The 70,942-nt window shown below is 33.0% G+C and overlaps 3 protein-coding genes across 4 annotated transcripts; 1 reads left to right on the top strand and 2 right to left on the bottom strand.

Moving 5' to 3' along the window:
- Window positions 1-3: 3 nt before the first annotated feature.
- Window positions 4-7,134, bottom strand: LOC132747749 (uncharacterized; the record flags this gene model as incomplete). Its single annotated transcript, XM_060737243.1, is given in 4 exon segments — window positions 4-516; window positions 993-1,135; window positions 1,819-1,893; window positions 6,827-7,134. Coding segments are annotated over 4 exon segments (927 nt in total), but the record flags the coding sequence as incomplete, so codon positions are not given.
- Window positions 7,135-20,711: 13,577 nt separating this feature from the next.
- LOC132747751 (uncharacterized PE-PGRS family protein PE_PGRS54-like) lies at window positions 20,712-32,789 on the top strand. 2 transcript variants are annotated; one of them, XM_060737246.1, is made up of 5 exons: window positions 20,712-20,889; window positions 25,114-25,188; window positions 26,107-26,249; window positions 27,484-27,601; window positions 28,961-32,789. In XM_060737246.1, the coding sequence occupies exons 1-5, from the start codon at window positions 20,775-20,777 to the stop codon at window positions 32,227-32,229; spliced, it is 3,720 nt and encodes a 1,239-aa protein (XP_060593229.1). In that variant the 5' UTR covers window positions 20,712-20,774; the 3' UTR covers window positions 32,230-32,789. The 2 variants fall into 2 exon arrangements, with proteins under 2 accessions (XP_060593229.1, XP_060593228.1); XM_060737245.1 differs by lacking the exon at window positions 20,712-20,889 and adding an exon at window positions 23,147-23,337.
- Window positions 32,790-35,346: 2,557 nt separating this feature from the next.
- Window positions 35,347-65,386, bottom strand: LOC132747750 (FAD-dependent oxidoreductase domain-containing protein 1-like). Its single transcript, XM_060737244.1, has 11 exons — window positions 65,299-65,386; window positions 63,596-63,788; window positions 62,158-62,353; window positions 53,872-54,001; window positions 51,900-51,999; window positions 49,242-49,336; window positions 45,014-45,189; window positions 43,226-43,371; window positions 42,473-42,608; window positions 41,602-41,706; window positions 35,347-40,738 (listed from the first exon to the last, which is right to left on the bottom strand). The coding sequence occupies exons 2-11, from the start codon at window positions 63,763-63,765 to the stop codon at window positions 40,484-40,486; spliced, it is 1,509 nt and encodes a 502-aa protein (XP_060593227.1). The 5' UTR covers window positions 63,766-63,788; window positions 65,299-65,386; the 3' UTR covers window positions 35,347-40,483.
- Between the last annotated feature and the right edge of the window lie 5,556 nt (window positions 65,387-70,942).

Below are 70,942 nucleotides of genomic sequence, written 5' to 3'. Positions count from 1 at the left end.
GAAGCTGTCGCCGCTACTCCCTGTACCACTGCCACCTCCAACGATAATACCTTTGCCACTCTTGACGCTGCCGCCGCTGTTACCCATACCGCTGCCACTTCCACTGCCTCTTACATTACCACTTAAAACGTTACCACCGTTATTGCCCATTCTGCTGCCACCTCCAAAACCACTACTTTTACCATTCATGATGCTGCCACCGCTGTTACCCATACCGCTGCCACCTCCACTGCTACTTATTATACCACTTAAAACGCTACCATCGTTATTGCCCATACCGCTGCCACCTCCAATACCACTACTTATACCATTCATGATGCTGCCGCCGCTATTGCCTATACCACTATTACCTACAATTCCCTCAATGCTTATACTTTCACTGCCCATATTGCCACTACCACCACTTCCACTGCCCATGTTGCCCATGTTTCCACTACCACTACTTCCACTGCCAACTTCGCTACAGTATGCTGTATTTCTTGCATCACCGCATTCACCACAGCCATCATGGAATATCTAAAGGATTTTAAATTAATTGACGTTTTATGATTTCTATGATTTCATAACAAATACGTATTTGGGTGTCACTGTGCATATTATATTTCCTTACATTTTGTCATGTCTTTATGTGTATTTTGTATTTTATAAAACTTATTTTTGTTTTGATTTTGTAACTTATTCGGGAATTTAAATGGATAGATTTTAGTACTTTTTCGTCAATTTTCGTCAATTAATTTAATTCAGTTAAACTGTTAATCCCCGGCCACAAGTTCATTCGCCAACATTCAATTATCTCAAAAACTGAAGTTTCAGTCGGAAAACCCGCTTCAAATCTCTAACTTTTATCAACAAATTTGTCATTACTATGAAATCAATATCCTGACCTTCTACTGTTCCTTTTTCGTTTGAAATATATCCAAAACGTGAGCAGTAACATGATCGTTGAAAATTGAATGATGAACAAAATGGGATTTTAAACGTTCAAACCTTACCTCATGCTGTGGACATTGAACAACATATAATTTGCCTAGCTGACCACACATTAGAAACTTAGTTTTATCGAATGGGTGAACAAATCTGTTGATATTCCTGTCCAGGTTATTCTGTGTGCATGGATTGGGGAAGTTCCATTGCTCTGATGGTCATATGAAAAAGAAGTTTTGTTTATTTTGTTACGACATTTTACTTAGCAGAAAACATTAAAAGCTCAGTGTACTGAACAAAAGTTTATTACACAGATATATCTGTGTATATAATTGCGGTATCATGTATGTGTGTGTTTTGCTTCTTATTTATGCCTTTTGTTTCAACTGGAAAAAACATCAAATATTATATTCCAAATCAATTTTTCACTTGAGGACTCACTGACCAAGTTTATACTTTCATATTTAATTGAATAAATAGCCATTTTAAAACAAAAGATTACTGTAAAATTTCAAGAATGTCTAAACATACTAATCTGTAACGGTCGATAAGGATTGTATTTTAAATTTCTTGTATTATTTTATATTTTATTGTATTTATTTTAAGTTCTAAAGGTTATTGGTATAATAACATTAAACCACACGCAGCTTTTTGTAAAATAAGTTGTTATTGCAACAAAATATATCCTATCACCCAATAGTCGCGTTAATGTAATGATTTGTTCCTTAAGCAACAACTTTACATTCATTGCTTAGAACGAATGAATTCGATAGTGTTTCAATAAGCGCATAGCGTTTAACACAATTGAACTAAGATAATTTGTACAAACTAAACTAATGTAATAAGTGAAATTGTTGAAAACCCTAACATCGAGAATTGCTGCTTTGTGCATACCTTTGCATTGGTCTGGGTATTCTGCGGCACATGTTAGTCCGTTGTATGGGTCGTTCTTACATCTGATACTGACCTCTGTAAAATGTAATGTTGTACGTAATTGAATAAATAATCAGAAATGTGAAATAATTTGTCATAAAAGTAGCAAAATGTAAACAAAGTAGTATTTTAACTTCCATACAAAATACTTATTCACTGTAATAACTGTACTTATTGCCCAAAAGCAACAGATAAAAAGATGGTCAAGGAAATTGGCCAATGTGTAACTTTTTGGATGTTATGAAAATACACCAAACTTAAGAAGCTTTCGAGAAATATAAGATAAAAGCATTTCTGAGGCATAATAGGTATTCAATGTGTTAATTTTCTGTTATAAGTATACAATTTAAACATTTTTTTTACTTGGGTGTATTTTTATTTGTAAAGGATCATTTTCTCTTGTGTGTCCTTAAACGTTTTAATTAATGATCTACCCACTATAAAATAAAAATGTAAATGTAGAACTGTTCATAAATAATTTTATAACTTTTGTATATCATGTGTCCGCAAGCTGTAATATTGTCATCTAAAGCCGTCTTCAGCATAAAACCACACGACAAGAGATGTCAAGACCCGTGTTTTTATAATACAGTTTTTGTCAGTTTTTATGATCTTGCAGCTATTATTAAAATGGGGACGTTTTTATTTCTGCTGCTGAAAAAACTACAACATTAACTGCCTTGAATGTCAATTGCGGATGGTGCGAACAATAGAAGTATTACGTAGCCAATTTATTATTCCATTCTATCAACATTTTAAGAGTTAAGCATCTTTTAACGATGACACGTTGGATAATCATAATTTGTATATTGCTATTAAACGGGCACCGTAAAGTCAAGTTTAAAAATGCTGTTATAGGCGCACATACACTAGATACAGATATTTTAACGTAACGAAATTTTTCAAAGTAAAGTTAATACTAGAACTCCGCGAGTCGGATGTGTCGCCTTGTGAACAATATAGTTTAGGACAAATGGTCAGGACAAAAATGAAACATGAAAATTAACAAAGGGTTATAACTCAAAAAATAAGAAGTGCAGAGCAGCAGTTTCTGTGCACTGCACTTTTAAACAATAAGATCTATCATCCTATAAAGTTTCAGGACCATAGCTTTTATAATTTATGAGAAATGGCCTGGACAAAAATAAAGTATGAAATTAATAAAGGGTAATAACTCAAAAATAAGAAGTGCAGAGTGCCGGTTCTTGTACACTGCACTTATTCTTAACAGGATCTATCATCCTATGAAGTTCAAAGACCATAGTTTTTATGTTTTGGGGGAAATGGCCTGGACAAGAATAAAGTATGAACATTATAAAAGGGCATTAACTCAAAAAATAAGAAATGCAGAATACTGGTTCTTGTGCACTGTACTTCTTCTACATGAGATCTATAATCCTATGACGTTTCATGTCCATAGCTTATATACTTTACGGGAAATGGCCTGGACAAAAATAAAGTATGAAAATTAACAAAGGGCAATAACTCAAAAATTAAGAAGTGCATAGTACCGTTTCTTGTGCACTGCACTTTGGGTCATTATAAAACGCATGCATACAAAGCTCGAAGTCAATCCAACTTATAATGAATGACTTTTGCTCCGGACAAGCTTAAGGGGACGCCGACAACGACACCGCCGACGCAGACACCGCCACCACCGCCGTCACCGCCGACAAAAGTAACCCCTATATGTCGCCTTTTTCAAGGCGACACAAAAAGTGGATTCTCTTTTGTTTTGAACATTACATAAAAAGATCCTGTATGTTGTAATTAAGGATGTTACAACACTCAAGTGAAATTTTATATATGTCTATAATTATTCTTTTAAAACCATTTCCAAACATCAAAGCATATGTTTTTATATGTACTGCAAACTTTAAAACGCATTATAAGTTATTATTTAAATATATGCATTTATGTCTTTTTGAAAAATTGGCTTAGACTTTATCGAAAAAAAATCTTTTTACCAACCTTTATTTTCATGAAATGTAAATTCGGTAATATCTTTACAAATACTGGTTTTTGACACATGCAATATTGACACATCTTCATTTTAGCATCATATTTATGATATAAAACCATAAACAATAAGCTACAGGATCTTCAAAAGAAAACATATTGCGGTAAGAGGGAAATAGATCATAACTAGAAATGTGTCCATAGGACACAGGTGGCGTATTCCACTGTTCGTCACCTACGTCCATAGTCATAGGCATGTTGTGTTTTATTCAATTACCGAAGGCAGCTATTCAGGAACGGTGAAAATGTTCTGCTGAGGGATATATTGTTCTGTCAGAAGTATATGGCTTCTCCGTACATTATTAAAATGTCCATGGGACTTTAAAGGACTCCACTTAGGATTTTTGACATGACGGGTTAGGAATTTTTTCTGAGATTTATGTTACATTTGATGTAGGTAGACCAATAACTTGTGTGCACAATATTGAACCATTCGTTCTCTTCGTTTGTCTAGAATAATAATTCTATTTGTAATTTTATAATAAAAATTACCTAAAATTAAAAGCTTTGCAACGCATTTCACTTAAAACGGACTAAGAATAGCTCAAAAGTACAAATTTCAATATATTTCTGGGCATATTTCTTAATACGGTTTTGCAAATCTTTCTGTTATAAGTGACCAAGCCGATCAATGTAGAAAATCTAATTTTTGTACCTCAGTGGAGTTCCGTTAAAATCTTGCGCAGAATAAATTTTAAGTTTAGACGACTAAGTGTTCTCAACAAGTAAATAAGATATTAATTCATCTGCAGAAAAAAATATGTGCATTAATTAGTTACATAATTGAAATGGATTGGATCGAAAAATGGATCATGATTAATAATAATGGCTAATTACTGTTTTTTAAATGGGAATATAAATACGATAACTTAAGTAAGAAGGATGACAAAGTTTTTCTGTAAGATGTTAGATGAGATAGCTTGTATATATCTTCTTTCCTTATTGTTATTAATTACTCAAAAATTATCTCTATATTCAATCTTTAAAACTGCTTAATTGTGCATTTCTTCAAAATCTTTAATTTTTAATCAATAATTCATTTTAATTATACACATGACTAATTTTTTATCGACAAAAATTTCATATCTAGATAAAATTTTAAGGAATAATACATATAACCAAATTGCGATACGATTATATCTGATTTTCCAAGTTTTGATTGGTTGAATATAGGAAAACCATAGCACGCATTGATTTCATACATGCCACGCATTTAGAATGAAAAGATGCACATGACAAATAGGCGGTTCATAAAGATATGATCAAACGTTTATAAAGCATTTAAAGAACATTATAATACTGTTTGTTTGAAACGGCGTTTTTCATTGGATAATCGTGACGTTTATATTATTAGTTATAAAGATTTTTGACAGGTTATATGGTCCTATATTAACGGTTGTTTGTAAATATAACTCGAGCCGCTATGTTGCAAACAACCGTTTATATACGGCCATATAACATGTCAGAAATATTTTAACGAATTTATAATACAGCAATCATCATTTCTAGAGAAATAAAGAGAGATTTTTTATAAGTAGACAGCAACCGTGTTTATAAAGCTATATTAACGTCACAATTATCCAATGAAAACCGACGTTACAAACGTGCAGTATTATAAAGGTTTTTATATAATACTGCACGTTTGTGGTGTCGGTTTTTATTCGATAATCGTGACTTTTATATTGTTTTGAAAACGCACGGCTGCTATCAATATATGAAGAATTCTCACATTTTCTCTAAAAAATAAATGATGCGTGCTGTATAATGAATTCGTTACATTTAAGATTGAAGTATATTAACGGTTGTTTGCAATATAAACGTTTATATAGGGTCATATAACCTGTTAAAAAATTATAACTAATAATTTAACGAAATCAAAGCAAGTATTCAACTAATAGAGCACATAAATAGCAATAAACAATACATTACATCAAAATCTTAGTAAAACACCTATTAAAATCAAATGAGTTCAAGTTAGGAAACGATTTAAATAATAATAGATTAAAGGGTGTAAAACAATATAATGTTGTTTGTAATAGAAGAATGTTTTTTTTTCATTTGCATTTTCATCACTAGATATACTTAATAGCATTAATTTTTTTTAAGAAGTGTTTAAGGAAATGTATTTTTCTATGTTCTTGATCATTTATGTACGTCAAATATTTGTTAAAACTCTATCAGACTATTATCAAAATCAAATTATTCAGTGTCATTGTGCAGATCTTGATTTTTGTAAGTATTTTTTACAACGTGTGACATACAGTTAACTTCTCTTATAACGATATCACTTATAACGATGTACCGCTTATAACAATACTGTTTCCGCGGTCCGAATTCTTATTTTTAAATGGATTGATTCTCGGATATAACGATTACCTGATATCATGACTTAACTTCGGCGGTCCCCTGAATATCGTTTTAAGCGGAGTTTACTGTAAACTGTTGTCCTCCATTACTGTTGTCAGAATGAATGAACAATTTATATCAATTGCATGGTTAAAATGTTAAATCCACGGACAAATGTAGTAAAAAAAACTATATTTCAACCTAAAACTCATTTGCTAGTTTCCAGAAAATCATCTAAAAGAGTACTTGTTTTTTTGTTGTTTTTTTTAATTTTTCCAATTCATATAATTAGGCTTTGGTTTCACATTTCTCAAACCACTTTAAAATTTCAATTTAAGATATGTTTGCATAAAATTTGGACACAAACATTTCATTCAAGTTTGATCTTTTGAATAGACTAACTATAAATTACTTACTTACTAAAATGAACAATGTAAAATCACATCTCAATAGCATATTTTGTCATCATCAAACTTTGTTTAAAATGTGTTGTTGTTTTTTTCGGTTCAACTATAAAGGTTTTAATTTTGCGAACTATTATGGCCTGAATTTAAATTCATACTGAACGACGCCTTCCTGAAATATATAAGAAATGGTAACTTACGCACTAAAGCACTGTACACATCCACACTTGCTGGTGACTTTATAGAATTTACCGGACTAGTGGAACCTGGGGGACTTCGAATGACTTGGGCTGCCGAAAGCGCAACACTTATAAGTACGAACAATAAACTAGCCCGAGCCATGCTGTTATTAAAACTACCAGGTTTTGAATGATATGTTGCGCCTGAACTTTGCATATAAATGGTTTATATTCCAGAAGCACACAATTGCATACTAATTGTTATAATGATGCACAATTTGTTTCTTCCTTTTAGCACGTTTATTTATCCGACCATGTAAGGTTACATTTGCAGTTTATTCATTTAAAAACACATATTGTTATGTGCATTATTGTCTGGTGTAATTTTGATAAATATGTGGTTGATGATCAATTACAATTTAATTACGAAAACTACTTAGGAAATCGTTATAATGTGGATGCAATCATGATTAGAATTTATTTTATGGTGCAATGTTTTGAAGCAATTCAGATCCTTGGTCAGTTATAATCTTCATATGCATTTAATTTATTTCAAATTCGAGAAACCAGCATCTGATATGAAAATATGTCGACTTTCCTTCACTAGGTGGCACTCTAATAAAGAAAGACAAACGCATGTCATTTCAACCCCCGCCTTCGTTGCTCTTTATTTTCTCGGGGCAAAAAAAATAGGAAATATTACACAACTCCATTAAAGAATGCATAAATATCATGGTCAACTTGGAATATAGTTAGAATAATCGCATGTATTCTTGGTAAAGACTGATTTTCGAATGTCCATAAGACTTTAAGAATGTAATTATTTTACGGTTTTGAATTTTAATTTAAAATGTATAAGGTTTAGCTTTATACTTGATGAGTATTTATATAAAATCTGTATATCCAGCTTTAAAGTTAAGGCATATCATTACCTTTTTTATTTAATTATTTAGAAATGTCAAACATGTGTTAAATAATAATGTTTAATTAATTAATTGATATGTAAGATGTTTTACAACTGAAACAATAGCGCTGATCATGCACTTATGTGCCTTAAAGATTGCAAAATGTAAACAAAGAGGTATTTTGACTTCCGTACAAAATACTATTTCACTATATTTATACTAGTTACCAACAGAACTAAAGATGCAAAAGATCGTTCATGTATATAACAAATGAATATGTTTTTTGAAACTGTAAATAAACAGTTTTTGAAAAAATAAAATGATAGCATTTCTGAAGCATAATTGGCCTTTAAATAGTTAAGATATATTAGATTTAACAAAACCCATTTATAATATTATGACATTTCTATTACTCTAATTAGATGCCTGCAAAAATGTTAAACAAATACAAATGAGAAAAGCAATTCATTTATAATAATTAATGATAATAAATGACGTGGTTTTCACAAAGCCTTGATACAAAAAGCCGACTTGTTCGGGACTGAAAAATTAATAGTAATTAAATATGTCCATGACTTTGATAATTGTAATTATTAATAATGCAAGATCAAATATTTGAAGCAGATTATTTTTTACCATCATTATAGTCATATAAGATTTATCGTTTATGAACATGATAATAATAATTATTTTGTTATTGTTAAAAGAGGATTGGTGTATAAATAGTTACTTCATAGAAAATGTGCCCATTAATGTTTTATAATAAAACATTAATGGGTAAACTTTCTGTGAAGTATTTCAAACATTGAGTTAAAAAAATGGTTTAAGTGTTTGAAATTTTTTGTCCAATATGATTGCAGGATTTTAAATGAATCGTAACACATTTACTTTTGTAAATCAGCAAACTATGAATCAGTCTAGTAAATCGACTGTTTAGAAATAATTTAAAACACTAAGCTGGTTAAAATTTATTACTATACATATATATTTACAAAAATTAAACTGGTCGCGCGGTAGCGGCACGCCTGACCAATTTAACTTTGTAAATACGTACTAATAAACTTTAATCTATACATAGAAAGATAATGTATCGTTATGATTTTACCGTGCAATATTTCTTGAAGGTCTTTTTGTTTTGAAAAAGGCCCAGTTTTGTTACATTTTTTAACCTATGTAACATCGATATTTGGTCTTATGCTAATTATTTTTATAAATTGCATTCAAATATTATTCGCAAAAATAGTGCACTTTGTAAGAATGTATTTGTTTAATCTTTTATTATAGAAATTCTGTGTTTTACAAGGCAGTAAAAAAAATTAAATCGTTTAAATTTGTTTATGTTTAAGTCATACCACTTCCCTAAAAATTGCTGTTGATGTTGCATACAAAGTTTTTTTCGTAAAGTTGGCCTTTTGATACATTTATTTGTTAAAACATATGAAACTTTAAACTTTTCCTGAGTTTACCAGGTATGATAAAAAATGTCTCGTCCGATATACTTCTAGCCACTACACTGACATTTACACATGATACGTCGATACCGATATCTTATTGAAGATAACTGGCCAACTTGAACGCGGTTTTACACAGATTAAATTGCATAAAACAAACTTTGATAAGTAGAAGAGTGTGTAATTAGACCAAATGGACAAAGTTGAAATCAGAGCCGTCATTAAGTACCTCTGTAAGAAAGGGATGTCCCCAAGGAAATCCATGAAGATTTCATGGATACACTACCCTTCCTAGAGCACCGTGAAAAATTGGCTGCTGAATTTTAGAGGGTCAGGAAGAGCATTGGAGTTGATGAGCGGCTTTGGCGGCCAAAAGAGGCCACCAACGACTAAACTGCCGAATCTGTTCACGATCTGGTTATGTGCGACAGGGGCGAGACCTGCAAAGCATTGCTAGGAAAGTAGGTATATGCTTTAGTTTAGTTCAGGCAATATTTTGACTGATGTCTATGACATGTCAAAGGTAGAAGGGTCCCCAGACAGTTGACTGACGACCAGAAAAGGACCAAGCTTGATATTTCAAGATATATTTTGTCTCGCTACGAGGATGAATCTGATCTTATTTACCGGATCGTAACTCAGGATGAAACATGGGTCCATCACTTCGATCCAAAATCCAATAAAACAGAGCATGCAGTGAAAGCTACTTAACTCACCCCTTCCAAAGAAATTTAAGAGATTGCCATCAGCAGGGAAGATGACGGCTTCAATTTTTTGGGGATCGTCAGGGGATAATCATGATTGACTATCTTGAGCAAGGTCGTCCCATAAAGGGTACGTATCATGCAGACGAATTGAGACGTCCGTATCAAGAAATAGCGAGTAAAAGGAGGGGCAAACTGACTCAAGGCATTCTGCTCCTGCACGACAATGTGCCAGCTCACGCATCCAAAGTTGCGATGGCTGCTGCAGCTACCTTCGGTTCTCAAATTCTTCCCTATCCCGCATATTTTCCGGACTTGCCCCCCCCCCCCCCTGACTTCCAAAACTGAAAACAAGCTTCGTGGTACACGTTTTGGAAGCAATGAAGGTGTCAAGGAGGCGGTCGATGAGTTCTTTGAGGACCAAAATAGAGAATTCTATTTTGAAAGGTTTGACAAGTTGGAGCACAGGTGGGCAAAGTGCATTGATGGTAGAGGGCGATTATATTGAAAAGTAAGACCATAAGTTGGGTTCTCTGACTACCGGAAGTATATCGTGCCAAGAAATTTTTTATCAATCTTCGTAGTTATCCATTAAAACTAGTATGATCCACCAGCCGATTTGGTATGACCAAATATCTTTTTAAAACACTTCTTTTAAAGAAAAACACGGGTGTCTCGGGATTTGTTTTAATGACAAAATATGCGTTGAAATCTACTGATATTAAAACGTTGACACATTAAAGAAGTAGATATTTGTTGCTCGGTAACTTAATCACTAGAACCATTTGTAAACAATGTTGGATATAAAAATGTTAATATTTTTTTATAATTTATACTTACCCTGAGATATGCGTATTACTTAAACAAAACCAAGATCAAAAATCAAATTATATCAGTCATTCTATTTTCAATTCTTAGAAAAGGTAGGCGTTTACTTTAAAGTTTTCAATTTCTACATTGTAGACTAATGACACATATTGTATGAGCGTTAAAATCGTTATTAATTTGTTTATCATAAGATTTATTATTTTTTTATAACCATTGGTGATGATAAATTTCAGTTCAAATATATCTTTAATTGTGAGTACAAAATCCGCAATCCTATTAAAAACACTTTAAATGACAATTAAATACAGGAGCACGATCTGAATGATTCAAAGCGTGGGCAAAGCCGTTACTGTAGTTAAATTTGTATCTGACAAATTAAAATGTCATTGAAATGAAAATCATTATCTTCATTATCACTAAAGTACAGAAACTATAAAGTTCTACATATGCTCATTAGAGGTAAAAGTTTAATAATAAGACTTAAATTAAACTACGCAACAAAACAAGTATACAGGGCATACGCGTATAAATCATGTATAACCATGTACTTCATATTTATCCGATGTTATTATCATTATATATAATTTTCAATTTGTGTAACAAAATGCCCTCATTTGATTGTACTGGTGAACACTACGATGTTTCCATAGAAACGGAAGTAGCATTTCGCGCATGCGTATTCTGCATAATGCAAAGAAGCGATATGAAAGAATAGATTTTATCAGTATTCAATTTCGTTAACAATTAAATATAATCTAAATTATTAACCATAAATTTGGAACAGTACATTTTGATAAATAATCGATGCAATGGTTAATCTAAGTAATTTACTTGAACATTCCTGCATTTACGCATTACCCATTATGTCGGGGTCTTTCATATTTGAAAGACCCTGAATGATGCATTCGATTATGTCAAAAGAACCTTCGTATACAAGCATAAGAATTTAACAATCTTTTGCAGTTAGGTATGCTGAAATGCGTCACATGGATATATCGTCCTTTAAAATATTCGGCAGAGGTGTGTGAAGGTTTGTAAGTGTCCTTATTAAAGCACTGAAGTCGTGAGCAAATTCTATTCTTGATATTCATTTTCTATTCTCATACTTAAAGACTTAAAAAAACATTATTTCAATTTACATGTTCATAAACATGCATTATCATATGTTCTGACTTTTTTTCAAAAATGATAATTAACCTCAGTTTCATATGATATATGTTTTGTTTTGTTTTCACTATGTTCTATTAAAAAAAATAGATCTTTTTTCTTGATAAAAACGAAATCTATTTTCAACGTATTCGCAAAGGAATTTTTTTATTATATCTATTTCTAGCAACCCTAGCTACAAAGCTATACAGGCTTCTTTGCATTTCAGTTAAAAGCTATTAAATATAATATTTTTTTTTTTTACTTTTAACCGTCAACTAATACAGAATTGTCTAAGAACTTCTACTACATTATTTATATAATGATCTTTTGCCCTACGCAGATTGCGCATGCGTGAGAATATACTACATTTTTCTTAAGAATTTCAAAATGTTGATAAAACAAATAGAAATTTATCATTTTGATATAATTCTAATAATTGGAAATAATACTTCAGGAAAAAATGTTTCTAAAGTTTTCAGTGATTTAGTATGCACATTTATGTGATGAATAGTAATATTTTGTTCTAAAGCATTTTATTATATTCAATATAAATGTATAAAAGTTATAAACAACATCCGTGTAGAATTATTTCAGGGTTTGTTGTAATGTCTCATACAAATAAATATCAATGTAACTTTACTGTATAACAGCCATTCAATTATAGACCAATTCACTTTAAATTTTAAAAAATATAGCTTTATCCTATGAGTAAGAAACATTAACTGTCTATTAAATGACATTAATTTCTTTTTAAGTCATGTTTTTTTAAATGTAAACATGTCAATGTTTGAGCCATAGCTTGAAAATTAATTCGTCAGACATTGCTGATTAATAAGATAAATTGTTTATTGCTTGGCAATATTGACCCCAGATCACGTTTTTTTAATATCTTGTTCATTGAAGCTTTTTTGTTTGGTAAAATCCATTAAGACGTGATCCAGCTCAAAGTTTATGAGCTACATTCACATTTACTGAAGAAATATTTCGCGTGAATGCACATGCCATCTCGACTGATTGTAACGTATTGCCATGTTTCTTCAATTCAATTCAATTCAATATTTTATTTGGCATTATTTGTTCGTTTGTTTGTTTGTTTCATTTTACGCCTTTTCCCAACAGTATTTCAGTCATATAGCGGGTAGTTTCCTAACAATCGTTCCTGGAGAGTTACAACAGTACTAAACTACCTTCCTCCGCGCTTAACTACCAAAGCATCTCCCGGGGATCGAACCCACGCCAGAGAGGTACCTGAATTAGAAGTCATCGACTCTAACCCCTCGACCACGGAGGCGGTTATATTTGGCATTAAACTACATATAGCATATAGCCATTATTACATAATATAGGTAAAGTGTAAGACATTTTACAATAAATTGTTCATAAAACAGTACAAAATGTTTTCAGAGAAGTTATTAACAATATACCTTCATGAGATTTAGCAATTAACAATATGAGATATATACTTAACATTGAAATAAATTGTTATTGTTATCTATATGTATATATATGTATACAAATACAGTCATACAATATGTTTTCAGATATGTTATTTACGGTATGTCTTTATTTAGATCTAACAATATAAAAGTTAATCAGAATTTCTTACTTTAAGTGAAAAATATAAATATCTTGACAAATTATTAAGTTCTTTTTTTCATTTTTAGATGACATTAAAGTTTCCATTTTTTGAAGTGTAGGCCAACGGCAAAAATATGGTTTTAAAAATTTCTTACGAAGGTTATAATATTTTGGACAAACGAGTAAAAAATGGAATTCTTTTCAATGACATGCATATTGCACTGTTGACATAGTCTATTTTCTCTCGGAACTCCGTTGTGCCTACCAATTTCAATTTCTTGATTATGTGATGATAGCCGAAATTGCGTCAGTTGTACTTTGTATTTATTTATATATGTTTCTGTTTTGTTTGTATTTATATATGTTTATGCTTTGTCAAAGGCCCTTCTATGGCTTTAATAAAAAATAAAACATAATTCGTCTTCTTCATACAATGACCTTTAATCGGTAATTATCCGATTCCCGAGAAAACGAACCATACGGATTTAAATGTATGGCACAACGGTATATGTAAAATTTAAAGGGACTCCACTGAAGTTTTTTTGACATGCCATGACAGGATATATATTTTTCCATTTATTATAGGTCTTTGTGCAAAATTTCAGATCATTCGCTAATTCCGTTTTGGTTTTTTGAAAATAATTGTTCTAAGTGTGAAAAAATTCCCAAAATTGAAAAGCGTTTCAACATTTTTACCTCAAATCGAGCTAATACGATTTTTAATTTATTTCTTAGTTTTTTTCGTATTTATCTTTTGCATAATTATCCTATTGTTTAAGTGTCCAAGTTGGTCTACGTAAAGACTTCAAATTATTATGTTTGTAGGCCCTAGGACCTCCTTTTCAATTTTAAGATTATATGGTTCGGATCATGATGAAACATTATTTTCTTTAATTCTTTTTTTCAATATTATTTAGTATATTATGGTTAAAAATTGATAATCATGTTTTTACATACGAATAATTCATTATACGTGTTCACATATTGAAATAAAGAAAATGAAAACTTCAATATTTTCAAAGTTATGAGATTTTATAAAAGAAATTAAACACATGAATTATTGATTAACTGAAAATAATATCTTTGTTGAGGATTTGAACTTATATCTGAGCTTACAACCACGCGCTTACAATTCCGTTGTACTTACCAACAGTTGTGGATTGAAATGTCATGAACTTCACTTTTATTGAAACCTAATTCGTAAAATCGTAATAAATTACGGAAACTAACGAAAAGCCTCTCGAAAGTGTCAGGTCAAGATTCAGAAACAATACTTTACTGTTCTCGCGAATAGGACTTACCCCAGACTTTACCCCAGATTTAAAATACTATAAAACAATTTTAGTTGCTATGGCAATAATTAGGAAAAACTTACCGAACAAAATACCAATTACTCCTTAACATAGTTGTTATTTTTACATTTAACATTTTAGCGGAGGAGGTGGAGGTCATCGACAGCATTCATAGCGACTTTCTAAGCTTTCCTTTCTAGGTGATAGAAGACCTCAGGCATCCCTCTTTGAATTATTTTTTTTTGGGCACGAGTGGGAACCCAAGTAGCACCACACTAGTAATACTTTACTTGAATAAAGAGGCTAAGATATCTTGTGTGTGAGCTGGCGTATGGAAATTGTTGTTGTTGTTGTTGTTGTTCTTTTCTTTTTTTTTTCTTTTCTTCCGACTGCATCTCAATGAATAAGCTATATATTCAAAGGTTGTGTGGTAGGTACTAGGTATATCATGTTAGAAAAAAAATTGTTAACATTGTGACCTATATATCATATTGTTAATGCCTTTGTCTTAACATACACAAATTTTAGTGTCAAGAATGATTGATAAAAAAATATAAAATTCCTTACGTTATGAATTTTTCATTAGATTGAGCATACCTAATGTCATTCCTATCAGTGCAAATCACTTGACTGCCTATTTTAATGTCATATGTGCATCATGTAAAAGTTTGTAATATTTTACCCTGTGATTTTGATAAAGAATATTTATTGATTTGATGGGTATTCATATCAGTATTGTATAGCATATACAACATCTAATACTTTTGATGACTTTTATACTGTGTCCAGTGTGGGCCCATTGAAATGATTTGAGCCGCGTCACGACAAAACCACCATAATGGATTTGCGACCAGCATGGATCCAGACCAGCCTGCGCATCCGCGCAGCCTGATCAGGATCCATGCTTTCGCTTACAAACCGTATAACAAGTAGAGAAACTGATAGCGAACAGCTTGGATCCTGATTAGACTGCGCGGATGCACAGGCTGGTCTGGATCCATGCTGGTCGCAAACCCATTATGTTGGTTTTGTCATGACACGGCTCATTTTTTCTTTCAGTGATTCAGCCGATGTTTTCCGAAAAAAGAGCACTGTACTTCTGAAACATTATATGAAATTGAAAAAAAGTACCGTAGCTGCTCAATCAAAAACCGACTTCCGTTTATAAATAACATGGTTAATTTGCTTATGACAAATTAGCCGTTTATGCTAATCAGTAATTATATTAAAATACCTGGAAAATAGTGATCCCTCGGAAGAATTAAAAACAGCAAAATTACATGAAAATTGCAGACTCGGTTTGATTGAGGCTGTACATGAGGGATAACGAAAAAGTGCAACATCCCTCACGCCACCCTAGCACCGGCCCTGGCGGTACTCAATTCTCAACACTTAAAAGTGCTGGACTCAATGATCCCGAAATACCAGAAAAATATAAGAACACTATAGTGAAGTATGGGGGAACATTTTACGACCGCCACACAGCACTTGACACTTGCTGTTGTCATGTAACTTTTATGTAACTTTTAATTAAAGTTACTTAACTACATCGGTGACTAATTAGTTGACAGATCTTGTTCATAATACTATTCATAATACTAAGATAAAAATGAAACACATTTTTGTTTATCATGATGCTATCCTCACTTAAAGTAACAGATTAGTTTCGCCCACTAATGGATTGTCAAATAGTCTAGTAATTTGCACATAAACGTGTCCCATAAAAAATTGATATATCATGTTTGATTTTATTCTATTTAATGATACACTTCATATTCAGATTCACTACCTCAAAAATAACTGGCAAAATACTTCCTCTAACTAGTCATTTTCCTCAAAGTCACTTGTCTAGCATCTATAGCTTTATTTTGGAGCGCCTGACTGGTTGTGTACGTCAGATATTGTTATGATGAATAGACCCTATCATGTCACAATCTTTTTCCGTTTGATAGATCACAACGGTCGTTTTGATCTTTTTAATACTCTAATTAAATCATGAGACAGTGACTTTGAATTGATTCAAATATTATATTATATGTTGCAGTATATAAGCCTCGTTTTATAATTCTAATTTATTGTTGTTGTTTTTCCTGATTATAGTTTATTGTAATTTAATATGCTATTCATTTATATAAACATTTTTAAGAAGAAAAAAACTATATTTATTTTCATGCAACCCTTTTGTAGAACAGCTCATTTTAAGAAATTTTTGCAACGCATTCGCTACAAATATTCAATTAAAAAAGAAATTGCAAAGCATTTTGCAAAATAGAACTCATTTTGAAGGAAAACTTGGCAAGATTTTCTTAGGTAAAGATATTCAAATAAACAGCGTTAGGGTTGATTTTCATTTACCCCTATGTAAATAAAATGCGGCCAAGATTGCAAAATGCAAAATATCATGTTTGAAAAAAAACAGTCAAATTGTGTTAAACTATGCTCTTATTATTTAAAAAGAACAGCCAGCATAGTTTATTCTATTTTCGTGGTGGTTTATGTAAGTCAAGTCAATGTTAAAACTCTATCAGAGTATGGCATTAATAATGCTGTACAGTGTCATTGTGTAGGTTTTTATTTCGCTGAACGCGTGACATACATCAAACTCCTCTTAAAACGATTTCGCTTATAACGAAATACTCGACTATAACGATATCCGGATAATACGATATTACTTCGGCGGTCCCCTGAATATCGTTATAAGCGGGATTTACTGTAAACTGTTGTCCTCCATTACTGTTGTCATAACAAATGACCAAAATATCAGCTACACGGTGAAAATGTGAGATACACACACACACATGCAGTAAAAAAAATCTTATCTTTTAAGCTGCATTTTCTTACATAAAAATAAAATATTAATTATAATTATATGTATTTATTGTTTTGCCTCGCTTTTTTCATGTTGATAGATTTATTTCCCAATTTTCATGAACCATGAAAATTATTATGATTGATTAATTGATCTACCAGCAATTGAGGTGCTTGTCGAGTAAACGCTAAAAACTAAAATGGCATCCATTGTATGGTTAGGTAGGAAGTACGTGGGTTTTTATTTTCATTAGACAAAATAAAGCTCAACTCAACTCAAATAATTTTACTGGCATAAAGCAAATAACAAGTTAATAGCCAAACAAGATATAACCAGTTCAGTGATGATAGAAAGACATGCATGTTTATATCATTTACAGAAGAGTACTGTTAAGACAAATACATAGTATTTTTTTTCTAAACATTTTACGAAGTAAGATTTTATGTGATAACATATACATTTACAATACTATATGGCGACACTGTGTTAAGTTTAAGATATACAGTATAATGATGTGTATTGATGTATATCTCTGTTTACTTTTAAAAAAAAAAAATGCAAATTCTTTTCTTTGAAAACGAACAAAAACACATCAAGTGAGCCAAATGCGATAGATTTATTGTCTTGCATCTTTTAAAATCCTCACCATTATTGTCCTGGATCTTTCTTCTGTATCACCTTACTGTCATTGAAATAACAATCAACCGGCAACAGGGAAACAATTTCAAATCACGTTGTTAAATGAGTGATGAATGAAATGACAGATTTTGTAAAATTTTAATTTGGTAAAACTCAGAATAAGCGTATAATAATTACATTCTTGCCATGGTATGTTAAAGGAACTCAACTTAGGTTCAAAAGCCTTAAAACATAAAATTTGAATTTCTCACATAAATGAGATGGGGCACTTTAAATATAAATATATGCAAGGAAACTTATGAAATATACTTTGAAATAAATTGAAAATCGTATTTCTATGCTCCTCTTAACCCGATTTGAGTGAAAAGCGTTTAACCGCTTTTCATTTTGGGTCATTTTTTTTCAATTCGACTAATTATTCTGAAAAAACGAAGTGCGCGAATGATCTGAAATTTTGCACAAAGATTTGTGGTCTAAATCTAAATCAAATAGTGAAGTCTCTTTAAAATTCGTGGGAATGCACGTGCAAAGATGCCTTGACAATATATTCTTTGTTCTAAGCATACAACACTTAAAACGAAAACAACTTATTTACGTAAGAATTTGAGTTCTAAACTGCGGCTTTTTGCGTGATGTAATATCAAATAAATCTTTCATGTTGATTTTTATTGATGCATTTTTTCTTTATTTTTTGTATGAGTATAGGGGACTAATGTCACTGTATGTCATCTAATATACGTGTTAATACTTGACACTAATTGTTAACATGATCAATTAATTATACTCTCTAATTTGCAACATCATGGTTTTTAAAAGAAAACAACAAATCACACGTTTTGGTTTTATTTTCCTTGCATATTAGAAAACTGGTAACTTTTTCTCTCCAAATATTTGTAATTTCTTTGACCATCTCTATCAGACTGATCAAATACGATATTATCAAACCCTTATAGTTTGTTTCATACGTTGGTTGATTTTAAACGCCGAGATTAACAAACTTTTTGACAAGTCAACCCAAAAGGCTTTCCTGGATAACTCACCAGTTACTATCAATTTCTCTGCAAGTGAACAACTACTTATCCCATATGATTCTTGAATCGGAAATGAGAGACAAATGACCATTAGATTTCAATGTCCAGGTTTAATTGTTCCGGCCGAGGACCGAACATGTGACACCTTAATAGTAAATCTGATGCTTTCCTCATCGAGGTGAGTGGGCGGATGGTTCAAGTCTTAAGATTTATTTATAGTATGTATATTAAACCGTTGTCAAGCAAATCAATTTTTAGTTGTTGTTCCACGATGCATCCAAATAATCACAAAATTCAGTTACTTAAATTATATCAAAAACAAATCATCCCTTTGAGCATTTAATGCCGGACACTATGTCAAGAAAAATGTTACACTTAATTTATGTCAACTATCAATATAACGTTCACTCGAGTAACGTAAGGTAATCAACCATGTTAACATTACTAAGTTAGTATGATTTACAATATAAAACTTAAATGTAAAGAACAATGTAAAACTAACTTTAGTAACGTAAGGAACAATGTTACGCTAACTTAAGTAATGTGGGAACAATGTTTAACTTACTTTAGTGATGTTAAGAACAATGATACACTAACTTGAGTAATGTTAGGAAAAATAAAACTAACTTAAGTAATGTAAAGAAACAATGTAACACTTACTTAAGTAACGTAAGGAACAATGTAACACTAACTTAAGTAATGTAAGGAACAATGTAACACTAACTTAAGTAATGTAAGGAACAATGTAACACTAACTTAAGTAATGTAAGGAACAATGTAACACTAACTTAAGTAATGTAAGGAACAATGTAACACTAACTTAAGTAATGTAAGGAAAAATGTAACACTAACTTAAGTTATGTAAGGAAAAATGTAACACTAACATAAGCAATGTAAGTAACAATGTAACACTTAATCGATATCGAGAACACTGTAAAACTTTATTCAATATAAAAGAAAAGTCGGATTTGTTTTACCTAACTAGTTAATTTGCACTTAGAAACTATTAAAAGACGAGGCCACTTAATTCTACACACTCAGCTTAGTCATATTCTATCTAGATTATTTTTGTTATTGAATAGTTCATGTTTATAATATTAATACAAAAACAACTAGAAAGCAAATAAATACTAATTGGGATATACATCATTGAAGTCGTTTAAAACTGGACAATGAATCACCAAAATCATTTTAAAACGGTTTGCGTTTGTATATATATTGTATATTGTATATTTATTATAGTTGTCGTCTCACAAGTTCATTGGCAAATATTTTGGTAGTAAAACACACAGTGTTGTTTTTATTATAGCTAAAACCAATGGTTTCATTATGCTATAAACCAAAGAACATCATTGGCTTATTTTTTTTTTTATTTATCGCAATGATGTATGACATTTTCACGCGACCCTCGTTTTTTAAACGTGACATCTTTATTACTATTTACAAGACATTATTAGAAAATATACATTTTTATTTAAATATGATTAGCCTTTATGATAATTAAGACATCCTATATAAAACACCGTTATTTTCAATGATCTCTAGAACCCTGGATCACTTTGGATGTAACTGTTGTGATTAATATGGGTTTGAGATTGATTTTACTTTTCATTGGGGCTTTAGGGGTCGCAAAAGCCCAATTGAACAATCCGTCTTTCGGTTCTTCATCGCCTTTGGATTTATATAATGCACTTGTTCGTAAGTGGGCTTTGAACTATAAATTTTTATCAATTTAAATATATTTAAACTGTATTCATGCAGATAATCTAACATATGAGAACTCCTTTAATTAAAGAAAAAAGGAAAAGAAATTATCGTAAGCAAGGCGTATGGCGCATGCGCGACATCATCGCTTAACGTGCTTAAAATAGCAATTGAAAATTTTTAAGGATTAATTCACTCGATTATCATAAATTAATCATGTATGTTACATAAATCAATTTGTTACTAAAAACATCAACACATGTATTGTTTAGAATTTAGAAACAGCGTGATTTTACAGCATACGATTTTTTAAAAAGTTTATTTCACTAGTTATAGCGTTATGCCATATAAATTATGCCATGTTAGCTTTCAAAAGTTACAGAGATCTCACAAAAATTATATAAAACAAGTCACAGAATATCAGGGAAAAGAAAGAAAATTTAAGATAACATCTTAGCCCACATTATTTATCGATTTTTAAGAACACATAAAATTAAGCTGAATGCAATTTGATCTTACTGTACCGAGTTTAGATAAAAAATCCGAAAATACACTCCCCTAATATACTAAAGTTACTATGCATTTCGTTAAATTAACGTATTCTTTCCTACGGTAAGAAGCATTTAAGCAAAAGTAACTTAATGAGCGACAAGTGACTTTTACTTAAACGACGTTATCGGTGTTAATTGTTTGTCGCTAAATGATACCCTCTGAATATTTTTTTCTAAACTGAATCGATTTTAGATAAACTTCTTATCAAATTTTGTTTACACTAGTTTTATCATATCTAATGTACATTACGTTAAGTTTACGTACACTTTCATTTGTTAAACATCTAAGCACTAGATACTAACTTTATTAAATAGGGGCCTTTAATTTAAAGGCCAAATATGCCTCAGAAATGCTATCAATTTTATTTCTCCAAAACTTTTTTTACAGTTTTCGAAATTATACTATTTTTTTCATATACACGAACTACCTTTTGCTTTTGTACTGTCAGCAATCGGTAAAATACTACTTCGTTTACATTTTGCTACCTTTATGAAACATTACTGCATGTTGAACGCTACTTCCTTCTGTACTTTAACATGTTACATACTCTTAATTACTTTTTGAAATCTTATCTAACACATGTTTGACTTTTTTAAAGGATTAGAAAATATGAATTTTTGTGTTAAGGCATATTGACTTAGAAAAAATGCTATAATTTTCATTATTCTAAATCCTTTTTTCTGGTGTCTTTTTTACAGTTTTGAAAAGAGTACTCATTTTCTATAGAGTAGAGACATCTATTCCTCCCATAGCATTTTGACAATAAGTTTGCTTCCATAGCATTTTGGCAATAAGGTTGCTCCCATAGCATTTTGGCAATAAGTTTGCTTCCATAGCATTTTGGTAATAAGATTGCTTCCATAGCATTTTTTGCAAAAAGTTTGCTACCTTGGCATTTTTGCAATAAATTTGCTTCCATAGCATTTTGGCAATAAGTTCAGTTCCAGTGTTTTTTAGTATTTTGTATGTAAGTCAAAAGTACGACTTATTTTACATTTTGCTATTTTTATGACAAATAATTTCACACACATTCAACGTTACTTTCTTCAGGTTCTAATTATCTAACCAATATTTGTATCATAGTTTGGGGACCTTTTTGTTGAAAATGTGTCAGAGCTAAATCGTATACAAATACATGCAAAGTGCGTTAACTGGAGTGCAGGTATTAGTTACCCGCACTCAAGAGCATGTGCATTGATTGGGGGTCATTTTTGCTTGGGTTTACTTATTGTGACGACAGAGAATGGAAATGAGATAAAAATATTATATTCAGATGCTCGTTCATTGGTTAATTTTTTCTGGGGTTTCATATTGTGACAGCAGGGGACGTGTTGTTATGTCAAAAGCGACAGAACATCAAAACACTTGACAATCTGATTAATACCCAGTGGGGGCTACGCCCCCTCGTACAAATCAGATAGCCTCGTGTTTCGATGCTCTTTCTATTACTTAAACATTATAAAAAATATTTATTCATTTTTGAGGCATAATGTACCTTTAACATACTTTTTAAAGTACCTGCGTGTTGTTAGGTGTTAATACAAAAGCATGCGTTACGAATATAGTGATTACATATCGAGCCAGAAACACTACAGTGAACAATGACAAATCAATCATGTAAAACAAATGACATGAGGGCGTAAAATAATAACCCTTCTCGCTTTAATAAAAAGACATTAAGTAATAAAAAAGTACCAGTTTAATTGTTACTAATAATGTTTAAAGACGGATATTTCGTTATCCTTGTTATAACATTTAACATACGGTATGTCAATGGACAGGGAGGTACTTTTGTGGTAAATGATGGGTTAGGTACAGTAATTGAAGGAGCTAGTGGTGGTTTTGGGGGATTTGACGGGAGCTCGATTATGGGTTATGGTACCACTATAGGTATAACGTTTTTTTTTTTTTTTTTTTTTTTTTTTTTTTTTTTTTTTTTTTTTTTTTTTTTTTTGTTGTTTTTGTTTGTTGTTGTTGTTTTGCGTTTTAACGACTGAATGTGCTAGCCCATTTATATTATATTGTGTGGTTTAATGGTTTCAATTGATTAACAGTTAAAGAAACAGTCGATTAAAATATTGTAACAACTCTTTTGATAGACCTGCTATAACCTAGAGTTCATTCTGTAAAGGACTTTAAATATCACATAAGGTATATTCTTAAAGCGTTTCACTAACGAATGATACTACGAAAGAAATGATATAATTCTTTATCATTATCATCATCATAATTATCATCATTATCATTATAATTATTATAATTATCATTATCACTACCATTACCATTATTATTATTATTATCATTATTATTATTATTATTTTTATTAATATCAAAATTATCATTATTTTTTTTTCTTATTTCACATACAATCATTATACCAACATAAAAGACATGCAATACAGCATTTTATAAATTCGTATTTACAAAACGATATAACATTTTCTGAAATTCATAGGAATACACGCGCAGTATTATAAATATTTATCTATATCTTTAGTATTATTGTTTGCCATCCAAAGAATCCATCGATTATTTTTTTCCAGCTTGTTATTTTCCACATAATATTTATTTTCTATCAGATATAACTTCAAAAATCTCATAAAACTGATTGATCATGATTGGTTACTAATATTTAATGTGGTAATTTACTTATCAACAACTTTGATGAATTATGTCATACAAAATTGCCAGTGATAGATTATTAACCGAAACAGGTTTTCATTTCAGTAATTATTAATATAAACCAAACCACAAAAAAGTGTGTCAAAAACAATACTATTGTTTATGTTGTTATATCACATATATCTTTGTCATATTATTGATCAATTTGCACCCAGAAGTCATTGTCTTATATGTAACAAACATTTATATAGTCGTCGTATCGTACATTGTCCGCCTAAAAACTAAACAAGTCAATCATAATATTTATATGAATTCCTATGTCTTTTTTGTTTGTTTGTTTTTTTTTTTTTTTTTTTTTTTTTTTATTATTATTATTATTATTATTTATTATTTTGTAAATACTGCAACGTCATTTCAGTTAGGTTCAACAGTTTTTTATTACTTGTTTTTATTTAAAGCTATACGTATATTTAATGATGTCAGTTCAAAATCGTTTACCATGCTTCATTCTCATTATAATGTATAGCGCCTTGTTAAACAGTTAATTGATATGTACTTATATATGTTTAAAAGTGCTCCAAATACTTTTTTAAACTGTTAATTTATTTGTGATTGTGTTTACAAGTGTTCCAAAATACTGAATTTCATTTGATAAGTTAAACTGAAAAACTAATACATGTAATATGTACTTGTCCAAATACTGAATAGTATTTGATTAGTAAAACTGTTAATGAATATATACTTGTGGTGAAAAGTGCCCCTAATACTGAATCGTATTTGTAAATTTGTGTCTTTTATATAATTTTATTATATCTCATGAATCCGTGCAATTTGTTACAGAGGTGACAATTAACAGCAAAAGTGTAATAGATGCTATATGTCTTTATGCGTTTGTATACATTGTGAAAATTTGGTATAGACCGTGCTGTTCTTGTTAATGTTGATTTATTTCAGAGGTAGAAATAAGCTGCAATAATGTAGAGAAAGATTCGTTTCTTTGTACTATTTTACGATAATGGTATAATTTGGTTATTTTTATTTCAGAGGTGAAAATTAACTGCAGAAATGTACCAGGACGAGGGCTGGTCTGCTCTGCTGATTATCCAGATCATTGTAAAGGTACTGCAAAATTTAATTATTTCAACAATTCCTGATTAATTTTATGATGAAAGACAAATACAGTGAACATTGCATATTCCGTATGAAGGACTCTTAAAAAAAGGACCATTTTCCAAGTCCCTTTTCAAACCTTATTTTAGCCTATATGGTAAATATACTCTCAATTCCATATAACATGTTCATATTTTGTTGTTTTTTGAGTGAATAATGTCAAAAATTACATTTACACTTTTAACAATAATTGTTTTCCATAATTCTTAATTGTGAAAGACTTCAGACTGTTTTTAGCCTATATGGTAAAAATACTCTCAATTTCAAAAATTATTTTCATATTTTGGTTGGTCACAATACGTTTACACGTTTAACAATAATTGTTTTCAATGATTCTTAATTGTGAAAGGCTACGTAACTGGTATATGCTTGAACTGTTTGAGATCTTTCTTCTCATTTTTAGCAGTCATTGGAATACAAAAGAAAAAAGAAAAACAAGAGAACCGCATGCAGTTTTTACGCTCGTCTGCTAACAATTCTAAGTTAAAAAGGGGGCATAACACCAAAATATGGCTTTCTAAGTTATGCCCTTAGTCTAACAACTGCACTTTATCGTGATAAGCAAATATTCCATGTTTCGTTTTGATAACTTTTAAATGTTTAAATAATGGTCTATATTAAAGTCAAGATGACAACGACGGCGACGACGCCGCAGCGATCATAATATATAGCCTGTGTTTTTGTATCTCCGAAACAGGCGAGCTAATGAAATCTGTTTATTCCAAAGGTATTTTTGTAAAGAATGCCGTGACAAAACGTTAACAACTTGCTTTACATTACACCATTACGATCATTAGTGAAACTTTTCAAATTAGACATTATCTCTTTAATATTTTATAATATTGTATCATCTTACTCTTCTTACAGAACAATGGAATTTTCAAAACCCGTGCACACAGAACAACATTGATATGAACATAACGAAGTTCGCACACCCTTTTGATAAATCCAAATTCTTGATGTGCGGTCAGATGGGCAAGCTTTACGTTGTTCAGTGTCCACAATACGAGGTGGGTTACACAGTTTATATTCTCTTTTTTGTTACACATTTTAATTTTAATATAGAATATGATATATTTTAATTCCATAAATAAGTTTTATCCCTATGTTTTGATAATCACTACTGAACAGTTCATCCATTGTCTTAACATGAGTGACAACTGATTTTGTAAAACCATTTTTTATATTGCTTGATAGTGCTTTTATTACAATATTTAGTATTTTACAATTTAATTTCTTATGGAAGTTAATTTCTTATGGAAGTTTTTAAGACAAGGTCAGTAGAGGTTATCAAACTTTTAGAATGTAAAAAGTCTCTTATAATTTTGTAATTAAATGTCTCAAATAACTTTTTAATAATGACAATGTGCAATTATGTCATCCTATTGCAATTGATTTATATGATGTAAATGTTGAGAATGTGAATATACATAAATAAGGGAGGTAAATCTACAAGATTGTGGAGTTATCCCTCTTAGTATTAGCTATAACAAGTCTCTTGTAATTCTTTCGAGAATGGCTATATACAATTTTAATGTTTTAAATGTTTTATATGTATATATGTGTATAGATGAGACTATAATAAAGAATAAAATAATGTGTGATAATTTTATTTCCCCAATCTATATTTATGGATTATTTCAATAAACTTGAAACAAAAACAGTAAAAACTAACAGACCTAAGTCTGTCTTAAGACGATAGTGGCAGATGCGGTTGGATTTTTTAAACATTTGTCTAAACCCAGTCTAAAATCATTCATTATAATTATTATTATTATTATTTGCTGTTGTTGTTTGTTGTTGTTGTTGTTGTTGTTGATGATGATGTTTTTAAGGGACTTGAAATATTTTCAAAGATTTGTGTTCCATTTTATGCCGGTCTTAACAAAATAATCAGATCTTTCATTCACCTGTCTTTTTTTGTTGTTGTTGTTTTTTTTTTTTGTTGTTCTTTTTTTTGGCAAGAATAGTCATTTTTATTGTGCAAAATTGCCCCAAAATGAAAAGCTATGCAACACTTCTTTGCTGACATTGGGCTAAAAACTAATATTCACACGAATAAACGATTTTCCTTTTAATTCGTAGTATATTTCTTAAAAATGTTTTGTAGATTTTTCAATTTTAAGTGCTTTACTTGCTCTTTGTAAGAATTTCAAATTTCATGTTTTAAGGCTTTTTTACCTAGAGTATCATTAAATTTGTTTTTTTATGACTTGTAATAAAAAATGTATTTAATGTTTAAAGGTTTTCCATGAGGGTTGTAGCCAATGTATCGGTGCAGAGGCCGGACTAACAGCATCTTGTGAGGTTCCCCTTCCACCAACCATCCGAAATGTTTGCACAAGAGAAGCAATTCTCAACAGTAAGTCTACCTTTTTATGATTTCATGCGGTCATATTGAACTGAACACTTAACCATTCTTTCCAAAAGCAATACATTTACGAAATAATTTCATCTATTTGCAACAAAGTAGAAATTGAATGGCATAGTTGCACAAAACTATAACTTTGAAATATATACCTAATGTGTTCTCAAATCTTAAGTCAATTCCGTTAGATCAGTATCTAGAATTATAAACTTCGAACCAATATTATCCTGAACAAAATTACAATGACTAAATGTGTTACATTTGTATCTGATTAATCGTTATACATTTTGTCAAAGAAATAGACATTGCTCCGACTTGCTCCTCTGTTCACACAACCCTGATTCAAAAATATATTAAACCAGCACACGAACCAAACTTTTTGGAAACAAAACATGTGCGCTTATTCTAAATGGTACATTGATGATCCAAATATGAAAATTCGGTTTTAGGATTGACATAGTATATTAAGAAATGCATATATAATTAGATACATAAATATCTGCAAATGAACGACAGTTGATGTATAAAGGGGAAAACATTAGAAAATATAAAAAGATGAAAGAAGGGAATGAATTATGTATAGAAAGCCTTTTTCTTTTAGTGACAATGCTTACATTTGTTAACATTATGTTCAGTTTTTTAATTTCATTCATCATATAAAGAACACATAATTATATTGATATATTACTTGATCTTTATACAAGCTGCGTAAACCGATTAAAGGTGTATTAAATCTGCTGTCATTATCAATATGCACTGGCAAGGTCACCCCTTAAAGGTTCAAAAGAAACCTGAAAAAAAATCAATCTTTAATATCGACAATAACATTGTCAAGAAAAAAGTTTAACCTATTTTGTCTGAGTCGAAAATGTAGAAAACTCACTGCTCCAAATTAAGAAGTAAACAAAAGTGAAATTTAAAGATAATCACGTTTATATTTGGACCACTAGAGTGACCTTGCTTCCATAAACAAAACAAGAATTAGTGAAGGAAGCATCTTAAAAAACTTCACATATTTCATTACAGAACAGTGCAACGACTTAACCATGTAAGAACAGGAGCAAGGGAAAGAGAGTCATACGAATTTGTGTCCAATATTTATTCATCGTTAGTCTAGATCATTGAATAACTGACTTTTTCGTTTGTGTGAATGAGATAAATATAATTAAAAATTGCTGCCTTCCGATTTGTTATTGGTAATGGAATAAATAGCAATACAAACATATAGAATAAAGGCTATATACACATAAAAAGAGCATACAGAGCAGAATTTATACCTGAATCGCTTTACTTAAAGCTTGTTAAGGGAGAGATGCTGTTGTTCTACAGTTAGTGAAATTTGTGTTTTTACAGACAAGTTGTTCTTCCCGTTCCCTGGAAACCTCTCAAGGTTCATTCACTGTGACATCTGGGGAAAGCCTTGGGAAAGAATATGTACACCAGGAGAAGTGTGGAGTAAATGGGATGTTACGTGTGTATTGCCACATCTACTAAATCCATGTAATCGGCCAACAACAGATCTTACTTATTTATACAGTCATCCTTGCGACCCTTCAATCTATCTCACTTGTGATTTACAAGGTCGCGCACATGAAGTTAATTGTTTAAGAGGCGAAGCTTTTCATGAGGAAAGCCAACGATGTCGACCATATGCGGATTTTACAGGTCAAGTGCTGAGTAGTTTTTGTGAAAATTATATGTTTGGATTTAGACAAAATCATGGTAATGAAGGTTTTGCAATTGACAATAGTGAGACTACGAATATGGGCTTCCAGACTGACAATCGTGGTTTCACTATTGACAGAACATCTAGAGGAATAGGTGGTTCAATTTCTGTAATGCCAAATCCTACTGGCCAAGGATCGACTACAACATTCGATTTAAGGGGTGGTCAGCTTAATAGAGAAACGAATTTAATTGGACAAGGTGACGGAACTGCATCCTTTGATAAATCTACACAACTCCGAGGCGGCTCACTAGGAGGGCAATTGAATACTGATGGACAGGGTAACTTCGGTGGATCATTAGACATAAAAAGAGGCTCAGTAAGTGGTGATAGATCTGGTTCGATTGGACAGGGTTCTCTGGGTCAGAGTTCCGGTACAAACTTCATAGATATTCGGGGGAAATCACTTTCTACCGATCCTAGTACGGCCGAATTTGTGGACATAAGAAATGCAGGTACAAGTGGAACAAGTGCTAACATGATTGATATTCGAGGAGTTAAGGGAATTGGTTCAAGAGACTTGGTTGATATTCGTGGTGGATCAATCGATGGTGGTTTGCAAACAGATGCCTCTGGTAAAATGATTGATATAAGAGACCAAGCAACTGGAGAAATCTCTAAGGTAGACATTCGAGGAGTTGGAACTGACATGTCTGGTGGTATGGTAGATATCAGAAACATGGGATCTGGTTCCCGCGGTAATGGTATGGTAGACATACGAGGCAACACAGTATCTGGAACAAAAAATTTGGTTGACATACGAGGTGTGGGAAGCAGTATCGGGGGTGATATGAGCGGTTCTTTCCCAACAGATTTGTCAGGTGGTATGTTTGATGGTAGTGCAACAGGTTCTAGTGGCATCAATATGATTGATATAAGAGGGGTTGGAACAAGTAGTACAGGCGATATCAGCGGTTCTTCTGGAACCGGTTTGCCGGGTGATATGGTAGATATAAGAAATCAAGGATCAAGCGGTACCGGAATGGTAGACATTCGGGGCGGATCAGCATCTGGAACCAATACTATGTTAGACATAAGAGGGGGTGGAACAGGCGGTATGGTTGGAGATATTAGCAGAACGGGAACTGATGTATCAGGTGGTATGATTGATATACGTGGTACTGGAACTGGTTCTGGTGGTATAGGTATGGTTGATATAAGGGGAGGGTCAGCTTCTGGAGCAAATAATTTGGTTGACATTAGAGGCGTTGGAACTGGTAGCATTGGAGATATGGGAGGTTCTTCGGGAACAAGCTTGTCAGGTGGTATGGTTGATATCAGAGATCTAGGCTCTGGAACAAATAATATGATTGACATTAGAGGAGTTGGTACAGGTAGTATGGTTGGAAATATGGGCAGTACTGGAACTGGTTCGACAGGTGGTTTGGTAGACATTAGAGATGGAACTAGCTCTAGTAGCGGAGGTATGGTAGATATACGAGGCGGAACAGCATCTCAAACAAAGAAAATGTTTGATATTAGAGGTGCAGGAACAGGAAATATTGGAGAAATCGGTGGTTCCTCGGGCACGGATTTGTCTGGAGGTATGGTAGATATACGGGGCGGAACAGCATCTCAAACAAATAAAATGCTTGATATTAGAGGTGCAGGAACAGGAAATATTGGAGAAATCGGTGGTTCCTCGGGCACGGATTTGTCTGGAGGTATGGTAGATATAAGAAATCAAGGTTCAAGTGGTGCCGGTATGGTAGACATACGAGGTGGTTCATTATCTGGAAAAAATACTAAGGTTGACATAAGAGGGGTTGGTACGAGTGGTATCGGAGATATAAGCGGTTCTTTGGGAACAGATTTGTCTGGTGGCACTGGAACTGGTTCAAGTGGTTCGAATATGCTAGACATACGAGGCGGAAGAGCATCTAAAACAAATAATATGATTGATATACGAGGATTTGAAACTGGACGTCAGTTTGTAGATATAAGAGGATCTGGGACGGGCGTAAACGGTAGAATGATGGATATTCGAGGCACTGGAACTGGTTCTGGGGATGCTGGAATGGTTGATATTCGTGGCGGACAAGCTTCTGGAATGAAAAATACAGTTGATATAAGAGGAATTGGAACCGGAGGTATGAGCAGTACGGCAACAGATTTGTCTGGTCGTATGGTGGATATTCGTGGCAGACAAAGGGCTGGGGATATGGTTGACATTCGAGGTAACCCTATTGGAACAAATGGTCTTGGTTCTGGTTCTGGACAAGGTGTATTAGATGGTGGGTTGGTGGATTTCGGCAGTCAAAATACAAGGACAAGGAAAACAGATATGGTAGACATAAGACGTTCACAAGGTGGTACCAACAACGGCAGAATGACCGACATTAGAGGCACAAATTCTAGATTAGGTGGAATGTCGTCATTTGACATAAGAAATCAGCTAGGACTTAATGGACAGCTTGGAACAAACACGATTGACAGATCCGGAACCGTAAGAACTGATACAATAACTATTGAAGGGTCGATTCAAGGAGGTAGACAGGGTACTGGGACAATGCAAGATCTTCTGAATACTTGGAATCAAATAATTGAGACAGGTTCATCGAGTTCAACAGGCAGACAGCAAGAATTAAACAGACAAACTGGATCAAATCAAGGAGGAAATCGTAGAATTCTCAATGATATATTCACGGTTCACCCATCTCGCCTTAAAATGTATGATTATTCTGACATCCCATTTAGTGAGCCTTGCACACAAATTAATCTTGACGAAGGAAGAACACATTTCAGATATAGGGGACATCCTCACATGTTCTTACAATGTGACACGTCTGGTAGGATGCACAGAATGCCTTGTTCTTCTACAGGACAAGATTATTTTGATCCATACACAAACACGTGTGTCGATGGTCCTGTCCACGTTGACAACAGAATCCAGTAGACTTCTTCTGAAGTTGGTATTTGTCATTATCTTTATTTGAGATGCCTAATGTATGACTAGGTTTACATAAACATTTAGCTACTTGTGTACGTTGTTTATTGACTTATGAAGAGGGACATTAGTATGCTACATAACAGAAAAAGAGATTGCATACTGATGAGACAACAAAGTTACCTTTCCATAAATAACTGTTTTTTTTACAAAAAGGAAGCTAAAATTTCATATCTATGGAGACAGCAATGAATATTAACATATTAGAGCGATAACTAAACAATGCATAAACGTCGATAGATAATTTAATATTTTTGGAATAGATGCAGATGATTTTTGAAGTAGTAAAATCGAGTCTGTGAATTCATATTTTAATATATTGTATTATAAAGTGTTATATCATCTTACGTTCCTAATAGTTTTTTTATTGTAAGGAAGTTGCAGCATTTTTGTCTTTGGCTATACCGGTTGCTGTCAGTGATATTTTGTTCTAGATGAGTGTATATATTTGTGCTATTATTTGTTAAACGATGTCATGTAGTATAACAGTAAATTTTACATTTTCTACACGAGTGGTTGTTATCAATTATCTGATAATATAAATGACAAATCAATGCTGGTATAAGTCGAACACGATAACGTTTACATTAATCGTTCAAACCATTATAATATAATGGGTTGTGCAAATTATTCAGTTATTATATTTTGCACTTTACTGCAATAAAGAAGCAGACACGTAAATCCGAGTAGCGCAGTGGTTAGAGAGCTCAGATTACAACATGTATGGAGAGTTCATGTTACGAGTTCAAATCTGGAATTGTGCAATACTTTTTTTTATGTCTGTATGGTTTTTACTTTCAGAAAACATATTCATATTCTCTTTTATAAACCTGCGATTAATTTAATATTTTGTACAATTTAAATTTATATTCTTAAAACCACATTTATCACTATAATAACGACTGTGTTGCCTCTCAAATAGTATTGTGTGACATAAATTCACGAGGAACTAAAATCCAGTTCTTTGAAAAATATCTAAAAACAAAAAATAAATTTAAAGAAAAGAAAAAAATGCCTTTTTCAAGAATCGAACCACGGTCTCAACACTGACGACGCCTACACTCAACGACTATGCTGTTTAGGTGGTTAAAGATTCAGGCGATAAATAGTATGCTTTTATATAAGAATTATCGACACCCCTTTTTGTCAATGTTGATGTAAACAGATAAACAAATAATATGACGATAATAAAGCTATTGTCATGAATAATGGGTTTATTTAAAGAAACAAAAGTGCCTGGCTTTCATACCAACCAAACATTAAAACATTTTAAGTTTCACGAGTGGTGGTGACACCTCGCCACTTTGTTGATTCAAAATACCTATGATATAAATGACATTGAAAGTCATAATTAATTACATTTTTAAATGATGAAGACTCACCAATCATAAAAAATGATACTTTTATATTATAGTCTTTCATCAAAGACTCATTTAAATGTAAATATATACAGAAAATGTCAGCTATGATAAACAATACGCACTTTGATTACAAAACATTGTTCTCCTGAATGGACAACAAAACTACCATAACTTATTTAAAATGCATGAATACTCTATCATTTCTTTTAAGATATCTATAGATTTTTTAAAGTATGCAAATAATTTTAACTTAGAAGTACTGGTATTCGTTACTGAGGAGTATCAAGGTCAATGGGTGATTGAGTAACATACATGTATATACACTAATAAAGCACTCATGGCGTTTCAGTTAACGATGTTGAATTATTCTACAAGGAACGGATCGAGTTCAGCGTGCGATTTCAAACATACATTAATCGCGTAGTAAGTCACATAAGGATAAATGCGCAGTGCATGCGCATTAATTTCAGTAAATTTTAAACTGTTTCGTTAAAGTAAATCTTTTAACCCTCGCAAATTCGGGATACTATCAGTTTATGCGAATTTACCATTTCTACAAACTTTACACCCAAAACTTGAATGCTTTGCAGAACAATTTTTCTGCTCTGAAATTAACGAAATCGGCAATGGGGGATTTCTTTCCACATGACCATCATTTTCATATACAAACGATAGGATACAATCTTTATCTATCTTTAAGGCAGCTGAATAGCTCAATAAAATTAAAGAATCTATCTCCTCTAATGGGGTTCTGACCTACAGAGACAAGTCCTTCGATGTATGCGAATTTCACAAATTTGAAATGTAATCGCACATCTAAACAGAGTACGAGTTACTTTAAGTCAAGCTTTAAAAAACTGATTAAGTCCACCTCGACAATTTAAAGGTTTTCGAAAAGTCTACATATATATAATACATATAAACTGGAAACATTAAAGGCACAAAACAACAAAGTTGCACATTCAGTTTGAGCCTCTGAAAAGTACAGAAATTAATGCTTTAAGCAAAATGTCACAACAATATACATGTATAACAATCAATAGGTCATTTGTAGTTCCTATTCTAATCAGTTTCAGAATATCAAACAGAATGATATTTTTTTTTTGGTTGGGTTGGCACCAACAAAGTGAAGATCATATGGGGACATTCCGGCTGTGCCTTGGGTTGAAGACCTCAGGTGTCCCTCTCTCCACTTATTATTTCAGGGATAAAGTAGAACCACCCACGTTCCGTAAGCTATAGCTGGAAACCTTACTACCACCGCCGTGAGGGGCAAATGTTTGGAAGTGAACAACTTTAACAAAGTGGCCACGAACGTCTTAACATACATTAATACTTCCGAGTTGTTACTCTCATCTGGAACATACGATACGTTATAGTACATCCCAGCTCTCATGAAATACAAATGTAATTTGGCATATAAGTTTTACCTGAAGCACCAATGAAAATATGTTTTTATTCTGCTGACAACGTGGCAGATTCTCTTCGATGGGAGGGAAAGAGGGCAGATTTTCATGATAATCCTTCAGGAATGAAATTTATCGTAACATTATAAAGCCAATAATGGCGAAACCTCCAGCTTTAAAGCATGTAGCATCTTTTCAAAATAATGCTTGGTCATGAACATTTGAAGGCACAGTGCACAGTCTATGGCAAGCTGGGGATGGAGGTAGGGGCTTTAAAGCATAAAAAAAATCATCCAAAACAAATATTTAGCTTTATTAATTACAGAGATATATATATTTCTGAGATATAGAGACATTCTCAGATATTATATCTTCCTCTTTAAAATAATAACAAATCTTCCAGGCATTTAAGATACATGTACTTTACTAACAAATAAAAGCATGACAAAAACATAAGAAAGAGTAAAACAGTTCAGCACTTAGTATCAATTCAAACAAACACTGTCCTACAAGCATAATATGTTTATCATATGTTTAATATGAGTTAATCATATAAAATTACATTTCAATAACATATTTTTAAATAACAGGAATGCCCTTAACTTGGTTAAAACATTATCTTAGAACAGGAACTACCTTAAAATAGCAATTCAAGATCATTTAAATATTTTTTTTTATATAAAATACTAACAACTGTTCAACCTTTACCAGGCTTGATATTCTAATATTAAGAATGAGCCGGTTAAAGGTTAAATAAAACTGAATAAATAATAAATGAGTAAAGACATAAAAGGTCAGGCGAATGAACAATGCATTCACCATAACAAGAGTAATCCTTGATCACGTGTCACCTCATCATAGCCAATTGCATGTTGTCCCTATAGTACAGCAGGAGACATAAAAATTATTGACTGAGCAAAACACATTTTTTTAGTCAAGGGCCATAACTCAGTTAAAAATAATTCAACAGCAAAACCTGTGTAATATGCATAAGTACTTGAGTTATCAATCCATCATGTAATGCTACATTGAACTTGCACTAGTGGTATAAGAGGAGTAATCCGGACAAATTTGAAAAATGAAAAACATTCAAGGGCCATAACTTGACAATCATTGAACCATAAAAAATGCCGAAGACATGCAAATGTAGACTTGGTACCGATCATTCCTGTAAAGTTTGGATCAAATTGCACTGGGAATTTTTGAAAGGTAGTCCCGTCAAGTTTTATGATGAACAGACAGACAGATAGCCGGACGGACAACAGAGAAGTGATCCATATATGTCGCCATTACTCTGTAGATACGACACAAAAACAGAAACAAATATGATAATATTCAATGATTGGAAAGTAAAAAATAAAGTTTAAACATGACCTTTAATAAGTGTATCTGCCATGAGAGTTATAACAGGCCTGCAGTGTAATATCATATCTTTACAGACTATGGTAAAATTTTAACACAGTAATAGTTATGGCAAAAAAAACATTGAAACCACTATATAATTTAGTTTATTCTTCAATAAAAACTTACAAGTGGTTGATATCATATTTTGTTTCCATTTTCATTTTCTTCAAAATTCATTGGTATATCTTATTGATTTCATCAGTATTAACTAGTAATTAAATATTATCCTGTTCAATCAGAATACTACATTCACAGTGTATTCAGATTCAAAACAAAATTTTAACCACTTAATTTGTAGACAAATGTTTGTTGAGTCAGCATTAATTCAACTAAATCTGTTGTGTGGCCTAATCATAACTCAACCCTGTTGTGTGGCTTTGCTGTGTCTGAGCACCTGGCAATTAATTTTATTAGTGCTAACTAACAAACATTAACTAAATATACTAGAAAACAAATTGATAACAGAAACAAATATGATATATTAAAATAGGATTTAACTAAGTTAAACTCACTACAGTGTTGGAGCAGTACCTTTAAAGGCTTGCAGAAATCATGATCACAAAATAGACAAATATCAATTTTATTGCCAAATCTTTCAATTTTCATTCATTACTGCATACATGGCATATACAATGTAAATTGAACAGATGAGTAGGATGTCTTAAAAAGCATTTCGGCGGGTGAAAAGGTGAAATTTTAGCATTCAAACATTCATTTAGCACCTTGTTCGTTACATACCAAAATAAGGTAGATGTATAAAGTGTGGTGCTCCAACACTTTTTTTAGTCTCAAGCATTAAAATATGATGATCACAATCTGAAACTAGAAATGTGTCCATAGGACACGGATGCCCCCACTGCGCCACTGTTCTGTCAATCTTTTTACTAAGTCAAGGGAAATAACTCTACAAATACTTGATAAATCCACAAGCGAAACCCCAGGTGCAAATCTAAATATGCTGAGCAACCTGCACATAAGGTTTAATGACTATGTCAAATCCTTTTCAAGGCTCTAGGTCAAATACTTTTTGAGTTACAAGCGACACAAGTTGAAAATTGCAAAATTTTACTAAGTCAAGGGAAATAACACTAAAAATACTAAATATATCCACACGAAAATACCCAGGTGCACAACTACACATGCTGATCAACATTCCTGTAAAGTTTCATGACTCTAGGTCAAATACTTTTTGAGTTACATGCGACACAAGTTGAAAATTGCACAATTTTACTAAGTCAAGGGCAATAACTCTGAAAATACTAAAAATATCCAGATGAAAATACCCAGGTGCACAACTACACATGCTGATAAACATTCCTGTAAAGTTTCATGACTCTAGGTCAAATACCTTTTGAGTCACATGCGACACAAGTTGAAAATTGCAAAATTTTACTAAGTCAAGGGCAATAACACTGAAAATACTAAAAATATCCATATGAAAATACCCAGGTGGACAACAACACATACTGATCAACATTCCTGTAAAGTTTCATGACTCTAGGTCAAACACTTTTTGAGTTACATGCGACACAAGTTGAAAATTGCAAAATTTTACTAAGTCAAGGGCAATAACTCTGAAAATACTAAAAATATCCAGATGAAAATACCCAGGTGCACAACTACACATGCTGATCAACATTCCTGTAAAGATTCATGACTCTAGGTCAAATACTTTTTGAGTTACGTGCGAAACAAAAGTGTAAGGACGGAAGGACGGACAAGGGTAAATCTAAATGCGCGCCACTAACATGGCGCACAAAAAGTTACGATCTTCTTAATTTACAATTAAAACTCATCCACTTTCAAGAAAATGACAACTCAGGTTGCCTCATTGAAAGGTAACGAGAATTTGACCTCCAATTTGACCATCAGATCTTAAAAGTCTAGTGTTATTTAGGAGCTGAATTTAATTAGACTATGATAATCATTTCTTTTTTACCAAATAATATTGACATAAATGACACCACATAATTACAACAGACACATAAACAACATAACAATTCTTGATATCATAAAATAAATCTCAAAAACAATTTAACAATCAAAATCACTCACAGACTGAAGTTCCCCTATATTCACAACAACAGATGACGAGTGCTAGATGGCTGTTGTAATAAATGTCCAAGTAATTCTATCTCAAGTGTATATATTATCTTTTGGATTAGTTCTTCAGGATCAATGGTTCTTAAGGATCAATGCTACAAATTTCTTAGTGTTTAAGTTTGTATGCTGCTCAAGCTGTTACTACGGGACATAAGGGATACTGCACTTTTAGTTTTACTACCTTTCATGAACAGACAAGACTCCCTTTCTTTTTCTTTTTGTTGTTTGGCTTTTTGTAGCACCAATACAGTAAAGGCCATGTGGCTACTTAACTGGTGGAGGAACACCTCAGGTGACCCTCTCTGATTTATTTCAGGCATGAGTGGGCACCTGAGTAGAGCCAACGAAGGTCCTTTAGCTAGCTGGATAGCTTGATCACATGAAAGAATCCAAATTCCCCGTCAGGATTTAAACGTACAGCTGTAAGATGTGGCCAAGGATGCCCCAGATCTCGATTTCAAAAATATTTTGGCAAAATGATAGAATGAAAGACATATTACAATAAAGCAAATCATCAAATAAAGCATGTGAAATGCTTAAGATGTTATAACTTAATAATGAATCTTATGTATATAAACCTAATGCTCAACTGGTAAATGCAAGTTAACATTATATTAACATTTTCATTTAGAAGTTAAATACGGTAATTGTATTACATGTTCATGAAAGATAATAACATTAATTCTTCACTAAGAGCAGATTATAGTGTTCTTTGATTTTGGTTGGGTTTGAGATCTCATTAACTCTGTAAAGCCCATATGGCCACTTTCCAGCTTTAATAATGCAGGAACAAATCAGATGCCCATTCAGGCGCAACCAGGCATCTGGGTAAAACCATAGATCTTCTATAAGTTGGCTGGATTGCTTCCTCACATGAAAGAAACTAGAATCGCTGACAGGATTCAAACCAATAATAGTGAGGGGCAAGTGATTTGAATCTGCTGACCATAACCATTTGACCACAGAGGCGCTTTGGTGTACAGTGTTAACCCAAGGTATAATAATGATATGGTCGACCCCACATTACAATATAATGTAATGCATTTAATTCGTAATGCAAAACATAGTGCAATTTTTAAAAATGGAAAAAATACTTAACACTTTCATTTGAATATGTTTAAAAGGTTAATGTGCATTACACACTTAACTCCTTATCAAAATATAAAAAGAATGACATGGTTTCTGTGCATTGTTGAAATACGTTATTGTATATTTTGATCAAATTTAGAAAATATCATATTTCGACTTTGTACATATTAGGTAATGCTGCATTGCAACATACTGTTAAACTGTTGCACAATTGATTGTACCTCGTTGCTAAAAATCGAGGTACTTCTTTATCAAACAATTCATTGACAAACAAACAAAACTATTCTTACTTTACATAGCAAAGGTGAATGGTAAAGATAATCAAAGAGTATTCAGATTCCTCCAATCTTTGATCTTAAAACATATAGTTAGATAAATTTACAATTACCCATGTTTGTAACATCAATTTTCATTGGAGTATCACCCAATTCATTTTTTTTTCATTTTTCCTGAGACACTGCAAGCAAGGCTTAAAGGGTTTACATGTTTTCGAATATTTTTTACACATAAATTGTCACATTAGTGCAGTACATGTACCAGGTTACTTTCTTATGTAATTTCATTATTTAACCTGTTACTGCACTAAGGTTATCATATAATTATTAACCAAGATGACTGTTATTCATTGAAGTGGAACTGGCTGTATAAGAATATTTGTATTGTGGCCAAATTTCATGATAATCAATGAACAAAATTATATGTATCTGAACAAAACAACAAATCCAAGCCGAAGCACTTATTGGTTGCTCACAATCATTAATCATTAAAATTGCATGTAATCTCATCCTTTTTAAGCCATTCTACGCCGTTGAAAATGATTCGTTGGTAAATTGAAACAGTCTATACAATTGCATATTCTCGGATCGGTGTCTCATTTATAAATCGTTCAAATTGAAACCTTGTCAAATCGATAGTTTTGTATTCATCGTAATAAATGAGTTCGTAGATACCGCGTCCTATGGCCAACGCCTGCTGCACACCGTGACCGGACATCCCGTTGGCAAAGATCAAATTTGTGTGGTACGGGTGGGGACCGATGATGAGGTTCTGATCTACAGTGTTGTAGTCGTAGTAACCGGCCCAAGCCGCCTTCAACTGAGAATTTTAACAAAAATTTCAAATTGCATTTATGAAATAACTCACTTGATTTGATGTATTTATCTTTTATCGTATATCTATTATTACTTTAGTTTCAGATTGGAAAAAAAAAATGATTCGATCTTAACTTTAATCATTTTGCTATGACAAAAGTTTAGGATTTTATATATTTTATATGTGAAGTGAAACATAAACATCCGTTGTGGTTATTCCTGTGATTCCTAAAGATTTTCCAAGCTAAAACATTTAAAGTCAAAAAACTTAAAGCAAAAGAGTAAATAATAAGGACCTTATCTTAACTTAAAGAAGTAAATTTAGGGAAAGAAACAAATATACATTGTACGATTATTTGAAAATCTGCCAAATATTCAAATATAAAATTCCAATTCAAATAAACATACATGTATTTGAAAAGAGTCAGTCTACCATCAATACAAAGCTGAATTAAACAGTACTAGTACAGTTTAAATATTCTTCTGATATCAACTTTCTCATGAGGGCTACTAGAAGCTTGCTTAATATAAAAACTGAATGTATTCAAATATAGCTTAATGAATATCAAAATACGACATAATGAACATTCAAATACGGCGTAATGAATATCAAAATATGGCGTAATGAATATCAAAATACGGCGTCATGAATATCAAAATATGGCATAATGAATATCAAAATACGGAGTAATGAATATTCAGATAGGGCATAATGAAAATTCAAATATGGCATAACCATTTACCCAACATGCTATCAACTTCGAGATACGATAAGTAACAAGAAAATTACACTTCAACACATCACATGCTATCAACTTGACAGTCAGTTGAATCTGGTTATACAGTGTCATGAAGTATTGTATGTACCTTAGAATTATTGAATGCTGGAACTCTATGCGCCAATGCTGGCCAGACGAAATCAGTGAAGAACTCGTAGTCGACAGAAAGGTCATTTACGTCAGGCTCACTATCCTGAAATGTGATATATCATTCTGTATTATACTTAAATGATGAAGTATTAGCAGGTGTAACATGAAAACAAGAGCTTCGCATATAGTGTTTATCCCAGTTTGTAATTACAAAAATATTGCTTAAAGAATTATGTCCCTTGTCTAACAACTGTACTTTGTCATGATAAAAGCAAGTATTCAAAGTTTCATGTTGATATCTTTTATCAAAATGCTTAAAAAATGGACAACATTAAAGCGTTTGCATGACATTGATGACTCTATAGCGATCATAAAAGCAAGATTTTCTCTTAGAATTAGACAACTTAAAGATTAAACACAATTTATCACTTTACCATCACAACTCTACCACTTATATTACTAATGATGTAAGTAAGAGAAACCCAAAATCTTAACAAAGTGTGATGCCAACGTTTATGCCAGCTTGACTTCAATCATGTCAATAGCTCTCCAAACTCTTTGTTTATTTCTTTTGTTTGTTTGTTTCATTTTTACGCCTTTTCCCAGCAGTATTTCTTTCATATAGGCGGGTAGTTTCCTAACCATCGTTCCTGGAGAGTTACACCAGTACTAGACTACCTTCCTGCGCCCTAAACTACCAAAGCATCTCCCAGGGATCAAACCAACGCCAGAGAGGTAACTTGATTAGAAGGCATTGACTCTAACCCCTCGACCACGGAGGCGGTAATCCAAACACTTTGTATAGTTCAGCTTATAAAATAAGATTATCAACCTGCAAAACTCATTTTTTGTAACAAATGGGTGTTTACCTCTGTAGGGGATGCCCCGCATATGTAATGTCCTCCAAGCCCCTCCCTACGAAAATACACCCCTGACGTATCAACAAGGAAAGGTGCATCCAGCATCGGGCCATCTGGGCAATGTATGGTATACACATATCTCTTTCTGAAGAATAATAACCATGATTATTTATTCGCATTATTATTACTTTGCACTGCACAAATTTATTATTTTAAATAGCACAGTGTATAATACAAATCAAAACACCTAAACACCTAAAAGTAAATGATGAACTGTTTAAAGGAACTCCACTGTGACCTAAAATATAAAATTTGAATTTCTTACATACATCAACTTTAGCACTGGAAATAAAAGGTTTGCAACAGACAATGAAAAATATACTCGGATTTAAATTGAAAACTTATATTTCTGAGATTTGTAGTGTTAAATGCTATCCTATTTAAAAGTCATTTTTCAAAGTTTAAATAATTGTTCTGGGAACAACTGATCTGATATTTTTGGTATAACTACAGTGCATTAGTATTTTGTATGGAAGTCAAAATACTACTTTTTACTACCTTAACAAACATTACTTCACATTCAGCCAATTTTTTGTCAGTTGTTGAATTTCTAATGTGCTCCAAATCCATTATTAAACGCATGTTTTGAGATTTCTAATGAATTAAAAAATATGGATTTCTGAGGCATAATGTGCCAATAAAATTGGTGTAACATTCATTGGTGTAACAAACATGCAGTATTGTAATACTTAATCAACGCACCTTGGTTCAACAGGCAGTGGCAATTCATTACCAACCTCCCCAGTTCCTACACCTGCCATTGTTGCGATTTCCCCAGCCCATGGCCCGGAGCAGTTGACAAACAGTGATGCATTACAGCCATATCTTTTCCCATTCTTATGGTCTACCTACAATGGCAAACATATTTTTATGATTAATGAATATAATTTACCCTTAACCTAGAGAATACATGTTAAACCATCCTGTTTTAAATATGGAACAGTCCATTCAGAGTTTAGGGTATTTCAGCACTATCAAAATAAGCCTGCCCTACTCTATACTGGTGACAAAGGCTTACCACTTTCGATTCCAGCAAATTAAGTCTTAAAGTGGATTGGTCTACAATGGGCATATTTTTCATTTTGATAAAAAATGTTTGAATTTTTGATGAAAATTAAAGTATTGAAAGAAAAAAATGTTGATAAAGTTCTCAGTGATTAAGTATGATGAACACTTATAATTATGACAAATAGTAATATTTTGTTCCAGAACAATTTAACATCTGCTATATAAATATATGAAATTTCCTTTCATGTATCTCACACTTTCAAACAACATCCCCATATAGTTTTTGCAGTTTGTTGTTATACCTGATACTAATTACTATCAACATATTTATTTATGGTATTATTATTGTTTTGTTTTGTTTTGGGTTTTACGTCACATCGACACAGTATAGGTCATATCGCGACGTTCCAGCTTTACTGGTGGAGGAAGACCTCAGGTGCCCTTCCGTGCATTACTGTAAAACACTTATTTTTCGCGAGAACCTTATTTCGCGAATTTGAGGCAAAATGTCCAAAATAATTATTTCGCGTCAACATGAATTCGCCTCTTCCCGAAAAATGTGAAACCGGAAACCAGATGTCATTCGAATATTTTCTGTCCTGTCCGTTCACTAACTTTGCGTCGTTTATTGTGCGACGAATGCATTTATAACTGTATCGATTTTTCTGAAAGCTTGCTAATCTTCTTGTTAAGTGAAACCGTCTGTCTAAAAATGTGTCAATAAAGTTTGATAATTATTTGATATGTGTTACTGTGTTTGTCATGTATTACTGATTAGCCATTCAAAGGCAAGCAGACGAAAATCAATTAAACGGTACTGTAATTTGCCTAACCTGTAGTAAACGATTATGTTTACCCTCCGGCTTAAACTGTAGTACAATACAATAAGATACAATAAATAGATATGTTACAAACAACTCGCATGCAGGTGCTAAATTATTTGTACCAAATACCGAAACAGTTATTCTGAAAATCGTATTTTCTGTTGTTTTTTTCATACTAGTAATCTGTACGATATGTGTATGCTGCAACACTTGAATAGCTACATGATGTAACTAGAACTGGTTTCGATACTTTCCCGCAGATATATATCCATGTGTACGCATTTTCGGATAGTGTTAATTTTCGGAAAAGTGTATAGACAAAGTGAAATATTCGCGAGAAATATAAATTCGCGTCTTAGAAAACTCGCGAATATTAGCGAAAATAAATTTCTCGCGAATAATAAGTGTTTTACAGTATTTCAGGCACGAACGGGTACCTGAGTAGAACCACCGACGTTCTGTAAGCTAGCTGGATAGCTTCCTAACATGAAAAAATCCAAAGTCCCTGTCGGGATTCGAACCCACAGAGGTGAGGGGCAAGTGGTTTGAAGTCAACGACCTTAACCACTCGGCCACGGATGCCCCATGGTATTATGACCTTCCCTTATAGACCAAAACTTAAAAATTTTCAACAACAAAAAAACTGTTGGCCACTTACATCAACTCCCACAATTCTTGTTCGTGGAGTAGTTTCGTCTTCCAAAGGCACTTGTATTACCTCTTGTCTTATATTTACAATATTTCCCTCGCAATAATTCACATTATTTGTAATATTTTTGGCTTTAAGAGAGTGAACCAGCTGCCAGGGATCAAACCAGCCTTCACCAGAGGTACCTAAAATGTTAAAACATTTACTGTATAAGTGGAAATTAATGTGTCACAAAAATTTTGTTAATGAAAAAAGGTAGACTTTTTGCGGAAATATTTGTGAAAATGTGATTTCTTGAATTTAATACTGTTTTTGTGATTTTATTAATGAAGCAGGTACATGTTAAGAACATTATTTATATAATTATTTAAAATATACAATGTTAGTAGATCTGATCACACATTTCTTCGTCATATTATAAAACATTCTTTTGTTTTATGAACTACCTGATATATTATTAACACATATATTGTTTCATTAAAACATAAATGACTTGTTAAGATCAAACTTAAACAAACAAGCAATGAAAAAAATTAATCTCAGTACCTGAACAGTGAAATTTATTCATGTAAGATGCTGTATGAAAACATGTTTTAAAATGATAGTAGAAAGTTTGCCTAAAATGAAATAATTTCTGCGCTACCAAGTATTTGCCAATATTTTCAATTCGCAAATTTTGCATATATTTCCACGTCTCAAATTAACCACTTATACAGTATTTTATCTCAAATAATAATATACAAGAACATGAGCATTGTTTGCAAAGGGCACATGGCAGAATTTTTCTTTAAAAAAGTGACATTGAGAAAAATATGGTTTATAAATGTCAAACAGAAGATAAGCCCCTTTCTGTATCACAAAAAGGTAAATTTGGACACAATAGTAGATCCACACACCAACCTGGATAACTTTCCCAAATATTAAAAGAATTCAAGAATTTTACTTTTTGTGGATATTGTATTAGCTATATTTAAATAGAACAAGAATATGTAACAGAGTTACCAACGTCCCCCGCCTCGGGAAGTTTTATATGAAGCATAAAATTGTGCTATTTCAAAAGATTGAGGTTATAATGGATCTCAGGACATTCAGTCCAAAATTATGATCAATGCTAGATCTGCAAATGTAACAATAAATTTGTTAAAAAAATAAAATGACCCATGGAATTTAAAAATCTATCATGTTAAGCTTTGACCTCTAAGTTTGACCTTGACCTTGGAGGTAGGGGAGCAGGTGTTGTGCATGACATAACGTCTTATTATTGTGACTATTTGTGCCAAGTTATTTCAAAATCCCTTGAACTATGAAGAAGTTCTAGATTCGACACAAAATATACCCTATAACAGATTATGACAATTTTTGACCTCTAAGTGTGACGTTGACCTTGGAGGTAGGGATGCAGGTGTTGCGCATAACACATCCTCTTATTATAGTGACTTTTTGTGCCAAGTATTTTCAAAATCCTTGGATCTATGAAAAAGTTATGGACCGGACACAAAATATACCCTGTAACAGACTATGTAAGTATTTGACCTCCAAGTGTGACCTTGACCTTGGAGGTAGGTGACCGGTTTTTGTGCATGACACATCATCTGATTGTTGTGAACAATTATGGCAAGTATTTACAAAATCCCTTCATAGATAAGAAAGTTATGGACCTGACAGGACATATATCCTCAAATAGACAATGTTTACCTTGAATGAGCAAATACGACCTTGACCCTGAAGGTATGGGTCTGGTTGTTGCGCATGACACATCGTCTTATTATAACAAACATTTGTGCCAAGTAATTTCAAATTCCTTTTGATAAATGACAAAGTTATGGACCAGACACGAAATATACCCTGTAACATGTAAATATTTGACCTCCAAGTGTGACCTTGACCTTGAAGGTAGGTGACTGGTTTTTGCGCATGACACATTGTCTGATTATTGTGAACAATTATGGCAAGTATTTACAAAATCCCTTCATAGATAAGAAAGCTATGGACCGGACATGACATATACCCTCAAATAGGCAATGCAAATCCTCTTATTATAATAAACATTTGTGCCAAGTTTTTTCAAATTCCTTTCATAAATGACAAAGTTATGGACCCGACACGAAAATGTGACAGACGGACAGACGGACGTCCGGCCAAAATGGAATAAGGGGCCATTTCTTTTGTTATTTTCTATTGTTTAATAGAGGGCAGATGGCCCCTTACTCTATAGTTACGGAATGAACTCTATTGTTCTCTTTTGTTCTGTTTACAGTTAGATGGCCCCCTATCCTTATTCGGTAGTGCGGACAGACGGACAGACGGATGTCCCGCCGAAATGGAATAAGGGGCCATTTCTTTTGTTATTTTCTATTGTTTAATAAAGGGCCAATGGCCCCTTACTCTATTGTTACGGAATGAACTCTATTGTTCTCTTTTGTTCTGTTTACAGTTAGATGGCCCCCTATCCCTATTCGGTAGTGCGGACAGACGGACGGACGGAGCCTATTTCTATATCCCATTTTTTCTTTGAAAAGGCGGGGAACAAAAAACTTAATACCTAGCTACCAATAGGAGCTATATACTATCCTTTGTACAGAACTGTCACCATAACTAAAATGAATTCTTATTACCTAGCTAGCAACTATACTATATATCTAACATAAACCTACAACCAAAGTTAAATTTTACCAAATGATCTTGCCCTGTAAAGTTTTAACCTATCTAAAGTTCTACCCCTATATATTATATCTATTATGAAACTTAAACCAGTTAAAACCTTTGCATGAAATTATAACACAGTTAAAACATACAAAAAGATCTGCCACTGTATCATATCTTAACATAAAACTATAACAAAAACAAGATTGCATTTGAGAAAAATGCTATGCCACCGCAATAATACCACACTAAATAGTAGTGTAGAAACAGATTTTTTTGTTTCTATACAATGAAGATTGTCATAATGCATATCTAATTCTTATTATCAGATTAGTGGTTAAATCTATTGTTAACTCAATAAAAGATCAGAGTAGGAATATATCAATGCACTTGAGTCTAGTGAATTTGGTGGTGAAGGTCATATTTCACATAGCCTAAAATTTCATGACTGCATCAAAGGACAACACTTTGTCAAAATCTAGGTCAGCTGATATCAAAGTTCACTTTTAATTTTGACACTAGAGGCAAAATTTGAACAACTTTGGTAGAGTACCTATAGATGATATCATTTAACAAATATTAAAGCTCTAAGCCTTGTACCTTCAGACAATAAGATTTTTTTGATTTTTTACTATATGTATATATTGAAAATCAATGACCCGGGGCGGGGCAATTTTGACCACAGGCTATTATTTGAACATTCTTGCTAGAGGTTCACTTCACAATGTTTCATGCAAAGTATCTAACCTCTAGCATTTGTCAATTGCTAGAAGAAATTTTTTTAAAGTTTTTACTATAAGTTTTTTACTATGTAAATATGAGGAAATCAATGACCCCCGGGGCCGGCCGATTTTGACCCCAGGGCTATAATTTGAACAATCTGGGTAGAGGTCTATCAGACAATGCCTTATGCAAAATATCTAAGCTCTAGGCCTTTTTGGGTCTTTACAAAAGGTATTTTAAATTTTTACTATATGTACATATAGTGAAAATCCATGACCCCCGGGGCAGGGCTGATTTTGACCCCAGGGCTATAATTGAACAATTTTGGTAGAGGTCTACCAGAACAATGCCCTTATGCAAAATATCTAAGCTCTAGGCCTATGGGTCTTTACAAAAAGGTATTTTAAGTTTTACTATATGTACAAATAGTGAAAATCAATGACCCCCAGGCGGGGCCGATTTTGACCCCAGGGCTATAATTTGAACAATCTTGGTAGAGGTCTACCAGACAATGCCTTATGCAAATATCTAAGCTCTAGGCCTTTTGGGTCTTTACAAGAAAATTTTTTAAATCTATTCTTATAATTCCTTTTGGTTGCCATGGCAACCAGATTTCTGCATGGAATTAAATTCTTTGAACAACTTTGGAAGCCCTTCACCCAAGGATCAATCCTGCCTAGTTTGGTTGAAATTGGACTAGTGGTTTTTCACAAGAAGATTTTTTAAGTTCACTATATAATCTATATAACACACACACACACACACACAAACAAACAAACAAACAAACAACACACACACACACACACACACACAGGTGAATCGCTATATGCCACCGCATCGCAGATGCTGCGGTGGCATAATTAAAACATACCCAAAGATCCTGCTTCTATACCATCCAAATTTAGCCAAGGATATTTTTCAGCAAGCTGTGACTTGGAAAGTAGAACTGTCTTTGCCCCATTTTCTCTATAAATATTAAAATTATAAGTCACTCTGCAGATTAGTAAAATCTGGATAATTAAAAGAATCTTTTCATTCATTAATTTCGCTTACCATTGCTAGCCAGATAAAAACTTTCTGAATTCCCATCATTCATACAAATGCAACAAATATGAAACAAAGTAATCTTGATATCAAATTGCGTTGAATACATATGGATCATCATGTTTAAAACATGGAATATTTCACATAAAACTTGTTACTAGTACTAATACACTTATTAGTTTTGTAAAATAAATATCACATAAAAAACATCATGGGAGATGTTCATAAAAAATTCTCATGAGACTTGCTTAAAGCACTTGTTTATAGGACATGGTTTAAGCACTTGTTTATAGGACATGGTCTAAGAACTTGTTTATTGGACATGGTCTAAGCACTTGTTAATAGGACATGGTCATAGCACTTGTTTATAGAACATGGTCTAAGCACTTGTTTATAGGACATGGTCGTAGCACAAGTTTATAGGACATTGTCATAGCACATGTATTTAGGACATGATCATATAATTTATAGGACATGGTCATTGCAAAAGTTTACAGGACATGGTAATAGCACATGTATTTAGGACATGATCATATAATTTATAGGACATGGTCATTGCAAAAGTTTACAGGACATGTTCATAGCACATGTATTTAGGACATGATCATATAATTTATAGGACATGGTCATTGCAAAAGTTTACAGGACATGGTCAAAGCACATGTATTTAGGACATGATCATATAATTTATAGGACATGGTCATTGCAAAAGTTTACAGGACATGTTCATAGCACATGTATTTAGGACATGATCATATAATTTATAGGACATGGTCATTGCAAAAGTTTACAGGACATGGTCAAAGCACATGTATTTAGGACATGATCATATAATTTATAGGACATGTTTGTTGCACAAGTTTATAGGACATGGACATAGCACAAGTTTATAGGAAATGGACATAGCACAAGTGTATAGGACATGGTTATTCTACAAGTTTATAGGACATGCTCATAGCACAAGTATTTAGGACATGGTCATTAATTGATAGGACATGGTTGTTGCACAAGTTTATAGGACAGGGTTATAGCACAAGTTTAAAAGACATGGTTATAGCACAAGTTTATAGGACATGGTCACAGCGCAAAGTACAGTAGAACTTCGGTAAGTCGAAGTTGGAGGGACTTGCGTAAAAACTTCGACACATCTGGACTTCGACTCATGAATCGTTCTGAATTCCATGACAAAATTTCAATCTGTGACTAGCCCTAATTATAAGATATATAACGTAACCTATTTCATGTTTTCTTTCATTTATTAATCTGATATTTTACTTTATGCAATGATAAATATGACATGTTAATTACTTTTTCATGGCTTATGATTTGAACTACCTGTTGACGTAAACAATGAAGTTACAAAAGGCGTAACAATTCGAAAGGGCAATAACTTAACCAGCTTATAGTAAATATTTTAGCGTGTGATTAACACGCGACACCGGGTCACGAAGTATGTTTGTTCTTACTGTTTACATGTAACTTTCAAATACCGCTACGGCAATTAAATTAGTAACGATTAAAGCATTTTTTCACACATTTAAACGCATTCAAAGGTTGTTTGAACACTTGGCTGTGTAATTAACACGTGTCACTTAAGTTGATCGGAAATCGTCTTCGCGGCAAGAAAAGGTGTGAAAAATGTCTCGAGATCGAAGGTGTCAAAATAATCGAAGGACTTCGACTTATTTGTGGTAAAGTGTACTAGATTTATTCTATACGGACCATGAAAAAACTTCGACACATCGAAAAATTCGACACATAAAATCTCGACTCATAAATAGGTTTTTATATGGAATATATAAGAGAAAAAATCGGGACTTTCATTTTACTTCGACACATCGAGAAAATCGACTAATCGAAGTTCGACTCATAGAAGTTCTACTGTATATAGGCAATGGTCATAGCATAGGCTAAATCAACATGCTCACACTTACTAATGTATAAAGGACATGTTTTTTGCATAATGGTTATAGGATAGGATTATAGTATAATAAGCTCATAATACACACTTAATGGACATGCTTATAAAACTAAAAAATGTTTGTAGGTGATGCTCATAGGACATCCTCAAATATCCATAAATGTTCAAAGGACTATCATGTTCCTAGGACATACATGTTCTGATAGACATGTTCTTTTAACATGCTTACAGGACATTCTTATTGGACGTGGTTATAGGACATGCTAACTGGACATGCATTTGGGGTTTGCCCATTCAACATACTTTTAGGCCTTTCTGATAGGACATATTAATTGGAAATGCTCATAGGCAATATTCATTGAGCATGCACATAGGACATGCATGTACTTGTAGCACATGCTCATGGCACATGCTCATGTAAGAAGTCCATGCACATTTGAAAAGTATGCAGGGCATAAAAATGATTTTTTTCCTATATGTTTGACAAAACCAAAATCTCTTCATAAAAACTATTCAAGGGGTCTACATAAAACTATTGTTATTCTACCCCATTATTCAACTTACCTCTGCATTTTAACACAACTCTCTAAGAACTCCACTCTGTCTCCAGGAGCCAGAAACAGGTAACCTTGGTGATGAAAACACACCTCAGGTGGGTCCTGATCTGTTCAGATAAAGCAGATTAAAGATTAATGTCATCCTTTTTCTTTCCAAAAGCTCTCAAAAAGAATATACATGTACATCTGTTTACACATATTACATTTTTAGTTTGATTGTGTATGAATTAAAGCTTCACACCTCCATATGAGCCAAAATATGTCAATAAAATCAAACTTTTGAAAAATGTACTTACATTGTTAGAAAAGTTAAAATACTCCAGATTCAAGTAATTGTGCAATTTTCGACTGATTTTTTTTCAGTAAAATGTAGCTCAGATATATTTCTACTGCGTTACTAACCCAGAAGGCCCTATTTCAGAAAATTTTAACTCTGATAATTTACATGGGTTTAAAGTGCCATTGATAATGTGCAAATTGCTTTCTTTTGGTTTCTTGACGATATTTTCACTTAAACACATTTTCAAATTTTTCATGAAAATAAGCATGAATCTGGCGGCGTGCTGCTTTAAGCTATAAGCTCACAGACACACTCTCGTAGTTGTCCATAGAACCAACAAGTACTAAGCAATTAATGTAAAAAAAGTTCATAGCTCAAGGCAGCATTTTTCAACTAGCATCCAGCAATATTTCCAACAATCAGCCAGCAATCCTAAGAAAACTTCATCAAGTCTGACCAACCAGCATTGAAAACACTTGAATATATCTTTGATTTTACATATAAGTTACAACTGTTTTTCAAGTTTTGAACCTTAATAAAAAAAAATTCATGTTTTTTTGTTTCAAGGTGTAAAGTCAAACCCATACTGCCTGCAAAAGGTCACATAGTACTTCCCAGCTGGAGGAGTAAAATGTCAGAAATAATCAGGGACCTTCTTAATAAATATTTTTCAGTATTACACTCCTAAATTTGTGAAATGGACTTCTTGAATGCTGGGCAGTCCTTTGTTATTCTAATTGCATAATGTTAAAATTTATCAGTGATCAGGCTAGAATAATTATGTTAAGATTCACTAAATCACTAACCGGAGTCAGAATATTTGTCTTTTAAAAAAAGATTTAATTTTTTACTATATGCATATCACGAAAATCAATGACCCCCCCCCCCCTGGGTGGTGCCAATTTTGACCCCAGGGCTTTATTTCTATCAAATTGGTAGACACTTACTAGAAGATGTTTCATGCTAAATATCTAAGCTCTATCACTTTGGGATTTTTTAAGAAGCATTTTTTGTTTTTACTATATAAATATTAGGAAAATCAATGAGCCCTGGGGAAGGGCCAATTTTGACCCTGGGGCTTTGATTTGAACAAAACTTGGTAGACACCCACTAGAAATTGTTTCTTGCTTAATATCTAAGCTCTAGCTATTGGGAGTTTATAATAGTTTTTACTTACATACATGAGGAAAATCAATGACCCCCTGGGTGGGGCAAATTTTGACCCAGGGCTTTTATTTGAACAAACTTGGAAAAAACTCACTCAAATATTTTAAGTTTTTTCTTTTGGTTGTCATGACAACCAGAATTTTGCATGGAATTTAATTCTTTGAAAATTTTTTAAAGGTGACCACCAAAGGAACATTCCTGTGAAATTTGGTTGGAATTGGCTTACCAGTTTATGAGGAGATGTTGTTTAAGAAAAACGTTTATGGATGAACGACAGATTATGGACATAAAGCAATCACAAAAGCTCACCTTTGTCACAGGTGAGCTAAAAAATACAGCAGGTAAAGGGTTTAATTTAACAATTGTCACAGGGTTAGACCAGTGAGCTGTCTGACAGGGACTCGAACCCTGAGTACCCACAGAATACTATCTAACAACAGAAATAGGACACTAAGGTCTTACACATCCTCTCTTCAATTTTTTTATAGTAATCAGTTTTATACACTTATACAATGGTAATGAAATGATTTACCATAAACACTGAGGTGTTCCTTGTAGTGCTTGAGAAAATCTGAGGTAAACATGGACATTTGTACATTTTCAGGTATTGAAAACTGGTGTCTAATCCCACCACAGGACAGCATCGATGAGGCCCTTGTATACTGAAATATATCAATCAATATGAGCTGCGTCATGACAAAACCGTCATAGTGCCTTTGCGACCAGCATGGATCCAGACCAGCCTCCGCATCTATGCTGTTGCTATCAGCTTCTCTACTTGTTATAGGGTTTGTAAATGAACAGCATGGATCCTGATCAGACTGCACGGATGAGCAGGCTGGTCTGGATCAATGCTGGTTGCAAACCCATTATGTTGGTTTTGTCATGATGCGGCTCAACTATGTTTTCATAGTACTGAGATTTTGTAATGTCAAACATGGTGTTTACTTTATCTCATAACACCACTGCCGCAAATATATGATTTATTGTCAATTGTCATTGAAGACAGCATTTGAGCAGTATTATAAATTTGTCAGTTATATGGGTTGGTCTCAACTTTTAAATAAACATGAATCTGACATAATATAGCTGGTTTTTGCTATATTAATGCTTTATGGCTTACAAATGTTAATAAACGACCATATAACCAGCATAGAATTTTTAAACCTATATTAAACTATTGTTGTACAGTCATGTATCATGTAAAATCATGATAAATTGTTTGTAACATCAATTTTCATTGGATAATTTATGTAACTATATTCATTGCAATCTATATACACGGCTGCTGTTATTTTCATTTTTCTTCAAATAAAAAGAATTGTGGAGAGTCTTAATATATAAGCTTACAAATGGTTATATCACTAGATGTAAAGATTTTTGATAGGTTATATGGCCCTATATAAATTGTTGTTTGTATAATATAACCCGAGCTGCTAGGCGAGGGTAACTGCAAACAGCCATTTATATACGGCCATATAAGATGTCAGGAACCTTTATGATGAATTTAAAGTACATGTACATCAAGGAACTCCACTGAGGTTATAATAATAATAATAATAATAACAAGATATGTTTGTAAAACATGTATGCCCCCTATCAGCAGCCAATTAGTCATGTGATAAGGTTGTTATTCATGACTTCTGACCCAGTGATCAAACAATTAATAAGGGTTATAAAGTATCTACTGGTCATGACCTTGACCTTTGACCCCTTGACCCAAAACTCAATAGGGGTCATCTGCTGGTCACGACCAATCATCACACAAAGTTTGAAGTTCCTAGGCCTAGGCGTTTTTAGTAAATTGATCAGAAACCGTTTTTATCTACAAGGTCAATGTGACCTTGACCTTTGACCCATTGACCCCAAAATCAATAGGGGTCATCTGCTGGTCATGACCAATCACCATGCCAAGTTTGAAGTTCCTAGGCCTAAGGGTTCTCTTATTATTGATCGGAAACCGTTTTAACATACAAGGTCAATGTGACCTTGACCTCTGACCCCAAAATCAATAGGGGTCATCTGCTGGTCATGACCAATCACCATGCCAAGTTTGAAGTTCTTAGGCAGAAGCGTTCTTTAGTTATTGATCAGAAACTGTTTTTACTTACAAGGTCATTGTGACCTTGACCTTTGACCCCTTGATCCCAAAATCAATAGGAGTAATCTGCTGGTCATGACAAATCACCATACCAAGTTTGAAGTTCCTAGGCCTAAGCAATCTTGAGTTATTGTTCAGAAACCGTTTTTTACTTACAAGGTCAATGTGACCTTGACCTTTGACCCTTTCGCCTAAAACTCAATAGGGGTCATCTGCTGGTCATGACCAATCATCACACAAAGTTTGAAGTTCCTAGGCCTAAGCTTTTTTAGTTAATTGATCGGAAACCGTTTTTACCTACAAGGTCAATGTGACCTTGACCTTTGACCCCAAAATCAATAGGTCATCTGCTGGTCATGACCAATCACCATACCAAGTTTGAAGTTCCTAGGCATAAGGGTTCTTAAGTTTTTGATCGGAAAGCATTTTTACCTACAAGGTCAATGTGACCTTGCCCTTTAACCCCTTAACCCCAAAATCAATAAGGGTCATCTGCTGGTCATGACAAATCACCATACCAAGTTTGAAGTTACTAGGCCTAAGGGTTCTTTAGTTATTGATTGGAAACCGTTTTTACCAAAGAGGTCAATGTGACCTTGACCTTTAACCCCTTGACCCAAAAATCAATAGGGGTCATCTACTGATCATGACCAATCAACATCTAAAGTTTGAAGTGCCTAGGCCTAAGGGTTCTTTCATTATTGATCGGAAACTGTTTTTACCTACAAGGTCAATGTGACCTTGACCTTTGACCCCTTAACGCCAAAATCAATAGGGGTCATCTGATTGGTCATAACCAATCACCATACCAAGTTTGAAGTTCCTAGGCCTAAGGGTTCTTTTGTTATTGATCAGAAACCGTTTTTACTTACAAGGTCAATGTGACCTTGACCTTTGACCCTTGACCCTAAAATTAAAAGGGGTCATTTACTGATCATGACCAATCAACATACCAAGTTTGAAGTTCCTAGGCCTTAACGTTCTTTAGTTATTGATCGGAAACCGTTTTTGCTTTCAAGGTCAATGTGACCTTGACCTTTGACCCCTTGACCCCAAAATCAATAGGGGTCATCTACTGATCATGACCAATCACCATACCAAGTTTGAAGTTCCTAGGCCTTAAGGTTCTTTAGTTATTGATCGGAAACCGTTTTTGCTTACAAGGTCAATGTGACCTTGACCTTTGACCCCTTGACCCCAAAATCAATAGGGGTCATATACTGATCAAGACCAATCACCATACCAAGTTTGAAGTTCCTAGGCCTTAAGGTTCTTTAGTTATTGATCGGAAACCGTTTTTGCTTTCAAGGTCAATGTGACCTTGACCTTTGACCCCTTGACCCCAAAATCAATAGGGGTCATCTACTGGTCATGACCAATCACCATACCAAGTTTGAAGTTTCTAGGCCTTAAGGTTCTTTAGTTATTGATCGGAAACCGTTTTTGCTTTCAAGGTCAATGTGACCTTGACCTTTGACCCCTTGACCCCAAAATCAATAGGGGTCATCTACTGGTCATGACCAATCACCATACCAAGTTTGAAGTTCCTAGGCCTAAGGGTTCTTTAGTTATCACTCGGAAACCATTTGGTCTACGGACCGACGGACTGACGGACCGACAACTGCAAAGCAATATACCCCCTTTTCTTCGAAATGGGGGCATAATAAAGACTTTATTTAAAGAGGCAACATAGTTGGGCATGCCCAGTCTTCCCTATGAGCCTCTATCAAATATACAATGTACATAATATAAACATTTACAAACAAAAGGTATGATAAACAACAACATAATTACAAATACAACATAGTTAAGAAACATGTAAAATGAAAATCTAGGGAAAAAACATTATATAAGAATATAATAATTATGCCCCCATTTCGAAGAAAAGGGGGTATATTGCTTTGCACTTGTCGGTCCGTCGGTCTGTTGGTCCGTAGACCAAATGGTTTCCGAGTGATAACTAAAGAACCCTTAGGCCTAGGAACTTCAAACTTGGTATGGTGATTGGTCATGACCAGTAGATGACCCCTATTGATTTTGGGGTCAGGGGGTCAAAGGTCAAGGTCACATTGACCTTGAAAGCAAAAACGGTTTCCGATCATTAACTAAAGAACCTTAAGGCCTAGGAACTTCAAACTTGGTATGGTGATTGGTCATGACCAGTAGATGACCCCTATTGATTTTGGGGTCAGGGGGTCAAAGGTCAAGGTCACATTGACCTTGTAAGCAAAAACGGTTTCCGATCAATAACTAAAGAACCTTAAGGCCTAGGAACTTCAAACTTGGTATGGTGATTGGTCATGATCAGTAGATGACCCCTATTGATTTTGGGGTCAAAGGTCAAGGTCACATTGACCTTGTAGGTAAAAACGGTTTCCGATCAATAACTAAAGAACCTTAAGGCCTAGGAACTTCAAACTTGGTATGGTGATTGGTCATGATCAGTAGATGACCCCTATTGATTTGGGTCAAGGGATCAAAGGTCAAGGTCACATTGACCCTATAGGTAAAAACGGTTTCCGATCAATAACTAAAGAACCTTAAAGGCCTAGGAACTTCAAACTTGGTATTGTGATTGGTCATGATCAGTAGATGACCCCTATTGATTTTGGGGTCAAGGTGTCAAAGGTCAAGGTCACATTGACCTTGTAGGTAAAAACGGTTTCCGATCAATAACTAAAGAACCTTAAGGCCTAGGAACTTCAAACTTGGTATGGTGATTGGTCATGATCAGTAGATGACCCCTATTGATTTTGGGGTCAAAGGTCAAGGTCACATTGACCTTGTAGGTAAAAACGGTTTCCAATCAATAACTAAAGAAACCTTGAGGCCTAGGAACTTCAAACTTGGTATAATGATTGGTCATGATCAGTAGATGACCCCTATTGATTTTGGGGTCAAGGGGTCAAAGGTCAAGGTCACATTGACCTTGTAAGTAAAAACGGTTTCCGATCATTAACTAAAGAACCTTAAGGCCTAGGAACTTCAAACTTGGTATGGTGATTGGTCATGACCAGTAGATGACCCCTATTGATTTTGGGGTCAGGGGGTCAAAGGTCAAGGTCACATTGACCTTGTAAGCAAAAACGGTTTCCGATCAATAACTAAAGAACCTTAAGGCCTAGGAACTTCAAACTTGGTATGGTGATTGGTCATGATCAGTAGATGACCCCTATTGATTTTGGAGTCAAAGGTCAAGGTCACATTGACCTTGTAGGTAAAAACGGTTTCCGATCAATAACTAAAGAACCTTAAGGCCTAGGAACTTCAAACTTGGTATGGTGATTGGTCATGATCAGTAGATGACCCCTATTGATTTTGGGGTCAAGGGATCAAAGGTCAAGGTCACATTGACCCTGTAGGTAAAAACGGTTTCCGATCAATAACTAAAGAACCTTAAGGCCTAGGAACTTCAAACTTGGTATTGTGATTGGTCATGATCAGTAGATGACCCCTATTGATTTTGGGGTCAAGGTGTCAAAGGTCAAGGTCACATTGACCTTGTAGGTAAAAACGGTTTCCGATCAATAACTAAAGAACCTTAAGGCCTAGGAACTTCAAACTTGGTATGGTGATTGGTCATGATCAGTAGATGACCCCTATTGATTTTGGGGTCAAGGGATCAAAGGTCAAGGTCACATTGACCTTGTAGGTAAAAACGGTTTCCGATCAATAACTAAAGAACCTTAAGGCCTAGGAACTTCAAACTTGGTATGGTGATTGGTTATGACCAATCAGATGACCCCTATTGATTTTGGCGTTAAGGGGTCAAAGGTCAAGGTCACATTGACCTTGTAGGTAAAAACGGTTTCCGATCAATAATGAAAGAACCCTTAGGCCTAGGGACTTCAAACTTGAGATGGTGATTGGTCATGATCAGTAGATGACCCCTATTGATTTTGGGGTCAAAGGTCAAGGTCACATTGACCTCTTAGGTAAAAACGGTTTCTGATCAATAACTAAAGAACCCTTAGGCCTAGGAACTTCAAACTTGGTATGGTGATTGGTCATGACCAGCAGATGACCCCTATTGATTTTGGGGTTAAGGGGTTAAAGGGCAAGGTCACATTGACCTTGTAGGTAAAAATGCTTTCCGATCAATAACTTAAGAACCCGTATGCCTAGGAACTTCAAACTTGGTATGGTGATTGGACATGACCAGCAGATGACCTATAGATTTTGGGGTCAAGGGGTCAAAGGTCAAGGTCACATTGACCTTGTAGGTAAAAACGGTTTCTGATCAATTGACAAAAAACGCTTAGGCCTAGGAACTTCAAACTTTGTGTGATGATTGGTCATGACCAGCAGATGACCCCTATTGAGTTTAAGGTGAAGGGGTCAAAGGTCAAGGTCACATTGACCTTGTAAGTAAAAACGGTTTCTGATCAATAACTCAAGAAAGCTTAGGCCTAGGAACTTCAAACTTGGTATGGTGATTTGTCATGACCAGCAGATTACTCCTATTGATGTTGGGATCAAGGGGTCAAAGGTCAAGGTCACAATGACCTTGTAAGTAAAAACGGTTTCTGATCAATAACTAAAGAACGCTTTGGCCTAGGAACTTCAAACTTGGCATGGTGATTGGTCATGACCAGCAGATGACCCCTATTGATTTTGGGGTCAAAGGTCAAGGTCACATTGACCTTGTATGTTAAAACGGTTTCCGATCAATAATAAGAGAACCCTTAGGCCTAGGAACTTCAAACTTGGCATGGTGATTGGTCATGACCAGCAGATGACTCCTATTGATTTTGGGGTCAAGGGGTCAAAGGTCAATGTCACATTGACCTTTTAGGTAAAAACGGTTTCTGATCAATTTACTTAAAACGCTAGGCCTAGGAACTTCAAACTTTGTATGATGATTGGTCGTGACCAGCAGATGACCCCTATTGAGTTTTGGGTCATGGGGTCAAAGGTCAAGGTCATGACCAGTAGATACTTTATAACCCTTATTAATTGTTTGATAACTGGGTCAGAAGTCATGCATAATAACCTTATCACATGACTAATTGGCTGCTGATAGGTGGCATACATGTTTTACAAACATATCTTGTTGCAATTCAGATATACATTTACCATTTTATAATACAACTTGATGTGTTTTATTCCCACCAGAGAACCACCATTTAAGATAATTATTTTTGAACGATTGTAAATTTGTGGAGTTTCTGATATCTAAGGGAAGAGAATTCCAAAGTTTTGACCCTGAGTATGATAAAGATTTTCTGCAGAACTCAAGTCTAGGTTTTGGGATTTGAAGTTGTTTTTGTTGATATGATCTTAAATGTGTATTTTCAGTGTAAGTAAAAAGATTTTGCATATAATCAGGGAGAAGATTGTTAAGGGACTAAAGCCTAAAACCATAAATTTTTAATTTCTCACATATATCAACTGGTGCACCTAAAACGGAAATATATACAAAAGATGATTAAGAAATATACCTAGAAATACACTGAAAAGTGTATGTTTGTGTTATTCTCAGTCCGATTTGAGTGAAATGCTTTTTAATTTTAGGTCATTTTTTACATTTAAAACAATTATTCTGGAAAAAAGAAGCGAGCTAATGATCTGAAATTTTGCACATAAATTGTTGGTATAGACCTACATCAGATGGAGTAATAATCTCAAAAAAATATTTCCAGTCCCGTCATGTCAAAAAATCTCAGTGGAGTTCCTTTAATAAACTGACAGCAGCCCTGTATATATAATAACTATATAAATGTCCTGATTAACTAATGAAAAACGACATGCACAAACATACTGACCCATATAACCTGTCAAAATTTATTACAACTGATGATAAATACATGGTTTAGTAAATAAATACTGTATCATAATGAAGGTATAATTATCAAGGCAAGATTCACAATCACACTAATTTATCTCAGTATGAATAATCAATTCAAATTAAAAATTACAAATATTAAATTTGCTGGCCTCTAAGTAAATATAATTTAAACAAGAGCCGTCAATACTGGTCAGGGTGCTCAACTCGTCACAGCGCTTGATAGTAAGACAAGAGCCCAGATAATGTAGGTATTTACAAATAAGAGGAACATTATATTCCAAATACATGATTACTATGGCAACGAGTTTTGGATACTCACCAAACAATTTTATAATTCACTTAAGATCAAATTTCATTCAAGTCAGAGATATGAGTCTTGGAAAGTGAACTGTATTTATCCATTTTTATCCAAGTGAATACTAAAACTTTAACCAAGAATTTCAAAGTTCACAATGGGCCATAATTCAGTCATAATTCAGTCATAACTCATACCATAGTTATGGGCCCCCACCCCTGAATCTTTACAATGTATTTTTGCATAGTCTGAGGCATTTGATGATTTCAGATAATTTATGTAGAATTTAAGTGCAATATGCCAGCATAATTTCTTTTTTATTTCGTTTTAATTTAAGTCGCACCAAAACAATTCATAAGAGGTCATGTGACTACTTTTCCAGTTTTATTGGTGGAGAAAGACCTCAGGCACTTGAGTAGTAGAACCACCAACATTCCATAAGCTAGCTGAATTTTAAGTCCCTTGCAGAAATTTGAAACTGTCAGTGGTAAGGGGGCAAGTACTTTGAAATCAACAGCTTTAACCAATAGACCACAGAAGCACCCACTTTCACTATTCAAAACACTTTGTAACTTCTCATCAAAATCAGCACTAATCTCAAGAAGCACATTTTTCATACAAGTATATTTCTTACAGAATAATCCCTCTCTATGACTGTAACATTGTACAGTTTTGACGACTGACTGGAAAGGAAATACGCCACAGCGGCTCCGACCAATCCACCTCCCATTATGACAATATCTGTGTGGCGAGGTATCGGAAGTTCTGTAGTACTTGTCTGCCTTTGAAATATTGGCTTTATATCCTCCAACAAAATGTCTGTCACATTTCTGAAATGTCAGTACATCATACTTATTTATTACAATAACAAGCTTTATCAATATCAAATCAAGCTCATTTAAGTTCAAGAGGAATCTATTTTTGTAGCTTATAATTTCAAGTTTTTTCACATACCATTAGTTTTGTGAAAATGTTCAAAACATTCAAAAACGTTCCCTGTAAATGACATATCAATGTACCTGTATTACTGACCAACGAGTTTCATTAGATGACCTATAAATTTTGTGAAAATGACCAAATAGTTTATGTAAAGCCTGAAAAGGCACCAATTAATTTTCAATGATAATGTCCAATAACTTTAGTGTGAATGTCCCCCCCAAATTTTGTGAAAATGATTCACCTGATTAATGTAAATGACCATTAAGAAATTTAAATGGATGAACAAAAAAAATACCTGAACTTAATTTATTTATAAAATATTTCCTTACCAGTAAAATGAACCTTTAGTAAGACAGGGTGTAACTTCTAAACAAAAATTGACAAAAATTTGCTAAGACTGTAATTTTTTTTCAATGGACTGTTGATAAACCTATAAGACAAGGTGCACTGTATAACCTCCTGAATCTAAAGGCCAAAATCCTGTCTCATACACAAATAAATATGGTAGGACAGTTTGAAAGAAATAATATATCTTCATATTGTAAAACCGACAGCATAATTTTATGTATCGTCACCTTAGTGCAGTAACATGTTATATCCTTCTAAATTTAATAGTAGATAACCAGTTATTGCAATAAGTTGACGATATGGTCAGGTGTATTACATGGGTGTACAAATTAAAAAATATTCAGAAAACCAGTCCTGAAAACCCTGAATTTAGTGCTATTTCAAATGGTTTTAAATAGAAAAAGAGAGCTTTCCGGAATAGAGAAAACTTAATTTTAGGCAAAAATGCATGAAAACTTCATGTAAACTTGTACCAATGTTTATTTAAAGCATCATCACCTTGCTCCCATAATCCATGGCCGAGTGGTTTAGGTCGTTAACTTCAAATCACCTGCCCTCACCGGTTTGGGTTCCAATCCAAACAGGGACTTTGGATTCTTTCATGTGAGGAAGCTATCCAGCTAGCTTACAGAACGTCGGTGGTACTACTCAGGTGCCCATTCGTGCCTGAAATAATGCACTGAAGGGCACCTGAGGTCTTCCTCCACCAGTAAAGCTGGAACGTCGCGATATGACCTATACTGTGTCGATGTGACGTAAACCCAAAAACAAAACAAAACAAAAACCTTGCTTCCCCTCCAGGTGGTATATATTCTCTCTCTTGCTGTTCACCTATTTCATTCTTTTGCTTGGAGGTTTGATTCTCTGACGACTTGTCACAAAGCCTCCTTGTAAACAATGTCAGCTGGGAATGCAGTCTTTTCAAAGACACCCTTCTTCTCATGCAAAGATTCATCTTTATAAGTCTTATACCTTTTTCTGTAAAATAAAATTTTCAGTATTAAAACAACAAAAACACACCAAAATGCTACACAATGAAACAGATTCAGCATAAAAATCAGTGGCAATCACCACTCATTAAATACATTTTCGACAATCCATGCATACTACTTGTTATGAATGTAGTTCAGTGGAATCAGTCTGGGTTTTCATTTTTTACTTTGAGATACAGATTTGCAAACAAAACACCAGATTTTGCCAACAGTTTTAATGGGGTTATTTAAATTTACATGCTGAAAATACAACTGACACTGACATTTGGAAATGGAGTTTAAAGTTTAAGTTAGCCAAGAAAACTGGAAAAAAAGTGACTTCTCTTATTAGGCAAAATATAGAGGTATATATTCACAAACGGAAATAAATAAATTTTAGCTTGTATAGATATTAGAAAATGTGTTTTGATATTGTATCGGATGATAAATAGTGATAATACATAATATACATTGATATTGAGATATTCAATGACAGCTCTAATGAAAACTTTTGATTAAATCAAGACAGGATCATGACGACATGAGTCATTTAACATAAAATGTATGCTTAAAAACAAGAGATGACTTGATATGTCCATATGACACTGACACAATAACATGGACTTAACTAGTCCTATAAATATGACGTCACTTTGAGATATGTTTGGTTCTGGGCAAAGCAACATTTGGGTTTGACCGACATAAACTATAACAAGCCTATAACGTCTGATACATATTGGACTAGGACTTAACAGCTGGCATTTATTTGTGACACCTTTCTTTTATGTTTTTTTTTTCTATAAATTCCCCTCTTTTCCCCACACTGTCCCCATTTAGTGGGGTTGTGTAACAAGTGACTGTAAGTATCTTACAAATGCATGTAAAAATAGGACAATTTATTTGGTAATTTAATTGCAAAATTTAATATTTGAAAAAGGAAAAAAATTGAATCAATAGTATATTAACTGATTAATCCTTAATCAAAGGGGTACGGCTCATTGAATGTTCACAAAATATGTATTTGATGGTAGAAAACATTTATCCTAAGTCAGAAATGAATTCTAAGTCCATTCCCATTACACTATATACTAATATATAGACCTTGTCTATATATTAGTATATAGTGTAATGGGAATGGATTTAGAATTCATTTCTGACTTAGGATAAATGTTTTCTACCATCAAATACATATTTTGTGAACATTCAATGAGCCGTACCCCTTTGTCCTTAATAAAAAATGATTAATGTTTTCTGTTTAGTTTTAAAATCTAAAGACATCAGTACATATTAACAGCTACTGTCAGTTTACACGACAACGAATATCAATACAAAATGGGTCGAAATAATTGTGTACGAATCTATGTCTCTGGCAAGCACGAGTGTAAATTTTACGGCTGTGTGTACGATGCCAACATTAACCATTAGCACCTTTATTTACTATAATGTTCCGCTCTTAGCATTAGCACTCTTATTCGTATTGCATTATCTTCCTGTGCCAAAAATAATTAAACACGTACCTTTAAGGTTGACAAAAACTCCGCAACCTACAATGTTATGTGAACTACATCACAAAACATGTGAAATACACATAAACTGATGACGTCACATGTTACTACACAAAGCTTTGTGGAAAGTGAAACTTGAAATGTGATTGATAAACGTGTTTTGGAGTAAAATGCAGGATTTTAGTGTATGCCAGAAGCATTTAGACGGAATAGGTTGATAGTTTTCCTCAATGATGATTTATTGTGTTGTCTTTTGTTGTATAAACTCGCTTGTGTATTAATTTTTCATTCAGGTAAGGATAAATTGATAGCAAATTAGGCGGGCACCTGTTATTTATGTACTAACTCTATTGATTCTTAAAGAATGTACTACAGTTCTATTAATAGAAATGTAAACATACACACAGTATTGCAATTGTTAAATAATAGTTTAGAACAATTCCAAAAGTTAAGGACCGAAAAATATTCAATCTGAATTATATTCTTTCTAAAGAATTGGAATTATTATATTCTGTATGTATAAGTGTATTCATTGTAATGAAACAGTAGAATTGTGTACTTTATTAATTTAATCTCAGTATCTGAAATAAAAAGTTTACAAAGCTGTCTTTCTAAAATATATTTATCCATATACATGACATGACTATATAAAAACTTGAAACTTTGTCAATAATTTCTGTGATGTCAGATTTAAAAAAAAAAGTTATAAAAAACACTTTATTAAAAAAATTTCTTATATTTTTCTTTTCTCTTTTTTTGTTTTAAAGAAAATCAGACATATCTTACATATATTTCATACCCGTTATATAATTGTTTAAATCTTAAGTTCCTGTGATCAGACTAAAAACTGATTTAAACAAATTCTTTTAGCTGCCTTGTATGATGATTTATTAAATCTACATGCCTCTAGATGGGCCTGGTATACTGCAATACTGCTTTATTGTAATTTGTATCATTATTATTTGTTAAAGGATGAATATAATTAATATATGAAGGAATATTACAGTAAGTCAAAGATCATAGCAAAATTTTAAGAAGTAAAGGGGGCTTAATTAATTCTGTTGACCACTTTCGTTTAATTGCCAACATAATAAATAATGTTATGTTACACTTCCATTGTTAAGAATTTGCATAGATCTGTCTTTATTAATTTCTGATGGTATTCATAATATTTGAAACATGACAAATTTTTTCATGGTTTTATAATATTTAATATGTAGGTCTACTCTGACCAAGACCCATAAAATTTCTACCTTGACTTTACAACAAATTATTTTATCCTTGCAAACATTGATAATTGCTGTATGGCTCTTTTACTGTCAACCAACAGTACTGAGCATTGGTGCACACAGTCTGTTTCTATGACACTATAGTTGTTGAATAGTACTAAGTCTGTATACACTTAAGAATTTTCCAGACCTTGGTCATGTATTGTATCTTACAAAAATTCACACAATTTCAAATATATACATGCTTGGTTAAATAAATAATTTAATATTTAGATTCATTTTTTTTAACAGAATGACTACTATGAGGCATAGGGAAAGAATTTTATCGCCACCTAGATTTCGTCGTCAAACAATAGGAATGGTATATAGTCCACCAAATAGCCAGAGTGTGCCTAACTCGGCTAGACATTCAACACCAAGGCCTAGGTCTGCACTGGATAGGAAATGGGTGAGTAAAATTTAGTCTTTTAGATCAAATAATCACATGTTGCACACTGAATGTTATACTTGTTATCGAATTTAACTTCTTGTTTTGTCGTGTTACCATTGAAGTAATGAACTAAGAACATTTTAATTATAATAATTTATATCCCTTCCTTAATGCCAAATGGTATATAAACTTTGTACAGTTAAAAATCACTTTTTCTATACTTTATTCCTTAATGAGGTCAGTTTGTATAATAAGCATTATCTTACTTAGCATTTTAAACTTTCAGGGGATGAAATTTTGCTCATTTATTAAAATGTTTGTTTGTTTTCCTATTAAGAAAAAATGTAACTGCCTTTGTTGAACTTCTACAGTCATGTTCCAAAAGAGTGATCAACATGTTTCACTTGTTATAAGTATATTTACAAAGTTGTAACTGCATGAACAATATTGTTAACTTTGTTACCCAGGGTAAGAGGGGTATATTAACCCACATTTGCCATCTTGTAATTGAACACGGCTTCCATTAAGTTCCAAATTTGGAAATCAGATACTGAAAATGTCTGACAATGGAAGTCAATTTATATAGGTATGGCCTATCCCATATTAAAGAAGGAAAAGCAATAAATATTAGAAGTCACAAGCCAAAATCAGGAGAAACTGATTCCCAAACTTCCACTTATGGATGCCCTGATTTGTCAATTTAAAGCTGATTATTTTGTGCACAATTTTGAAATAAAGCGCAATCATAGAAATATGCTGTTGAGATTAGGTTCAGATATTTTGCAGGATTTTAGACCTGATTAATCGAGATAACATGATAAGAGTCATCATAAGACATAATGTAATCTATAAAGATCTGTACGATTATGCTATTGGAAATGGGTCGTATTTTATAGTCAATTATGTGTTATATCAGACAATCCAAATGTATATTATTGTATTTAATAGCATTATCAAATACTAGTGTTTAAAAATTAGTAAATTGTGTACTTTGCATGATTAACTTTTAGGTATTTTTCTATTTGGGTAATACTGACAATGTTAATAGCATTGTTTAATATGGAGATGATGGCTTTTTAAATGATGACCAGTATTATAAATATATTGCTAAATTGTTTGAGATGGTTTAAAACTTTTAAAGAAATTGATTAAATATTTTCAAAACCTGTTTATTTTCCACTGTTATAAAAAGCGTGAGATTTTACTGTAGTTCACAATCATCATTACAATTCGAAGGGGACTGTCCAAATTTGAACTGTATATAATTCTGTACCTTTGTCTGAATATTTTACATTCATGCATTTTTTAAAACCTTTAGCATTATCATTAACCACTTATCATAAAGCTTTTTTTGGCACAATGTCTTAATAAAATCTTTTTATGCAGTTTTTTTTTGTTGACAGTTTTAAAGTTACAAAGGTCAAGAATTCCGAAATTATTTGTTTATCTCCTGGTTTTGTTTGTTTAAGGATAAGACTGTACTTTGCCATCTCTGACAGAATATATCATAAAATGAAAGATAAAAGGCCTACGCAAATATTTCCTCCATATACAAAACAAATATTGACATACAGGCTTTGACATAAATTTTGTTGTCTGAACATAAATGTTTATTAAAGTTAGGCATTTAAAACACTTGCTGTGAAAATCACTCTGGACATATGTTTGGTAGCTTTAATTACACTATTACATCATAACATGTATAATAATTTGTTCACAATGTTACATTAGTTTGTTGGGTTGAAGTTATTATTGCATTTAACAGTAATTTAGGAACCACTGAGGTTTTTTGACATCATATGGGACTGGAAATAATTTTCTGAGATAAATGTTCCATTTGATGTGGGTCTTGACCAATAACGTGTGTGCAAAATTTCAGATAATATTTTCTCTCTTTGTTTCCCCAAAACAGTTAAAACATGTAGAAATTGTAAGAAATGACCCAAAAATTTGAAAAATGTTGCAACTCAAATTGGGCTACCAAGATTTGCACACAAAATATGATTTTCAAGGGTTTTTTCGGGGGGTATATTTCTTGAGTATCTCTTGTATTTGTTTCTGTTTTAATTAAGTGTCCCAGCTGATCTATGAACAAGAAATATATTTTATTTCCGTTTTGTCTGAAGGATTCTCGTTTCTTTTATACTGTATGATAGAAACTGCTCACATATCATTTTGTTAATTTAAGTTGAAATTCAGAGCAGGATAAAGTGGACAATAGTCAACCGTGATGCATAAGCTAGATTCTGAGATTTTTTTGTTCTACTTCTATGAGAGGAGAGGGGAGAGATTGCTCATACACAAAATAACACAATATCTCAACCCGCGACTAGTACAATAAGTTATACTAAAGTCAGCAGGGCGAGGGTTTTAAAATACCACTTCTCTTTTATGTTTTATAACTTCTGAGATAAATAATCCTATTTTATCATGTGGACTTGGCTTAATATAATATCAGTATTACCTGTATCACTATAAATTCTTAATCTTAAGCTGTAAAAAGGTAATTACTTCTTACGGGGCTTTAAATATAACAAAGTGTGCATTTCCTTAAATGTCGGTTTATTTTATAGGTATTAGAAAGTCAGGCATTCCTAATATGGATTTATTAGGTATTTAAATAAAAAAGGATAAAAAATAAACTGAATACCAATAGTGTTGGAAATATAAGTTGCATGGATTATGCTAACTTTATATAATCTGATTGATAATTTCAGATGAAAAGTTTTGAGTATCCTAATTTAATAATCTGAAGGATAACTTTAGATGAAAAGTTTTGATTATCTTCAGATCTGTAAGTTTCTTACCTTAAAGCAGCATGCCTCTAGATTTATGCTAATTTTCATGAAAATTTTGAAAATGACTATTAAAAGTTTAAATATTCTTAAGTGAACAGAGAAAGTAGTTTACACATTGCCTGCAACTGTGAGTGACTTTTAAACCATGTATTAATTACCCCCCAAAAAAGCTCAAAATAGCCCTTAATGGGAAAGTAACACAGTAGAAATAATTATGGGGATGAATACTGCAAATCAGTTATTTAACCACACATTTATATAACATTTAAAAGTTATTACTTGAATCATATTAAATATTTCTACTGTTCTTAAAATCTTAATTACAACACTTTTCTCAAGTGTGATTATGAATGTCTTGAAATATTTTGGCTCATCTGTGGAGGCATGCAGCTTTAAAGGCAATATTCAAGGTATGGATCTTTTTATATCTCTCAATACTGTTCATTACAAAAATTATAAAAATTCAACTTGCCAGACTTTTTACATATTTAAATAGACTTTATTTCAGCATATTTTTTGGCAACTTCAAATTATAAGTAGAACTTTGACCTTTGAATTGACTTATTTATCCTTAAGTTTCATTAAACCCCAAAAATGAAAATGTGTTTTTAAGTATTCTTGTTCATACATTCAATATTTTTCTAAGTAATTGACCTTTTATTTGATTTCAATTACAGAATGGAGAAACATTCTTCCCCCCTCGGGGAAGTTATCAAAAGCTTTATTGATAGGTGTGAATTAATATACAAATTACTTCAAATATTTGTTTTTATCTGGCAATTTATTGAATGTTGTATAAATCCATACTGCATTATATTGAGTTACTTTTAATTGTCACCACATTTTTAATGTGTAATTAATTGTGGATCGAGTTTGGATATTTTAGTGTGTTTCCTGATTAAGTCTCAAAATTAATTTAGTTTACTTCCTGATAAAAAATCTAAGCTGCTAGCTAATTTCCTTATAAGGTTGATTAAATTTATCAAAAATTACGAAAAATTACCAAAAAAAATATAAATAGAAAGGCCAGAATATATGCAAAAATAACGCTTACAGATCGTGTTATGCAGTATGAATATGGTGCAAAATTATTCATTAAATGCAGATTACATTTAAATTATTTCTTGAATTGTGAATATTTTAATTGTTAATATTTTTATACTTTTAAGTTACCTTAACATATATCATAGTTCATTTTT

This window comes from Ruditapes philippinarum, unplaced genomic scaffold, assembly GCF_026571515.1.
Source record: "Ruditapes philippinarum isolate M1 unplaced genomic scaffold, ASM2657151v2 ctg3696_1_1_1_1, whole genome shotgun sequence".
NCBI classification, from domain to species: Eukaryota; Metazoa; Mollusca; class Bivalvia; order Venerida; family Veneridae; genus Ruditapes; species Ruditapes philippinarum.
Note: the sequence above shows the minus strand (reverse complement) of the source record. Positions and strands in the feature narration are given on the sequence as shown.

What these genes read in the sequence shown, in the direction of transcription:
- LOC132747751 (XM_060737245.1), top strand. Translation starts at nt 23,163, where the DNA reads ATGTTTAAAGACGGATATTTCGTTATCCTTGTTATAACATTTAACATA. An exon ending in GGGTTATGGTACCACTATAG is followed by an intron (nt 23,338 to 25,113) that starts GTATAACGTTTT and finishes TTTTTATTTCAG; the next exon opens with AGGTGAAAATTAACTGCAGA. An exon ending in TTCAGTGTCCACAATACGAG is followed by an intron (nt 26,250 to 27,483) that starts GTGGGTTACACA and finishes TAATGTTTAAAG; the next exon opens with GTTTTCCATGAGGGTTGTAG.
- LOC132747750 (XM_060737244.1), bottom strand. Translation starts at nt 63,765, where the DNA reads ATGAATCTTTGCATGAGAAGAAGGGTGTCTTTGAAAAGACTGCATTCC. An exon ending in CCACCTGGAGGGGAAGCAAG is followed by an intron (nt 62,354 to 63,595) that starts GTTTTTGTTTTG and finishes CTGACATTTCAG; the next exon opens with AAATGTGACAGACATTTTGT. An exon ending in GCGGGGCATCCCCTACAGAG is followed by an intron (nt 41,707 to 42,472) that starts GTAAACACCCAT and finishes ATCACATTTCAG; the next exon opens with GATAGTGAGCCTGACGTAAA.